The sequence below is a fragment of the Nesoenas mayeri genome (assembly GCF_963082525.1).
Source record: "Nesoenas mayeri genome assembly, chromosome: 1".
NCBI lineage: Eukaryota > Metazoa > Chordata > Aves > Columbiformes > Columbidae > Nesoenas > Nesoenas mayeri.
This window is the reverse complement of record NC_137541.1, coordinates 206,491,303-206,563,391: the sequence shown is the minus strand read 5'-3', so window position 1 is coordinate 206,563,391 and position 72,089 is coordinate 206,491,303.

Below are 72,089 nucleotides of genomic sequence, written 5' to 3'. Positions count from 1 at the left end.
CATGAAGGCAAATTAAACAGTGATTGGAAAACAGCATGAAGTGTTTTAAAAAGAAGTTTCTGAGCTGCAAAGGTCAAAGGACAACTCAAATGTCAAAAATATTATGTCTACAATCCAGGACTGTTTTATAAGATAATGTGAAGCTACAAATACTTTCCTCTTAATATTGACAAGAGCCTGTAACTTTCTATTACTTCTTTCCACTTTAACTTGCAAATGTATGAGTGTTGGGAAATATTGTACACCACTCTAATATATGAAAAATGCGGTGTAAATTAAAACTGTTTGGAAAACTTCGGCAAAACACTCATAGTTTCTCATTTTTTAACAACTACAGCTTCAATTTGCAACATTAACATAAATGAAAACAGACCCTAAACAGGTATCAGTACTTTAGAAAACTGTGTAGCTGCTGTTGAAGTAAATTTTCCGACAACTTTTTTGATGTGATCTTTACGTAAGAAAGAATGCAAGTTCAGACTAAGAGCACATTCATACGGACAGCTCAAGATAGAGTTTGGATCAAAATCTAATTGCCATCATCTTTGCTTTTACTTTTTTAAATCCAATGTAAGAATATGTGTTAATCCAAAGGCATTACAAAGATAGTGAGAGTATAGAGCCAGTTTTGGCATGCATTTCTTTCTCTGTAGACTGATTGATACAGTCACGATAAGGAATTTGCTTTTTTAACATAGTAACTGAACATCCTGTTGTGTCTTAATCTACTTCTGAAGCATATAAAGCAGCTGTGCTCCATTAGCTTCAAGTTATTATGAATGTAGAATATAGCCTTGTTTTCTGAGTGGGAATACTGAATGTTCAACAAAATGTGATGCCTGTAATTTTTTTTTTCTTTCCATGTAAAATGATATTCCCATTTTCATTCTGCCTCCAGACCTTGCTGTGAAAAATTAATACACAAGACCTATAAAGGTCATTGCGCTCTCAAATGAGATTTTCTAAGATCTTCTAACTGACTGCACTTCCTTTGCACCTTGGCATTGTAAATGTTGAGCTTCTCTATTAATAGACCCTCCCCATCCTAAAAAAGGGGGTTATATTTTAAATAAACTCAAGTTTTTAGGCACACTTCCAATGTCCATATTCCAGCTGTCAAACAACTGGCAGAGAGAGAAAACAGTTCTGTTCAGAGTGGGAGTCAGTTAATGGATGTCACTGGCAGGACCCCATGAAGTTAGTGCACTTTATATGTAATCCACAGAAAAAAAGATGCAGTGAGTATGTCTGTGTGGTGTCTTTCCCACTAGTATGGACTTATGCTACTTAGGTGTGATGGTACAGAATGTGTCATGTACTAATTCACTCTCAAAAAGAGCTGAAATATGACCAGGACCAGAATCATCTCACAGTGTTACTACCACACTGCATAATCTGAAATACCAAATGTTAACTGCAGTCCCCAGTCTTGAAAGCTCTTTTAACCTTATTTGTAGAGTATGCTTTGGATTCTTAAGGACCATATCCTGAAGCTGTGAGATTCCATGGGTGTTTAGTTTTCAGTTCAAAATTTCTAATTAAGGGAGAAAAGATTAAAACTGTGAGTTGCAGTAATCACCATAAGCAGGTGAATAAACAGGGTCTATTTGTTGTTTTTAAAATATCGTGCCTTTAAGGCTAATGCTTTGGCATAAAATCAGGTTGGAAAATCTCTAGTTATTTTCACAAATCACAGAATAATTTCGGTTGAAGGAGACATCTGATAGTGATCTATTCCGTCCTCCTTCTCAAAGCAGGACCAGCTATATCAGGTTGCCCAAGGGCATGTCCAGTCGAGTTTTAAGTATCTCCAGGACAGGAGATTTCATAACCGAATGGTTCCTTGTTGCAGTATTTTGGAAACCCTCATGGTGGGGTTCTTTCCTTCTACCAAGCTGAAATTTCCCTTACTGCAACTGGTACCTGTTGCCTCTCACCCTATCCCTTCACACCAAGACACCCTGGCTCCATCTTTCTTACACCTTCAGCTACTTTAAGTAGCTGTAGATAGCACTGAGATTTCCTCTTTACATTTTCTTTTTAAGGCCAAAAGAACCAAAAGCCTCTTCTAGTATCCCTTGTCCTTCAGCCCCCTGACTGTCTTGATGGCCTTCCCTGGATTTCTTCCAGTGTATCAATGTCTTCTGTGCTGGGGAGCCTGAACTGGACACACAAATCCAAGTGAAAGTCTAGAGCTAAGCAAGACCCAATTTCCAGTCATACTGGTTGGGATTCTTCTCTTTGAACTGCAGGACTTTCATTTACATCCAAATGGGTCACTCTGTTCTCTTTATAGCCAATGGAGAGAAATATGTCCTTTCAGACTGCTATTTGCCGTTCTCTTTGAGCTCTCTACCTTAGGATGAGATGATTTGTTTCCCAGAGGAATCATTTCTCTAAAGTGATTAGGAAAGCAACACATTTAACTGTTTATGTCTACACTGTGTTTCTCTAAACTTGGGTGAGATAATTCACATCCTGAGTCTTTGTTGGCAAGAAAGGGTATCTAGTCTAAGTTATAATATTACAGCAAATGATCATAATCTTGCACCTGAGCAAAATGCATGAATAGGAGGTCATTCTTGACTGTGCAAATGTTGTCTTTTGGGTTTACTGCTTGTCACAGAGGCACCCAAAATGTTGATTTAAATGGACAACAAGTTGCAAATCAGACTTTATTCTAGCCAGAAAAGTATAGTAAATAAACCAACTTGAAACAGGGTTTATACAAATTATTTAGCACTCCAACAGATTCTGATACCATTTGAGGAAATTATTGGGGTATGACCACGTAAGAATAATGAGGATCTAATTCACTCACACGAAACAAAACTAGAGGCCTCTTTCACCCAAGGGTACCCAGAAGAAATGATGACTTGCTTGCTCGCTTGAGGATGTATCCAGAAGAGAAAAGCCACCACTCACCAAACGAGGATGTGAGGCACACTCAATCCTGGGAAGTTGCCTTAGAGACTGGGGCATAAAAGGCATTAAAGAGCTGTCAGTTGCCCAACTGAAGACTCTGGATCTCATCAGGGGATGTGCAACCGCCACACTGATTTCTGTCACTTTGCAGACACAATGAAATAAATAATAAAGTATTAAGATGGGCTTGCAGCGAGTAGTTGTGAGGTTCATGTCCTAAAAAGGCTGATTTTCATTGTTTCAATGAAGGCACTCTCATTTAGCCAGAAAATTTTGCAATTTTCTGTTAGCTGTGCTTTGAACACTCCGGCACTGTCTTTTATGTCATTGATAGAGAGCTAAGCCATGGGGTGGCAGAGGGCAGGTCATTGAGTCTTGAATGGAGATGAGGTATGTGGGTGAGCTGGTGGGACGGCTGCAGAAGAAGCATGGCAATCCTGACATATCTGATATAAGGCATCTTGAAGTCAGCCATGCATCACAATACATCACTGCTGCTTGCATAAAACTGCAATACTAATCAAGCATTTGGAATTAAATGGTAATTAATCTTAGCAGGCACCACACAACTGGATCATGAGCCATACCCTGGATTCTTGAAAATACTTGTCTCAGCATTCCTACTGGCAACTGAATATTTCCTTGCAATAAGATGCTGATTTAATAAAATATATTGGTCCTGTAACCAGCAGCTTGACTGGTCAGGAGATTTCCCCTATCTTTCATGGGTTATTCAAAGCAGTTTTCCACTGTGGGCTGTAGGATACTGGAAATGACTTAGTACCTTTTCAGAAAAAAGCAAAAAAAATCATTAATTTAGGCTGGCAAATATACAGGGAATAACAGTTTATTTTACCTGATACATATTTGTTGGACTGAGTGCAAGGATGAAATGGTGAAATGTAATGGTCTGTGATATACAGCAGGTCAGGCTAAATGATCTAATGGTTTCTTCTGAATACATGAATTGCTGGGCTGCGTGCCAGAAGCCAGACAGACTCCTGGTGTTCCCACAAGTCACTATTTTCATCTACCCCTGCCCCCCTGAACTCTGTGGCGAAACTCCCTTTTGCAACATTTCTAGCAGGATATTGATGGGGGTAGTTAATGCCAAGATGGAAAGTACAGCAGTTTGTTAGGAACCTCTGAAGTGCTGCATGATGGAGACACAGCTACGGCTGAATAGGTCCCAAATCCCACTAAACTATGAAGTTCACTCTTAGCCTTCACGGGATCAGTACCCTTGGTTTTTACATCTCGGCTGCCAATTCCTGGCAGCTCTCTGGCACAGGGCTGCCGGCTGTTTTGTGCTCCGCAGCGCTACACTGAGTAGGGCCCCCCTGCACCGCTTGGAGGGGCCTCTCTTGACAATGATGCTTGGCACTGAATAGCTTTTGCATCACAAGTTGCAATTTCAAGTTGTAACTCAGCTGATCCCTGAATCCTTGGCAGTGTGGGTTGTCTTCTCCTGCCCCCCTGCTCTTGCACCAGTGCTGCTACTCATCTGGATCCACAGTCAAATGAGTTAGTTATAGTCAGAAATGTATTCACTTTTGCTCCAACCATATAGGTCCTGTGTCAGCTCGCCTTAGGATTAGACCCATGCTAAGGCTGGAACAAGGGAAACAGCAGAAATATATGGCTGTGACGGAGAAATAGGAAGAGGATTGCCTGTTTTGCAAAAGGGCCATTGATTAGGCTAATTGTGACATGAATCTGTATTTTCAGGGAGGCAAGCTAGTAGTGAAATTCTGTGCAAAAATGTTAAAAGCAGTGCCCCACATTGCATCCAACTTAACTTAGCTTCCTAACCTCTAATGAGCTTTTCAGAGTTGGACTTGGCTTTACTCATTAATGTATGGAGAAGGAAGTAGGCGCTTTATTGGCCGGAGTATTTTTCTCCACTGGAAGCCCTGGTGCTAATGGTGCCAGTCCAGACATCTCCCAGATGTATTCTGAATACAAAATTTCACCTCTGTATGATTAACTTCAGGCCACTGTGGTGCAATCACCTCCTCTTCTGGAGAAGGTGCTGTGACAAACTAGGAACTTTTTAGCAGGCATATCTTCTTAGAAAGCTGTTGTACAACACAGGTGGTTTCCAAACATATGTACTATCCTGGAAACTGGTGGGAAGTAGGAGACACGGTTTTCTCTGCCCACTTTGATGAGATGGAACCACACAATAGTTCAGGTTGGAAGAGACATTTGAAAAGCTTGGGTCTGACCCTTTTCTCAAAGCAGGGCCAACTTAGATCAGGTTGCTCAGGAACTTATTAGCTGGAGATTTTGCAGCCTCTCTGGTCCTCTTTTTGAATATTTGACCACCATCATGGTGATTTTTCCCCCTTACTTTGAATAGGCATTTCTTTTGCTGCCTTCTATGCTTTCACTGTGCACCTCCAACAACAGTCTTGATCTGTCTTCTTTAGACCTTCAAATGAAGTTGTTGAAGGCAGAAATGAGAGCCTCATTTAACCTTTTCTTTTTAAGGCTGAACAAACCTAATTCTTTCAATCTGCCCTTGTAGGGAAAGTTGCTTTAGAGATCTTCAGGAAATACTAAGTCAGACTTCAGATGGTCAAAGGTGCTCTGAGGAAAACCTTCTGTTTTATTGAAGGTTTCTGATCACTCAGTACAGATGTTTTTCCTGGAATTAACAGCAGCAACACTGATTTATATTTTTTTAAAAATTTATTAAATTATATATATATGCATATTTGTTAAATAAATTAATATAATATAATATAATATAATATAATATAATATAATATAATATAATATTTATTGCCGCCTTGCCTTAAACCTTGACAAAATTGTTAAATCAGATGCCCTTCCCTACCTTATAGGTTTTTGTTTCTTTGTTTGTTTGGATAAGCATTTTAAAAGAAACATTCGTTTTATTCTGCATAAAGTATCAGAAACAGTATGCCAGGAAGATGAGCATTTCTCCTATTTATGCTGTTCAGAAGACTTTGATGGTGAAATAAATTACAATTGGTTTCTGATTTCTTTTTAATTTCCAACAGAAGACTCGTGGCACTGATAATCTGAGGAGATGAGACTGCTCAGGCATGTTCGGTCTTTGCCAGCTGTTTCTTGTGCAGCTGCTGTCAGGGCTGGGCTCCGCTCTGACTCAAGTCACCGTAAAGGATAGTTCAAGTTTTGCTGTTGTTTTCTAGCTTGACAAATGTTGAAAGGCTTGACCTCATGTGACACAGCAGAAATATCTGAATCGCTACTACGATTCACTTTCAGATATCGCATTTTTTTCCTCCTGAAAACATTTGATAAGCCGTTCTTTACAGATACGTTCACACTTAGCTTGAGTGCCTCCAGCTAAGAGCTTAAGATTTCTACCTGCTTCCAGGGCTTGTACACACAAATATTTGTTCTCTTGGCTCTCTGTTTTTTCTCATCCCAGCTGTCCATTGTTTACTGGATCTTATTTTTCCTGGGAGCCATGTACTGCTGCAGCAAGGTGTTGGATCGACACCTCATCCACAGCTTAACTCAGATTTTTCCCTGTTGTTCAGTGAAATGAATATTGTGGATGCTAGTTCTGTTCGAGCTGGGCACAGGGTAACTGCAAAAGCAGTCACTGTTCATGATGCTTTGTGTTTTTCAGCCCTTTATATGGAAATATATATTTACCTGTATTTACAGAAAGGTAGCATTTTACTCAAAGAAATCTTAAATTCTATATATTCTATACAACTCTTATTCTATATGCATATTCTGTATATTCTATACAACTCATTATCGTCTTCTAAGAGAAATCTGCTATACTGACTAAAAAATGGCAGTGCCAAGCAATGAGTTGGTAGAAGCAACACATATCAGTCTTGTGTTTTCCTCATCTGAAACGTGTTTCTCAAAGCATCTGAGGGACTCAGGAGCACAAGACCCATTGAACGTCTCACAATTCGTTTAATCAAGTTAATTCCAGACCTAATTCAATGAGTAAAGGCAGCTGCAATGGAAAGGTTTCCCATGTGTCAAAAGTACTTCAGAAAATTTAAGTGTCTCCAGTGCTGGGTAGGGCCGTGACTTTTATTTTTTAAACTCTTGCTGGAGAAGTTCTCTTTCCAAGTATTTGTAGGCACAAACTGAGGCTAAATGTGGACTTGTGTGATAGAGTGCTTTAATGAATTAAAGTACATTTCATGTACACAGCTGAGGCCACTGCTGCTGAGGCGGTCGCTCATTTCTGTCCATGCTTGTTGGTTTTGGCATTCACTGGTCCCTTGCTGAGGGAATGTGACTTGCTGAGCTACAGGAAACATAACTACCCCCACCGAAGTGTGTAATATTCTGCCAAATTAGTGGGTTGAATTACCTCAGAAAAATACCTGATAAGCATGAAAGCTGGTGCAAGGAATGGAGCTGGAAGAGGTGTCTGGTGTGGGGGCAAAGAAGCATACGGAAAGGTGGGATGGAGGAGCAGGACCACTCCTTTGGGTAGCAGCAAGCTGTTAGGTCAGCTGTCACTCAAACTTTGGCCAAGAAGAACTTGCATCTCATTTTCTGTTTTGCCAGGTTTCTGTCTTGAATTGGCAAAAAAAGAAGAAATAAAGTTACGGGCCTGAAGTTTGCAGTTTCATACAGGCACAAATGACTGAGTTTTATTAGTTGTTTTGTGGTGATATTCGTATAACGTTCTTTTTCTCACAAAATCTCTGAAGACACCTTCACCCTTACCCTGCAACCAGACCTACAGGCAAAACTCTCGCTGTGCATTACTGATTTATTTCATATGATCTTTCTGCAGGAAATGTTGGTATTAATATTTGAATAGCGATTCATCATATGTCTCCAGCAAATAAAGCACAAATGGTCTTACTCTGATCTCGCTTACCCTGGGATAAAGCAGAAGCAATTTCACTGTTTGTGAGCATTACACCAGTGTAAAATTTCAGGAGTTAGATGAAAACCGGGAATGGCAGAGAGTAACTGGATAATAAAAAGACATCAGGCCATCCTTTGAACTGTAGAATATTAAAAGGGTCTGTTGTTGACACCAAACTTTTAGATAATGAGTGTGTGTGCTTGGTAGCTCTCCCTGCCCCCATCAGTGTGACACATATTTGAGAGGATCTTGCTCAGTCTGTGCACTGGATTAGAAATCAGCTGTCATTAAGGAGCGTTTCGCAATGTGAAAGGTTCCTGGGTGTGATGATGTGCATGAGAGGCAGCCGTGGGGATTGAGCTGGCTGGTAACAAGCATTTGTGTTTACCAGTCTGGTTAACTTCAGATCAGCCTTCCAAACATTTCCATGGAAACAAGAGAAGTTTTGGTTCACTGTAAGTGGCTTAATTTACTTTCTAACTCTATTAAAAATAGAATAGTAAACAGAGACAAAACTAACTCTGAAACGTATTTTTGATAATATGATTTTAATCAGTTGTGGCATTCAGTGATTGCTTTTCCATACCGCCTGACTGCAGTTGTGGGTGAAGCTTTCATTGAGCAGTTGCTCCTTGACTCTGCAAAGGCATGAAAAAAATGTCAGGAAAAGAACTGTGGAATAGTGGAGAGTCTAAAATCTTTATTTTTGCTAGAAGGCAATTCAATGCCTTTGTTTGTGAGCTTTCCTGTTTTTTTTACAAGGCACGAAACCTGAGAGATTGGAACGTGCTTACATCCTGGAAACTTCTTATATACCTACTATATTACTGAAATGTCACATGTAGATTTTAATATGACAGAATAATCACTTGTCCAGTCAAAGAGATAAAAGACATACCGATGTACTCATAGACAACAGTACTAAAAGTGTGTTTTCATTTTGCATGGGCATCTTTCAAGACACGTTATTAAAAACTAGTTGCAAGTAGGTTTATTCCTGAGTTTCTAAGAAGAAGTTCCCACTTCCATATGAGTAGGGATAGTGAAGGGAATCGTAAGCTGATTTAGGTGAGTGAGGTTCTTTCCCAAAGCGCCGGTCTGTCTCTCAGGATTCACACACCCAAAGTTGAATCATTTGTGTGACTCAGGAGTGTTTTCCAGTAGAAGTGATTCTTGCTCCTGTAATACTGATAATTGGTAAATGTATGAACTGCTTGAACAGTAACAGCTTTAATTATGCATGAATGCCAATCAGTCTGGAAATCAATTTCGCTGACTCACACTCAAAATTTAGTGCTATCCTCTGAATTTCAATAACTCTGAGTTTTTATCCTAAGTGATATTCTAAGAGCTGTCAGAGCCAGCAGGGAAATTGGCCTTGATGTTTATCTGACCATTGAAAACGAGTATAGCCTTACATCTTTAACATCAGGGAGGAGCTTTTCCTTTCTCCCCAGTAAGGAGCAAACAGTGCTGTCCGTACAGTGCATTCGTCCAGCTGCAAAATGGTAAAATCACCATATTACATACCAGAAACTGAGATAAAGAAATATTTCATTGTTTGTTCAATGTCTCAAAGGCTTTTTACAGTTGAGGGAATTAAGTTTGTGTTATCTGGAAGCTTGATCTCAAACTTAACTTTTCACGCTTTCCCATTGCTCATCACTTCTGGCCAGGACGGTCGTTCTCCATCTGTCTGGTCTACCTAGAGAAGCAACAACGTCATCTACTAAACTCTGGGGCATTCTAATAATAAATGATAACCAAGAATTTCTGTTTCTATAGAAAATGCAGTCAACCTCAATTATTAAAACATGTTGTAACAGGTGGCTGGGCGTCCAGCTCCATTTCATACCTCCCTGGGCAGGAATGTTTGCAGCTGACTGCCAGCAGCTGTGTGAGTGCTTTGAGAACTCTGTCTGACACGTCTGCAGCTCTGCAAGTGGCTTTAATCAACAGCAGAGGCAGGCAGAGAAATGCAAAGACAATGTGACCAAAATACCCGAGCGAACTGGACTCTGATTCTGCTGATATATGTTTAAAAGCAAGCATGGAGTATAACGCTCTAAAATGTTTTGAGTTTTTGTGTAAGCTCTACTCCAGCTGCTGGAGCCACACAAAATAGCAAAAGGACATTGAGTTTTGTGTGAAACAACAGGTAGGATGCTTGTCCTTGTGAGTGCAAAGAAAAGGTTTGCAAACAGGAATGCAATGTAGAAAAATGCTCAGAAACCAGAAATCTGTAGTGCGCAATGACACTGTGTGTATTCCCACATGGGATCATTAATGTGTTTAAAACACAGAAGCTTACAGGCTGCGAACCATATTTTTTGAATAATCCCCTCTGCTTCTGTTCTCACCAGAATATATGCATTTTCATTTTTAATAAGTGTTGCTATAGTGACTTGTTTCTTTGTTAAAGATTCTCTATGTCCTTACAAACTGAGGTCCCAAGCCTTCCCTGGTAAGTGTGTGGGTTTGGGCTGGGGACAGCCTGAAAATGATTTTCTGTGTATTGCAATCATTGAGTTGTGCTGCTGAGGTAAGGGAGAGAGATCGTAAACTTTTGTTATTAAATTCTATCAGGAGCAAAGCAAGCTAAGGAAATACGCTGAGTGGATCAACAGAGCACTGAAAAATTATAACCGTCCTCAAATGGTTTGGAAATAGAACAACTGGGGAGAGTTTAAACTGTGTTTTTTTTCTATATCAACAACAGGTGCAAGCAAAATGCAAGTCAGTCAGAAGGTATCTTTGTTCTTGACAATGGATTTTGGGGGCTCTTTTGACTTTAATAATATCCAGATAGGCAGAGGCTGACTGTGAAACTATTATATAGAAATCTAACTATATTGAAGTCCAAGGAAAGTGATACTGTCACAGAAATTGCTGCAAAGAGGGTTTTCTTCCTCTTAGCACAGGCTGTAGGGTGACAACAGCAGCATTAGACCTAAGGGCTTTTCCATGCAGGCAACAGGTGAGATTGCAGTAGATTTGTTAAAGAGATGGAGCTCATGTTAGTTTTAAGTTGAACATAGGTGAATACTGAAACATGGTGGAAGGAATGACAAAAAAAGACCCGAGACCTCAATGGAGGTGCACACAGAGCTGTTGAGTTCTGGTTTGTGACGTCCTTCCAGCATCCGCAGTCTTCAGGGGGCTTTTTGGGGTCCAATGCCACCAGAAGAAGCTGGACGGGGAGACCTCAGTGATTACAAGGTCTACTTCTTCACCTTGTCCTCTCATGGCTGCAGGCAGCATGACGTAGGGCTCCTTGGACACCTCCACCAGCTCCTTGGATACCTTGGAACAGGAGCTGCTTTATCTGGTGTTTGCACCCTGGTCTCCCTGCACCAGTCCATTCTTGAGCCAATAATCTCTAAACACTCCTTTTTATAATTCAACCCCCCCCTATTCTTTTCCACCAGTACTAGTTATTCTTTCTCCTCATGGTTTCTTTTCTATCTTAATCTTAAAGATTTTTCTCTGTAAAAAAAAAAAGTCCACCAGATTTACTAGGCATTTGTAACCAAGCAAACTGCTGGTTAGTCCTCATTGTTGATAAATCACTAAATTATCTGCAAATAAATAGAAGACTGAAGCATCTCGCCTTTATAAATTGGTGTCTGGGATTTTGTCTGCTACTGGAATTAATTCCTGATGGCAATTATTGTTCCACTTAAAAACAATTAGCTTTATCTTCTACTTAGAAAATATAAATTAGACAGTTCTCTTTGACTGGATATTCTCAGGAGCACCGGAAGCTAAACTCACTGGTATTGAGAAAATTTCCTATTTATTAGCTTAAAAAATGCTTCTGTAATCTGTCTAGGAATGTCTGGGGAAAAATAACAATTTATCCTTACAGAAAACCATATATTTCATTTTCTAACAAAATATATCATTTAATTCTAACTGATCTTAAGCATTAATTTCACAAGCTTGGATCCCAGTGCTTTATTTCTTCTTCTTTTTTTTTTTTTTTTTTTCTTCATTTAAAAAGACTTTTTGTTGCAGGCTCCTATTTGCTGTCATCAAGTGGAAACACAGCTCCTCCAATTCCCTTCTCCCAGCATCAAACATACTCAATTGTACAAGTCCCTGAATAGGTACAAAGTAAGCTGGTACAGAAGCTGAAAGTTGTGTTCACGCGCTTCAAAGACTTCTTTCAATTTTGTTTAAATGTTTTGAGAGCTTCTTTAATACACGAGTAACCTCTGGCAAAATTTATTAACCTTTGATTTACATTCCTCATTTGATTTGCATTCGTCTTCTAAGTTATCAGTTTCTAATTTAGTTTTTCAATTCGAACCTCTGAAATAGAGGTACAGGGCCAGACTCTCAGCTCATGTAAAGTGACTTAGTTCCCAAGATCTGACAACCTGGCTTCTTACATCTTCTATAGATTTTCCCAAATGAGATGTTATTGTTTTCATTCTAGAGGTTTATTTTCAGTTACATTAGTAACATCTGGCATTAACTTCACCTTGCTATGAGAGGCAATTGCTAGTTCTGAATGCAGCTGTGAACAAGCACAATATTGTTCACTCCGGTTGAGCTACATTTGCTTTTAGCGTGGCAAACTGTCAGCGGAGAGTCCAAAAATTATTTAGGTTTAACATTAATGAGGTGATACTCTGTATGCTTCACACCTGTGGTCTCTTCAGACAGTATTAGGAAGATCCTACCTTCCCCACTTGTGTTCACAAATCCTGCAAAGCAAAACAGCCCATCCTTCCTTCTTCTGAAAAAATAGACTAATGCCAAGAAACAATAAACTAATACAAACCTGACAAATATGGAATATCTTCTCACTGGAGGTCTGTCTGCATTAAACATTAATCCTAATGGCCTCTACTGGTGGGAATGGATCAATGTCCATTTTAAAGACAGGATTATACTCGGAAAAATTGTCTTAGGGAAAAGAAACGAGGCAGCGACCCTTCTTCTTCATAGTTCAAATTTTTGTATGTTGAGTCATATCTGCCAGTTGTAATGCCAGTATCATCTTAGTGGTCCTTCTAGGGACCAATAAGGTCCTTCCTTATTCTGGAAACACTTTGAGAGAGGGAACTGAGTTCTAGCCTTTCCCATGCACCATTAGTGGAATATTTTACTAAGTGTCAGGGGTGAGGCTGAGCATCGCATCTGGAAACAGACCTTGATGGCATCACTCACCTTGTTACTCTAGGAGTTGTTGCACCTGGCCAGAGGAGTTACTGTGGAGGGGAAGCAGCCTCATTTGGACAGCGTACTGAGCTTCAGGGCTGACTTTAAAACCTGTGGTAAACAGTTGTGAAAAGCAAAATAAAGGAGGACAATGATGAACGACCTGAAGAAACACGTGAAGTGATCTCACGCCAGGCACTGACTGTTGCCCATTAAGTTTTGCAGAAGCTTGTTGAGTGAGGCTGAGATTGAGTGAAAAATGGGATAAAATGAGCAAGGAGAAAACCCAAAGGACTAGAGAAGATGGTAATGTTTTAGAAGGTAAATAAAAACTCGAGGAACACGTACCTAATTTTGTAACACTATGCTCAATATAGCACTTGAGGTTTCTTAAACTGAGACTTTGGAGAAAAGTGGTGTTGTAGTGTAGCTGAAAGCTACAAAGCAAGAGCAGATGCTCTGGGTGAACCACCACTGGAGCCGTAGTGTTTACCAAGGATGCAAGTTTCTGTGATGTGGAGTCTTCACCCACTGTTCTGTGGTGGGCTTATCCTTAGCAATGTGGGCTAGTCCTGGAGCAATTGAGCCAGGGTGACTTTTGACACTGTGCAGGGAGGGAAGAATAGGGCCCATATAGTTGCTTTACAACAAGTTCAGGACTAGAAGCTTTCAACCTAAAACTTATTTTCCCTTTTGCAGTTAGGAGAAGGAAGATGAGTGTCTCCTTCAAGCTGGAGGCCTGGTTTTGTTCAACAGTGGGTTTAAATTAACCTCATTATAAGGGGGAGCTTGATGGCTTTTTTAGTGCAGAGATTTGTCTGTTTAGTTAAGATGGCTTCTTCTGTTCAACTGCTGCTAATTAGCATCCATCACTAACTGGTCCAGAGCTTGCAGCTCTATTCATTTAAATGATTGTTAATGGGAACTACACCCATTGAGACATTGGGTTAAATACCAATTTAATGTGTGTGTGTTGGTTATTTCACTGTAACTGAAGCTCTGTTCGTCTGTTGAGAGAGGTAAAGCTTTCTCTCCTTTCTCGCTAAATAATTTACTGAAACTGTGATCCTGAGTGTATTCAATTAAAAGAAATCCCATCAACACTAGAGGAATCCATTAAGAAAGTGGGAGTAATTGAGAAATAGAAGAATAATCTTACAAATTAAGTTAGGTAAGAGCACAAATATTTGGCTATTAAAGCTAATCTTTGGTTTTATTACGATTTTTCAAAAGCTGGTTTCTTCTAAAACGTGCCATTTCCACAGCTCTAGAAAATGAAGTCTTTATCCACAGAGGCAATGCAGCACAGAGGAGCAGCACCACAACTGTGACAGCCTCTGTTTTTGAATAACACCTTGTAGATTGGAGCAGGGAGCTCCAGAGCTGAAAGCAAGAGTTGCTGTCACAGGAGCAGAAGACATTGCCAGCTTGCTTTGCCTGATATTGTAGCGCAGAACCAGTGATTTACGCGAGCTCTCAACCCTTCTCTCTATGAAGACAAGCCTAACCCTGGTGGTACGTTTCCCTGGAGAGGACAAGCAGTGCTGCTGACCGGCCGCTTTGGCCGCAGTATTTCCATAAGGAATCCCAACAAGTGGCCGTGGGCACCTGGTAACCATCCAGTAGAGATTATCCAGCCACAGGACCGCAATCTCAATAATTCTTCTCCATCCATACTCTTCCCAGGAGTTACATAAGTAGGAAATTGCATGTGCATGAAGCCAAAAATATGAAAGAATACAGAACAGATGAAGTGAGAGATTTTATCTCAAAATAAAACCTTCTCTTCTGATTCTGATTTAGACTTTCTTCATTCCAGCTGGCATTCCCTACCTGCTTTCAACAAAGCTAAATGTCTCTCTGTACCTCTGCCCTCACTGACCTTCAGCTGCTCTTGATGCCATTGACCAGACCCTTTTCCCAGGATATTCTTCCCCTTCAGTGACTCCGATGTCTTTTGAATTACATTTTGTGGTCTTGTCACACTTTTGTCATATTTTGAATCACATTTGTCACAGTTTATCACCTTTTGTCACATTTTGAATCACATTTTATCATCTTATGACCGTCCTCCAGCTTTCTGTGAGGATGCCACAAACACTTGCCCTTGATCTACTTGTTTTCTCCTTGTTTCTTGCTATTGTTATCCACAAATACAGATTTATCTTATCATGTCTTATCTATGTTGATGGGTCACAGACTTGCCTGCCTACTCCAGGACATTTTGATTCCATCCAAACGGTGGTCTGGGGTTGCTTTTCTGACAGGTCTGACTGGCATCTAGATATCGGTTGAAGCCAGCACCAAAACATGACTAATGATAATATTTTCCACTGCTGTATCTTTTAGTCTCTTTTTAAGGTCAAAGTCATGAAGCAAGCTTTTGTGTATCTTGCAAATCCTTCTGCATACCTTCTTCTAAGGATATGTTTCTCTTTTGTAACTGTAACATAGCTAAAAGCCTTATACTGGCTCTTATCACCTGGCATCTCACTTACTGCAAGATTGTTTTCTCCAGCTTTCTCCCATTTAAATTAATTCAAAATTAACATGCAGAGGCATTTTCCTTCCCCAGTACACTGACAATATCACCACCTTCCTGCATTCTTCTATTAGTCCCTCTGTCTCTGTTTATATAACACAATATTTTCATTTTGAACAACCTTCTTGTTTCATCCCCATGTGGCTTGTCATCTCTTGTTCGTTTTTAAATGTCAGCTTCCATCTTTGATGGGCTGATGATGCCAGCTCCCTTCCTCTTGTTTTTACATCTTCAAATCATCACCTTTCCCATGCTTACTCTCATGTTTGGAAGGAGCTCTCTGAAACAGCAACAAAGCAACTTTCAAGTCATTTTAGAAGTCCTTTTTTTCATGTGATGACTTACAGAAACCTTGACAAGTTGATAGTGTGCCAAGGCATATCCCTTTCATGCTGACTGATATTTCTCGTATTCCCTGGCTGGCTGGGAGCCTCAGATATTTTCTGTTTCAAACAGGGATCTTCCTTTTTGAGTCACCTGTCTGAATAGGGCCCTGGTCCATGATCTCAGGGACACAGAGGTAAACTTTACTTCACTCTAGGCATGGATGAGAAACCATCTCAAGCCTTTGCAACTCTGTCTTTCTCCTTTCCTCCTCTGCCCCAAATGACACTACAGCTCTGTTCATCTCAGCTCCATTGTATTTGTGATATAACCAAGACGAAGCCACATCTCCTGGAAACGAGCCAGCTGGGCATCACCCAGTGGCAAACAATATCGTTTGTTTCGTTACTGTTTGCCACAGCTTCTGTTGGTCTTGAGGCAGGTAGAAGTAAATATGGGTTTTGGACAGCAGCGAAGAAGTCTTTGTGGCTTAACTCATTACAGCAAATGATTTATGAGAGACTGGTTTCTGCAGTGTGGGGGACTACGGTGGGTCCGTGGATTCCCTGATGGAGGGCATGGGAACAGAAATTAGCCTTGAAGATATGAAGGCCTACCCATGAGAAAGACGGGAGTAAAGGAGTATCCGGAGATGTTAAGGATGTACCCATGAGAGAGAAGGGAGTAGAAGAGTAACATTGATGATAGCAAAATTAGCCGATGAGATGTTACTGCTGTAACTTGCAACCAATAGTGAAGAGACACATGAATTGGTAAAACTGTATAAAAATGCACTTGTGGCAATAAATGGCACCTACTACTTTCATCCTGGAAGAACTTGGTCTGTGTCATTTGTCCGTCTCAACCATGACACTGCAGAGTGGTTTTCACAAGTCCTTTAATCCACTTACCCTCCAGGTTTGGGAGAACAGGACCTGAGCACTGGGGACATTCTGTGCAGCTTGGAAAATCAGATTATTTTCAGAAAATCTGTAGTTGCCCCAAGCAAGCAGAAGAGCGCAAGTGTGAGGCAGGCAGACGTCACGCACCTTGAAAAGTTTATTGCAAGACCAGAATTCTTTTATATTCTTTATAGAAGAATATAATAAATGTAAAAGAAACCCTTTATGTTTTGTCTTAGGTACAACTACTTTTTTTTTTCCTTAGATGATTATAGCCAGTGACAAATCTGTCCATAGGACCCTGGCAGCAGACCACCATTCTGCAGTAGATGCCCTCAGCTTCATGGCATAGTCAGAACATTCATCTAACCACATGCTAGTGGATGTAGTATCTGAGGGTGGCTCATAAAGGTGCTGATCCTAGAAATTCTGAGGTTGAATGTCCATATGTCATATTTCAAAACAAAGCAGGCTTTCAGAGGGAGCTGCTTTGATAGAGGGTGTGAAAGAAGGAGGGAGGAAATAGGAGGAAAAATCTCTGAAACTGATAAAGGAAAATGCTATTAAAACAGAACTATCAGTCCTCTTGCTTTTTCAAAGTTAAGTCACCCTATTTTTTTTTTTTTTTTTAATCTCCAGAATGACAAAGCCATTTGGTTTTTATTGACCAGTGTGTCTTGATCTATCTGATGACATTTCCCAAGATTAATGTGTCTGTTTCTTGACAATGCTTATGCTTCATGATGCATCACAATTATCCGCTGCTACTTGGTATGATAAGGAGGGACTCTTTTTATCTGCAACTGCATGACTTCTATCTGCATTTCAAATGGCAAGTAAACAGACAGGTCCTCTATCCATTTCTCTCATCTACCTTTTTGAGGTGAAAAAAAAATTGAAATTCATTCTTAAGTTCCCAGTAAGACGCAGCATATTCTGGAGAGCAAATTGGACCAGAAACATAAACAATGGAAAAACACTAACCAAACCCCACAATATATAAGGTACAGAACACACAAGCATCTCCTATTATTGTAAAGGCTTGACTTTATAGCTGTTATTTATTTGTGTTAGTAAAAATGTCAAATTAATATTTATGAGCTCTCCTTAGTGCATTTGCCAGGGTTTTTTTTTCCTCTGTTTTCAGTATAAATTGTCAGGCTAATGCTGTTATTCAGGATTGTCAAAGTATGTTTTTTAAACTCAATGGGAGTATCACATTTTGACCTGATTCTGCAGGGATGTACCATTGTGCTTCATTTAAAGTTGTGAGCGATCCATTTGTCTGTAACATTACCCTTCACAGGCATAAAGTTAAACTTGTGTGCATTTGACTGAAGCCGTGGAATTTTTGTCATAATAACTTTACAAACATCTAAGAAACAGGCTCAGTTAGAAATTTGTTACTATTTTAATTAAACACTTTAGCGGAACATAAACCATCAGTACAGACTCAAATTTAACTAACCATTGTTTAAATAAGTTTGGCATAATTTCTTGGGTTATTTTAGATATCACACAACATAAAATGAATTTTGATTTTATCGATGCTTCGTTCCTCTAATGGGATTGTCAACAGAAGCAGTGACCACAAATAGAAGCGTTCTTGGCATATATGTCCCTTTTCTCATAGTGTTTTGGATGCAGGTTGCTCCCCCAGTGTTATGGAGATCTTCAATAGCTAAGAGGTGATGATGACTAGATATTCCTGTTATTAAACTAGAATAGACATGAAACAATGATATAAAACTGAAATATACTTGCATATATGTTGAGAGAGAATCAAAATATGCAATCCATTTATTTCTTTATTGCAAAAATAAAGACAGGTTGTAAGAAATTCTTTGACATTCACTTTGTTAATTTATTTCCTTGCTTCCTTCTTTGTTTCCTCCCGTGTATTCTGTACCGTCTTTGGTAATTTTATTTGCTTCTTGGCCTTATTAGGTCCCTTGCTGGCAGCTTCTGCTTCTTTGGGGAGTATTTCAGCTGAACCTTGGCATTCTGAATGTGCGTAATGTATCTGAATAATATACTCTATGTCATAATAAAAAGAAAATACACATTACAGCTGGTATATCTTCAATAGGCAGGGACATGGCATCATTGTAGAAGGTACAATGAAGACTTCTGCTCCATGCATGTTTGTAATAAGAAAGGATGGCAGGTTGTGAGAATTCCTAAAGAATGGGATGGTAAACAACAAAAAGGTTTTTATAAAGCCTTTTACATAAATCAGTTGGTGAAGCCTATTTAATACTGTTCAGGACTGGCCATTTTATTGCAAAAAAGAGATATCGGAGCTTGAGGATTATGATAGAGCTGAATGAAGTGAAACATTGAAACATTCTTATATGAAAAAGGAATTGAATGAATTGCTATTTTTCATTTAAGAAAGAGACAAATAAGAGGAAAATGGATAAAAGAATCCAAAACCACAAGAAAGAAGTTGGAATATTCTTTTCCTTTTGACACAAACCCAGCTATTTTACATAATTAAGAACTGAAAAGTGTGTATCTATAGCAGCTTTTTTTTTTTTTTTGGTAATGGAAAGGGTCCATAGGAAGAAATTCAAGCCAAACAGAGTAAACAAAAGAAGAAATTGCATACTTCATGTGTTCAGCAAAAATATCCACATTTATTACTGAGAAAAAGGATCTGAAATGTCATGGTCTCATGGCTTGAGCCTGCCACCAGCAGGGACGAGGATGGTTATAGTGTTTGTCCCATCTGCCCATTGAGAAGTTCTTCTGTTTCTCCCTAATGAGTCTCTGGTCACGGTCACATCTTATGGTGTAGGGACTGGACCAGCAGGTTGATGGTCTGATACTATATTGTAGACCCTGTGAATCATTTAACAAAAAATCCTCAGTGTGATGTGAAGCTACTTTCATGAGTACTGAAATGTATTTTCCTGTGGTATAAATTAATGAAGCAGACTTGAAGAGTATGCAAATTATTTATTGTCTTTGGCCGTATGTCGGGATAGCCCTCTTCTGAAAATAAACAGGAACAAACAATGATCAGACTTCCAGTGCGATGAATTCACTTACTACTCTATTTAACCAGTTATCAAACTCAGAAAAAAATGCTCTAAATAATTAAATAACTTGTTTGGTGTGTATTTTCTGTCCCTGGGAAGTGGGATATGAAGACAAGAACTTAACCAGGAACTGAATTTCAGTTCTATCTCTGCCTTTTTAATGCACCCTTTCTTGAGCAAATCGCTTGGTCTCTGGGCCTGTCTCTATAATATTGCTGTTACTTCTGAGGCCCAGAATCAAAGATGCTGCTTTTTAAGTTAGTCATGCCACTGGAAATCCAAATTTATATCCACTTGGGATTTTTTTGAGCATCTTCTAAACAGTTTTCACAGCTTTTTCCCACAAAACCACCAGATTGTGGATGATCTGAGTTCAAGGTAGTGTGTTTAAATTTTTGAAGAGCATTTAAACTCACAAGAATCAAATTGTGACCCATTATTTATCTTTAGCACATCTGGTATGCCAGGCCCAGGATTTTATATGTAAAGTCTTTTACGTGCTAATGTGCATATGTAAAGCTAAAGATCTCATTTTTGTATTTTCTAATAGTGCTATTTATATATAGTAGGAATAGTTATTCCAAATCAGCACGTGAATATTTCTGGCACGGAAAAACATCTTAATATCTACATAGATCTGCAACTTATTGAATTATCTTCACGGGGAATATTGTCATGTTACTTTCTTCTCTATTAAAAATATTCAAGTTTCACATCAATCTACTATTATTGAATAAAATAAGGCCTGAGGCATGAAGTTCCTTCAATATTTTTAAAGGGATTGTTATAACTTATCAAATAAGGTGTCAATATCTGGTATTCCTTTCGGAAAGTCTCAGCTCATACCGTAACATTGGCAGACAAAACCACCTATGATAAGGAAGTTTTCTTGACCATACATACATCAGACTTGGGTGTGTTTTCCACTTGTTGGCATTTATGCCTAAGCACCGCAGGGACATTTCTAGCAACACTTATGACAGGACAATTGAGTCTCATCATCCTTCTCTTATATCTGTTGACAGCTTTCCAATGCCATTAAAGACATCATAGAATTGATTTTCTACCTTCATCAGCTTCTGTCCTACAGCATAAGCTCCCATAATGAGGCTGAGCATTTGCCGTGTTTTCAGATCTTGAATCGATACGTTCTTTCCCTGAAACAATTACAAACCTTATCTTTTCAAGATTTTCCTTTATCCTTATGTCAAACTCATATAAACCTGCAACCAGAATAATTTCTCCATAGCATTATCTGTGGTCACTCATCTGTATTCAGTACAAGTACATTTTCTCTTCAGATGGTTTCCTGTAACTTCAGATATCACATTAAGCTGTCCAGCCATTGTCAACTAATCAGTAAAAACTCACTGCGGGCATTGCATGCGAATGCCTCTTGAATAAAGCCGTGATAGCAATTTGCTTCTTTTTAGTACATTCTGGCTTCTGTTTCTTGCAAATATGGAAGGTCTTTTCAAAGGTGAGATGGAGCTTCAGACTCCTTCTGACCTGTTTTGGTTCAGTCCTCCACACTGATTTTGAAAATTCCTTCTATTTGCAGTCTGCATATTCCTCTGGAGAGATTTTTCTAATCTTGTCCACTTTGTCTTCTTTTCCTTCCAAAACCTGCACTTGGGTTTATTTGTGGTCTGAAATCCTGGAAATGTTCTCTCTTTTTTTTTTCTGTTGTTTGGATAAGGAATTCTTCGCTTCCCCCTCCAACCCCACTTTCTCCCAGATTTGGGGCTGTTATTCCCAATACAATCTGATCTCCAGAATTAGGAATTTCACAACCCTCCAAAATTACACATTTGCCTCAGCAGTACCAAATCTGTTATACATTATTCAACTATTTCCTCTTTCCTTTGAGTTCTTTTATGAAATTGTATCTCTCTGAATAGCTTCATTCGTGTCTAGGAGCTCAATATTCATGTTTGTGCTGCAGATTCTGATAAATGATTTTCTCTGCCTCAGTCACAGGCTAATGTACAAATCTAGTACATCTGTGACGGAAGTAATCCAAAGAAAATCTGCCTGTTCTTATCTCTGCTTGCCAAACTCTTGCTTTAAATTTTCTGTTCCCCTCCACATTTCTGGATAGATCCAGTTGCTTGGGAGTTTTTACTGCTCCTTTTCTTATTCACCACTTGTCTGAGATGTAATCTTCAATTTCTGTAGCTGAACCTCCAGTGTCAGACTGTTGCGGGGGTATGTGTGTGTATATCATAAATGTTCAATTCTGAGTTAGGCTCTTAAGTACTGAATCTTGAATAAATAAAGTAAGAAAGTTAACAGATGCTAGAGAAAATAGCTTCTGGAGAAGAAAAAAGGATTATGAATGAGTTTATACCACATACGAATCAGTCTGTATCAGAATGTTTTAGGGATGCAATTTTGAACAGTGAGAAACTAAAAGGTCCAATTATCACCACGAAACTATAAAACAACAAAAGGACTATTTACTTATGTTTATAATTTAAATGTTTACACATGGTTTCATGCAAATATGTTCATAGCACCAAGACTGGAGCTCTTGTTCTCACAGAGAGAGAAATTTCCAGGAGAGGTCAATAGAAGAGACCAGACTTACTGGGAATTTGCAGGAAGGAAAGTTTTCTCTTGTAGAAAATACTGATTAGACAGGATCCAGATGGGCCAGGTACTTGCATGGGATCTGGCATTAACTCTTTGCAGCTCAAGCAGCACCTGCCTTTGTACTTATCCCCTTCCTTGTCTTATATTTAGAGGTGTGCTGGGCAAGAGCTGCTACCCAGCAGGTTTCTGGTTTCCCTGTGTCACTGGCCTGGTTACCTGGCAAGCAGCTCATCTGCTATTCGCTTCCTACTGTCCCGCTAAAGACACATCAGGGAACATCAGGGAATTGCACATCCCACCTGCAGGGCAGCAGAGAAGGCAAAAATTACATTTTCGTCCTTTACGTTTTGATTTTCTCCTTCTTCCAGCATTATTCTGGCGGTCAGGTTTTTGGTGCCATTTGTGGTGAGAAAACATTACATGTGATGATGGATTTTCATTTTCCAGACACCTAAGTCTGTGATTGGCTCTTGGAGGCTACATTTGTGGTCTGTCTTTGGGAAAATAATTTGGAAACATCTGTAAAACTCTATTTCAAGTATCTGTTTTTTGGCTCATTAAAGATTTGCCAAACTAAACTGAAAAATACTCTCAAACATCTTAGGACTCATAATTAGAGGTGTGTTTGCAAAAAAGCAAAAAAGATTTGCCTCTATTGGTTCCCAAAAAGCCTAATGTGATTTTGGGAAGAATGGTAACTTTTTTACAGGTATTTCTTAACAAAACAATATCTTTTGATGTTGAGTCATCTTGTTGAATACTTCCATTACATGGCAGAGTGCTATTTGAATTCTGGACAGTCATTGACAGGGCATTTAGAAAAAGCTGCTAAAGAAAAATCTCTTTTTAAACATGAACTGATGGCAACTTTTGAGGCCATAGGTTCTAGTAAATGAACAGTGTATGTAAAAGATCATGAACTGTTAATAATATCTTGTACATAAACTTTGCTATTATTCAGCTGAGAATGTTTCCAATGCTATCAGTTTATATTTAACAAAGATTTTGACAGCTTGTGTTTTTAGATCACCTTATTCTAAAAGGATCACCTTATTCATTATATATTTATAATGAACATGATCTGAAATATTAAAGGCATGATAACACTGGGGCTTTTGGAGATTTTTAATCAAGTCTTAAATAATGACTAAGGAAGGAAATGAAATGTTATGGGATGCTGTTTGTTTTTGTTTTTTTTTTTTTAAATAAACACTTTCCCCAGTCCTGGACAGACCATTAAAGGGCCACATTCTTTGCCTGTTCTATGTAGGATCAAGGCGCCCATGAAATAAATGCAGATCTGCCATATGAACACCAAGGGAAGAGAAGTGACCACTCATCCCTTCCAAAGGTTCTTGGTTTTACGTGGCTGCTGCTGTAGCATAACACTGTAGTGATACTTCAAGTTCAGTTTGGAAAAGCAGAATTTAGCTTTAATTACCATTCCCATACTCTGTAACAACCTCGTCCTGTCCAATTTTCTTCAAACCGTTGTGAATGCATAATTTTTTCACTCTGGCTTGTCTGTAGATGAGTTCTTCCATGCTGAATATATACAGCAATACAAAGACTATTTACTTTTATTTTTAATCTAAGTAGAACAGCTTCGCAGCCCTTTCACAAGTGGCAGGGTGAGCTATATCCCTTATGCATACAAATGCAGTTCTTTGTGCATTAGCCTAAGGGCATAATATGAAGATTCTCCGTGGTTTTACCCAAACACGACTGTCTAATCAATATAGATCCCCAACACGATGGGTTTCCTCAGAGTGAAACAAAATTCTGATCAAAGAACAAAACAGGATTTATTTATCTATTTTTATAAGTTTAAACATCACAAGCCCTTTGCATGAATACTGAATACAGTTTGAAAGAGCTCTCATAATCTTCACATTTATGTCTAAATTTATGTCATGGGGTAGTTGGCTTCTTAAAGATTTTGTCTCATAAAAATGAGTTCAGGCTGATGATATTGCTCATGTGAACAGATTTATCTTATAACTGATCTCTAAGATATTATCATGCTAATCAAATGAGAAAGTTTCTGTTATTCATGATGTCTGTCTCCTGTGGTGTAGTTCACAAATATACTGCAAAAGTGAGGGGCCCATACTGCTTAAACCAAACCCCACCCCCCTCCTTTTATCAGTTTTAAATTTCTCGCCATTAAGGACCGTAAGCTATTCCCTTCTATTAACAGGATAGATCCGTCACATCATTAATCATTCAGCAGCCTGAGCTTGGTGGTGGCTGCAGGCAGGCTGCTCTGTGTCAGACCGTTCTCCCGCTGCCCTTGACTGGTTCACCAACAATATAACCCTGCAAATATTTGTAGGGAACTGAAGTGGTTCCTTACCAGCATAAAAAAGTCCCATTCTTGGCTGTAATCATAGAATAGTTTGCATTGGAAGGGACCTTCAAAGCTCGTCCAGTGCCACCCCTGCCATGAGCAGGGATATCTTCACCCAGATCAGGTTGCTCAGAGCCCCGTCCAGCCTGGCCTGGGATGTCTCCAGGGATGGTTCATCCACCACCTCTCTGGCCAACCTGGGACAGGGTTTCACCACCCTCAGCGTAAAAAATTTCTTCCTCACGTCTAGCCTGAATCTCCAGTCCTTCAATCTAAAACCATCACCCCTTGTCCTATCACAACAGGCCCTGCTAAAAAGTCTGTCCCCATCTTTCTTACAGGCCCCTTTTAATTATGGAACGGCCACAATAAGGTCTCCCTGGAGCTTCTCTTCTCCAGGCTGAACAGCCCCAGCTCTCTCAGCCTGTCCTCCCAGCAGAGCTGTTCCAGCCTCTGATCATTTCTGTGGCTCCTCTGGCTCCTCTCCAACAGGTCCATGTCTTTCTTACACTAAGGGCTCCAGAACTGGATGCACGACTCCAGGTGGGGTTTCAATAAAACAATATGATAGAGCAATCTCTCCAGTTTGATCTCTCTGTCAAAACATCTCAGGGCTTTGACCCATGCAGGCAGGGACAGCTGGTATAGATGGAATGATCACAGCCTGCAGACATGTCCGCCGAGCTCTTGCCTGGAGGTTTGTACCTTCTGATGAACGTCCATGGGGCAGCAGAATAGGATCTGCTCCTTGTGGGCAAGCAAATGGATTGGCAGCCCCTTCAGCCTCCCTGTAGATCTTCCCTGGTTCATACCAGGATTTGTGGGGTTTTCTGACAGATTTTGTACGCACAGTCATCAGGCTCGGAAACTTGCTTAGCAGCTACTTTGCTTTTGTGTCACGTCAGTCAAGGCTGCTTGAGCAGCCATGTGAGTTTTGCTGATTGATCAGTCGAGCTTGTTCCTATGACTTAATGACTGGGATTATGTCACATGGCATTTGGTTTACCAGCATCAGTTTTCAGCTGCGGCTTTTTTTGGGAAACAAACCGTTGAGAATAGTAGTCCAACATACTGCACTGCTTTCTGTAATGTCCATTAGGTGTCCCCACATGCTGGCGGCTCGTGGGTACTTTAATTACATCTTCTCAATTAACTGCGGCGCGCTCTGCATGCATTCCTTGAATGGAATCCCAAATTTCCATATTGAACACAACGCTCTAGCACTTTTACTTTGTGAAAGAAATTCTCATTACTCAGAAGAACTTGTACACTTGCAGACCACTATTTGTCAGTTTCCATGTCTGAACCTTAATTAACATTACATTTGAAAGTAGATAATATATACAAAATGGTAATTCTGAGCCCATAACCACCTGGCATGTTCTTTCCCACCACTGTGCAGCTACTGTGTTTGCAATGCAGAACAGTAAGAGAAATTATAAGTAAATTAAATATACAGGCATAATGCCATCTTTCAGCTTTGTTGTTTGCAGCCAAAGACGCTGTTGGATTCCTTGTTAAAACACTAAGTTTTCTCCACTTGTCTAACTTGTTCTGTCCTGGGTTTGTAAATATGTCTATGGACTATTTGCTGCCTGAATGATTATCCTGCAATTTGACAATCTCACAGGGAGAAATCAGCCTCTCACAACACCAATGAGAGGTTTTTCTGTGCATGGATGGGTGGTAATAGGAATAATCTCAATCTCCTTTCCTCCTCTCCTCATTTTTGTGATCACTTGGCCTTTACCGTTGCCGTGTTGATTGGCACCTGCAGATCTCCTGGCAACACCACATCTGCACTCTTCTAACCTAACTCACCTTTAAAGGCTGGTTTCACATGAGAAGCCCCATTTTTGTTACTTATCATAGACTTTAACTTTCAAATTAAAAGCACAAGCCATCACGTCATAAACAAGTGAATAAAATCCAAACTAGGTCCCATTACTAGAGCTTGCCCTCAGTATCTTCCATGCATTTGTCTGCATAGCATACCTGTGTGACATCCCCTTTTTGAGACAATTCAGCACAAAAAGGGCTTAATTGTCTACACTGTTTTTTTTTTTGCAGAGTTTACTGTGCAAAGAACTGCCCCAACCTTGGCAGGGCTCACACATTAGCCCAGTAAGGTCTTAAAAAGTGCATGGACATGTGAGGGGGTTGAGCTTGCCTAACAGAACCTGCAAGAGTAAGAGCCCATGGGGCAATAGCCTCTTTCATTGCATTTACCCTTTCTTCTATCAAGACAGTAAGTGAGAGCACTCACCTAGGCAAGAGAAGGTGGAATGGAAGTTAAAGCTTAAGCAGGTTCAGACCTGAATTTGCGTCACTGGGGAGAAGCTCTTGACTCTCAGGCTACAGACGGTTTCAGAAAGAGGCAAAAGGGCCAAAGTCTTATTAGTACAGCAGTCAAGGACAGTAATTTTGTCCTCCACCCCTTTGAATAGTCTTTCAAGACATGAAGGGCACTCAACACTGCAGTTGACCACCAAACATTGAACTTGACTGTGCATGGAGCTAGGACTCTCTTGGCAGAAGGGAGTATTTGTATGCTTCTCCATAGGCTTTTGCGTGTAATTTATACCCCCTTCCCAGCCCACTCTCTATGTTTCTGTGAAATTTTTGGTGTTGTAGGTATAGAAAGAAGATGTACCTTTACCAGCGTCAACAAAAGAGACAAAAATCTGGTGTTACTTTTAAAATTTGTAACCTACCCACACTGAATTTGAAGCTGCTATCTACAGACAGGTTTGCAAGTCCTCATTATGTTTGCCTGCCTTCAGAGAACTTTTCAATAATTTATTTCATGTAATTAATATTTATTAATTATCTTCTTACATTCAAGATACAATATGAAATCTTTCCTCTTAATTTTAAAAAATGAAGTTCACTTCCTGACATGATTTTAAATAATGAATCGAATTGTGCTTTCTGACGTGATTTATGGTTCCAAGAACTGATAGAATATCATTACCTTGTTAGAACAATGCCTGGCTTTTTCTTACAGGAAGCTTAGCAAAAGGAATATAATAAGACAACTTATCCTATCATGTTTGATTTCATCAAAGCATGATAGAAATGCTAACTAATTGATCTTCACAACCTTAACGTGCGCTAAGTAAGTGCTTATAACACACAGAGTGAATTACTGAGGGCAATACAGTGAGTTAGTAGCAGATCATTGTTAAGGCTCTGTTTCTCTGATATCTGTCTGCTTTATGCCTGCTTTGTTTTTTTTTTTATGAACAAAAGGTATTTTTTGTATCAATATTTGCATTGTACTAGAAACAACGCTCAAGGAAAACACTGTTTTCCAGGTTTTATGAGTGTTCTTCAGGCGCCACTCCATAGTTTGTTTTAACAGCAAATATAATTAGCAACAGACTTCTGTAGGTGTGCATGCACTTTCTGCACTGTCCTCAGGCTTCAACTTTGACTTCAAATCATTCATCAAGAAGCTGTCTGCAAAAATTATTTTGTAATAAAACTTGCAAAATTAATTTTGTTCAATCATCTTCACTGAGATATTGATGTTTTTTAGAAAGTTCATTAACAATATGAAATCTTTAAAAGGTAATAATGTATTACTGGAGAACTGTGGTAAAAGAAGACCTACCACACTGAAATTGGTCCTAGATCTTTATCTACTAACAGAGAAAGCAAAACAGTAAAAGTATGAAAAATAATGCAAATACAATGACCAGACCTTTGTCCACAACAAGTTCTGACTTCAAGGAAAGAATTGCCATCAAAATCTCTGGAATCTACCCAGGTTTTCGGTATTGCCTTCTCACATGAAGGATGCTTGGATTGAGATGCACTTGCAGGTTAGGACACTTGCCTTTAGGTGTTGACACCTGCACTGTCTCAGCTCCTATTGCTATGGAAAGAGGTTGAGTCAACAACATTGGCGAAGCAACTGAACTGGCAGTGTTCCAATAGACAGCTGGTTCACCCTCTACACTCCACGTAAGTCAAAGAGTGTTGTGTCATTATAGATGCCTGCTCAACCTTCATTCGCATCTCCAGAAAGGCCAAGATCTCTGTTAAATCCTGTGCCATGTCTGCCTGCCCCGTGGGGATCTTGAATAGCAGCAGATATTTAGCACTGACAAGTCCTACAGGAGCTCAGGCACTTGGCTTACATTGAGACACCCAGATAGCTGTGCTTGGGTTACTGGATCTTAAACTGAATCCATTCCTGAGATGGGATACAATCAGGAGGCATTTACAAAGGTTGAATGGAGCCTGAGTCCATGTGCACAATGCAGTGTTGCCCCTGGGAATCTGTGGTAAGTTCCCATCACTCTGCAAGCCCCGAGTTGCTCCGTGTTGCTGTGACTTCTCACAAAGGGTTTTAGTACATACGAATGCAAACCCACCTCTGCTGCTCCAGCCGTCAGCACCTGTGATATCCAAACAAGCCTTTGCAGCAGATGTTGCAAACGCACTTCCTTTCCAGAATACGTCTTGATTCATGGAGAAGCTTAATAGAAATCCCTGTATTTAACTCTTCAGCTGTTTTAATGTCAGGGGTTGACAATGTTAGCCTTGTTTGGCCCCTCTGAAGCCAGCTTGCTGTAGCATTTTTGTGTCTAAGATGGCTGCTCTGAGCTCCTGCCATGCCTTAAGTGAAGATGGGATCTTCCTCTGTCAGCAGCTCACCATTGTATGGAGCTGTACTCATATTTCCTTGGTTTTCTGTGATAAGACACTGAGGCAGGACATGCTAATTCATGGGCTGTGGGTCACTTCCTTCATTAACATCTATATAATGGCTTTTAATTAACATATCCCTTTCTGCTTCCTTGGGTTTTGCTGTCAGATGTTTTCAAATATGCTGTAGTAAAACTTTACAAATGATTTCTCTTTAAAAACTATATTTTGTTAATAAGCACAGTATTATGCTCATAACATTAATCACCTCATGCTAAAGATCAAATTTGGTATAAAAAATAGTGAATTTGGGAACATAATTTTTTGTAAAACATTTTCTCCTGCTATCCTGATGCCTACTGTAAGTCTTAGGGGGTGAGAGGCCCTCTTCAGGATACGTAACAGGGTTTCTTCTCTGAAAGAGCTAGTGAAAAAATTTCTAAAATTATATTTTCTCTCCCCACAGTAGGGGGGTAGACTAGATGATCATTAAAGGTCCCTTCCAATCTAAACCATTCTATGGTTCTGTGATTCATGAATAAATACATGAGTTCATACTGAGTGAAAACCTAAATGAGTGAAGTTACAAAGAACTGGTATTGAGTCCATAAACCAATCGATTACATGAGAATGAAAATAATGAGAGCAGAAGAGAAATTCTAGACCTGCAAGGACTTGTGTAAGGGATACAAGAATTTCTTCTTCCGATGGAGACCAGCAAATGTCAGTGAATTTACATGAAGTCTCTTAGCTGTTACTAAACCCGTGAGAACATAACGTGAAACAAATTCAAGCATGACCAATGAAGTCTTTTGATGTTCACGGAAACCTGCAATACAAGGTTAGACCAATTAGTGCAATGACTGTAAATGTTAAGTGTAGACAACTAAAGTCACAGTCACTCCAGTGAAAGGATTCATTTAAAGTATAATTTATTACACCAAAGTAGCAATCTTAAGGGTTGCACTAGACATTGTGACAAATGCGTTCAAGGGTTATAAGCCAGAGTTTATAAACGTACAACCTGTATATAATTTAAACTTGTATAGAACCATTCATTCAAAGTGTTTAACAAACATTAATTAATTAAGCTGTGTAACACCCTACTGTGAGCCTATGGGTAAGTCAAAGCATTCGTATGTCAATTTCACAGAAGGTTAAGCTGAAGTGCAGAGAGATTGATTTGCCTGAGGTCACACAACAAGTCAGTGGAAAAACTGCAAATAGAATCTGCAGCCTGAAGTTCTCATTTTCCGTTTTTTACCACTTACATTACACTTCCCACTAGTAAAATGAAGGGGAAGAAAGAGGCGGCTGAAATGGTGAGACTTGGAATATAGTTAACCCAGTTTTCTACACGTGTTCTTGCTTTTTTCTGCAGCTTAGGCACATATCAAAGGGACAGTTTGGTTTTAAATAATTTGGTACCTTATTTCTTCTTCTTCCTTCTCCTTATTCCTTAGCTTGGCTTATGGGCAGGCAACCAGCTGCACCAGGAGAGTGGGTGGGAGATGAAGATGGAGACTGCAGCCCCATAGTTGCGTATGTTTGACTTTGCAAAGCACCTCAACAAAAACGAGGACTGAGTTGTGGCTTGATGCCTCTCATGTTGCCTGATAGGTGTATGATACCACATACTACAGAGACTGGGGTTGTGTGCTTTGGTGACAGAATACAGTTGGTTATTGAGTGCAGAATCCCAGAATCACAGAATAGTTGGGGTTGGAAAGGACGTCTGGAAATCATCCAGTCCAACCCACCTGCTAAAGCAGGTTCACCAGAGCAGATCACACAGGAATGTGTCCAGGTGGGTTTGAATATCTCCAGAGAAGGAGACTCCACAGCCTCTCTGGGCAGCCTGTTCCAGGGCTCTGGCACCTCAAAGTAAAGAAGTTTCTCCTCATGTTTAGATGGAACCTTCTGTGCTTCAGTCTGCGCCCATTGCCCCTCATCCTATTGCTGTGCACCACTGAGAAGAGTCTGGTCCCATCCTCTTGATTTCCACCCTTGAGATATTTATAAGCATCAATAAGATCCCCTCTCAGCCTTCTCTTCTACAGGCTGAACAGACGCAGCTCTCTCAGTCTTTCCTCATAAGAAAGATACTCCAGATGTTCAAGAGTGGTTGGGTATGAAGGTGTTCTTCTGTAGGGTGAAGAAAAAGACCAGGAAGAAATTATTTCTAGTTCCTTATATAGATTGCCATAGGGTTTTTCTAAAAATGCTCTTGCATTGCCTTGGGAAACTGTTTGGTTTGGATTTCTAACTCTTGTGGTTCCTGATGCCCTACACAAGAATAAACCACTTTACCTTTACTCCGTTTTTCAGGTGTGACTCATCAGCATTTCCTTAAGGTAAGGGCTGTATATCTGATACTCCCACACAGTGATGAACTCAGTGGGGTGAAAGAGCAAAAATGCTGGGAAATGCATGAGATCAGCACGTGACATTTCTTGTTCTTGGAGGTCACATCACTTAATTGTGACACACTGTATATCCAGCCTATTCACAGCACAGACAGCATTATATAGGTGTCTGTCCTTTGGAAGCAGCTGGAAAAGATGTAATACACCCTGAAGTATAAGCCCTGTGCGAGTATCAGCTTCATGATGACAAGTTCTGTGTGGTATGGGGTTACAAATTAGTTTGGGGAAAGGAGGAATGATATTAACAATCCATGGTAAATAGGAAGTCAGAAATTAACAGTGTTAAGAGGCATCCTGTGCTGAGTTGGTTATCAGGCTGTGCTATAACAGCAAAGTTATTATTTTCTGTGAGACTGTAACTGTTGGGAAGTAAAATAGGCAAGTGCTTTTCAAAATATCAAGTCCTTGAAATATAAATGGTTAATTATGTGTATTAGACAAGCCACTTCATTCCAGGCCTTCTTTTCTCCTTGGATGACAGCCAGGGCTTGCTATCAGGTAAGCTGGAGGGATGTCCTCACCATGTCCTCACCATGCAGTTTTGAGGGCCTTTGCAACATCAGTCTTGTTTTAAATCATTTGACATGAAAGAGCATCTCAGGTTGCTGCGAAACTATTGGTACCTTCTTCTTGCATTGGATCTGTGATGGTCTTTCTCCGTGATGCAGAGAGGGACGTGCTGGTACTACATTGCTATGTGTCTGAATGCTCTCCTGCCAGGACAAACCTCTTTTTTCTGGCAATGGCCATGTTTGATTGGAAGAGACATATATATATATAAGTACATATATATGTGTATATATGCACTCACTCTGCTCCCTTTCTCTTTTCCTGTTCAGAAGATGATGCTTTAGCTCTTTTTAAAAACTAATTGCTTTCACCAGAGAATATTAATAATTTAGGGAATGCAGAGGAGGGATTATAGTCAGTGAGTTCAACCAGTGAACGGCTATGCTTAATCCTGAGGTCACTTAATCACTCTGTTTCTAACTCTCCCCAGGATTTCTGTGCTTACCCAAAGGCTTCTTCAGCTCTCGCTGGAGGAGCTGCTGGCACCCGTGGTGTGTGAAGCCACTGGCCAGTGCTATCAACTTGGGCTGGCACCTTGGGGATGCAGTTCTGGTCAAATGCCAGAAACTTGACCCCTTTGCCTTCTGTGCAACACCAGCTGCTTCTGCTGTCTCATGCATTGGAGTAAAACACCTGAGGGAGCAAGATGGCTACAGATGAGGAAGAAATTTTTACAATGAGGATGGTGAAACCCCGGCCCAGGTTGCCCAGAGAGATGTTGGATGCCTCATCCCTGGAGACATCCCAGGCCAGGCTGGACGGGGCTCTGAGCAACCTGATCTGGGTGAAGATGTCCCTGCTCATGGCAGGGGTGGCACTGGATGACCTTTGAAGGGCCCTTCCAACCCGAACTGTTCTATGATTCTATGGGAAGGCAGAATTTTCTGGTTTTTGGAGTTTCAGCAAAGTGGGTGCTGCTGGGATGTATCTGATGGGTGGCCCCTGGCTGGGCTGCTGAGTATATGCAGCTACTCCAAAGCCTGCAGCTCCCAAGACATATGCTCTAAGCGCTAGATCTTTTATTTACCCTACCTATTTATGCCCAGCTGCAGTGGAAAAGCCTATATAAAACTAATCTGACTTAGAAAGGATTATAGAATGATGCATCCTTTGCTGGTTCTGGTCTGGTATATAGTATTTCCCGTCCGTGTTTTGTGGGAAATTGGCTTTGGGACTGGTTCCTGTCCAAGATTAAAAAAAAAAAATAAAAAGGGAAAGGAAATATATGATCTATTTTTTCCCCCTATTACTCTTGGCTCAAAGATGAAAATATACCTGCAGTTTTGATGTAATTTTTACAGTAAAATTTTGACAGATTTTCCTAGTTAACCCTATTTAAAGAAATCATATCTCAAGCACTTAAGCAACAAACAAAATCACACAATAAACAAATTATATAACTGAACAGTTTTCCGGTATTCTCTCTGTTACAGTTTAGGTGCGTGTTGGAACCATTAAAATGAAAGTCTGTTCATAACTTCTGTGACCCACAGTGGGGCTGCATGATCCTTTGACAGGATCAGAAATGCACAGTAATAACTGTTAACTGCTGCACAGAAACAAGGGAAAATCTCCCCAGCAATGGCTTTGCATCCAGCTCTCCACACAATGAATAAAGCCTCTTCCCGAAGGTATACGATATTGTTGTCAGTAAATAACTTTCACAGTCTCTGACTGCTACATGCAGAGCAATACACAGCGCTGAAAAAACCTGCAGGTTTGTATTTAAGCTTATAGGAAAAGAGCTTGACACAACCCATGATTTTTCAAAGGAAACTGTCATTTTATGAAAGGGCAATTCTGAAGCACAGGAAACCTTGCCTTGGCCTCTTAGTGCTTCCTTAGCTGTCACTTTTGAACACTTAGTAAAATTAACAGCACTTCGTGTTTACATGGTTTTCTGTCAGAAATAAAGTCCTGGAACAGATTCAATTATGTGCCTGGTAGTCCGGAGGTGCAAACCAGGCAGCGTGTGCTCCTGATCCTGCTCTGATTCTTGCAGACTGGGCATTGATCTGCAGGCCCCAGCTGGTGTGTTTAAAATGAAACCTCGCCTTAGGATTTGGGGTTTGCTGCTCTGCTCTTCTGCAGCTTAACCTTCAGAAACAGACTGAGCAGAACTGAGTGCGGCATTTATGATTTATTCTACTGTGCCCACTTTCAACTATGTTTCTGCGCATTATTGAACCTGTCTCACAGTTTCTTTTCTTGTCCCACTGGAAACACAATTAGCAACCATAGATGTTTACCATATTGTCAATGGTGAATGCTCAAATCCAGACTGTGATGCTTATTTATGAATAAGAGGCTAGAATGTATAGGCAAAACGTTAGTAATACACTCGATATCATCACTGAACGGGCTTAAATACTGGTTTAACTATCTGACTTATTGCTTTTAAGTTTTCACTTGTTGACATAAACATCCCTCACACAGAAAGGGCTGCAGCAATTATTTTATCTTTGTGCATAGCAATCTGTGTTGAATATTTTATTCTCCCCAGATTTTGGACAGCTGCCTTTGAGGGAGATATTCCTAGTTGAGAAGTTTGAGAGAGCTCTGATTGTATTTTGGGTATATTACAAAAAACAATCATGATACTATTATACAGCACATCCAAAAGTACTCAAACCCCATATTTTTTTTCCATACATCTAAATAGTTTTTGCAAAGGTTATTAATTGCTAGCTGTATAGTTACCTGTTACAGCATGTAGAGTGCGTCAGAGCTTTTTTGATAAAAATAGATGATTTTGCTCACAGTTTCCACCCCAAAGAGTTTACAACCTGGTTGCACAAAGTATCATAGAGTCATTGGATAATTCAGGTCAGAAGAGACCTCAAAATGTTACCTATGCCAAATAGAAGGGATTTGCCTGAGCTCAAGAATCAATACAGGTTAATAAGAGAAACCGTATTTCTTGCTGCCTACTTTGGTACATGTTCTACCGGAGTATGCTGCTTTTAATAGATTTAGGAACATTTATCAACGGCAGGCATTTGGCAGAAGACTGCTTCCCTGGCTTGCACTGCACTGTTTCACTGCCTGCATGGAAAAGAGAACCTGTTTTCTCCTTCTGAGATAACTCTTGCTGGTGGGTTGGCATCTCTGTTTCTAATGCACCAAAAGCTTATGTTTGAAAACCTTGCCACAGGGCTCCTAAATTTCATTTTGACTCGGCGTATCTCGGTCTTACCCCTGCCAACTGTAAAAAAAATAAGCCTTGAGTTTTTCCTTTATTTTTGAATCTCACAACACTTTTGTTAGTGCAGACTTACGACAAATATGTGCGGAGCCCTGGGGATGAGGTACAGCTGAAATGGAAAAGGCATTTTTGACTGCTGCTGCACTGAGGAATGCTAATGGGGGCACCATGACCATAAAGCTATGGACCAGCTTGATATCTGGAGATCTGCCATTTCTCACGCAGGGTCTGTGTCATGTTCCTGCTTTAGTTGAAAACTCACACAATTTCAAGTTAAGTTTTTTTTCTTCTCATACTTTTTATTTTCTCTCTCTTATAATGCCTATTTTACTCAATATGGAAACATTTTACTTGGGAAATCAAACGAACAAAAAAACAACCAGAAAACACTGTTGCATTTGGTGATTTTGTGTAACTTCTCTTTGGATTGCTTCCACAGGCAGGGCCTTTAATGCCTTTTACTGGCAGGCTGGTACGATCTCTGATCACTTCCCTGCTCCTTGCACTGCCTGGATCAGTTTTCCTTCTTGAACAACATCCTGCACAAACCTCCTTACTCCTACCTATTAATTCAGAGCAGATGGCTGAAGCTGACCCAGCATAATCTACTCCCCAGGATATAAATGATGCCATTTAGACGTACGCTGTAATGTTCCCTTAGTTAAGAAAAAAATGACTTGCAGTAAGAGCCTGTAACAATTGACTTTATTTTGATTTGCAGTGTTCTGCCAGACTGTAGCCATTTGTGCTGGGTTACACAACATTACAAGGTACATATCAGACACTATCCTACATAGAGACAAAAAGACTGTCCCAAATTTCCCAGAAAGGAAACAGCTTGTGTTTGCCTCTTGCCTTAGACCCCCATTCCACCTTGTCCCTGAATGCTCTGGAAAAACAGATGGGAGTTACATCGCAAAGCAAGTCAGGGAACTGGCACAGCATAGGAAAAATGAATCCCACGGCTAAGGACCTCTAGAAGGAGGAGGGAAAACCCAACAAACTCTTTTCTTTTTATCCTACAGATAGTTCCAATTTCCACTTTGAATCTACAGAAATGTGATGCACAGAGAACCTGTTTCTTGGATAATGGGTTTCTACATTGTCAATGACATTACAGTTAATTGCAAAAATGTATAGCTATCTGCAGAAAGCATCAGCCAGTTACTGCAGTTACTAGAATATTGCTGCTACTTCTAAATGGTCTCAAGACAACATCTACATAGAGTGGAAAGGGGTGGTAGCAAGATGTAGGTCACAAGGAAATCCTCTTATTGCAAAGCACAGCCGGAAGTAACAGCTTTTGGAACAGCCGTCAGCAGAGTGTACTCCTCCTGGAGGTCAAAACACGCTGTGGTGGGTAGGTGGACTTTGGATAAGGGTTGGTGCGTGGAATAGTTCGCGCTGCTCTGTTACAAGTGATGGTAGCATGTACTGTCAAGACACTGGGGAGGCAGCATTTGCTGACACATGCAGTACAACTTCAGGCTAAGCGATGTACAAGATTATCCTTTTAAGCCTAATTGTTTGTATTCTATAAAATATACATGGTATCAGCCTGGCATCGGTTTGTTTGTTACTGGAACATAGACTTTTGTATTCCTTCCCTTATTTTTTTAAATGCAAAAGAGGTACAAGAGATTTTTCTCTCTGCTCCTGCTCTGTTTTTCTTTATACCTCAGTCTTCTGCATCCTGAGTTTGGCACGCTGCAAATCTGTCCTCACTGCATTGCAGCATTGTAAACCTGTACCAGCTCAAGTTGAGCCTCTCTACATTTTCACAGAATCACAGCTTGGTTGGGGTTGGAAGGGACCTCTGGAGATCATGCAGTCCAGCCCATCTGCTAAAGCAGGTTCACCAGAGCAGATCACACAGGAAGGTGTCCAGGTGGGTTTGAATATTTCCAGAGAAGGAGACTCCACAGCCTCTCTGGGCAGCCTGTTCCAGGGCTCTGGCACCTCAAAGTAATTTCTCCTGATATTCAAATAGAACCTTTTGTGTTGCAGTTTGTGCCCGTTGCCCCTCATCCTATTGCTGTGCACCACTGAAAGGAGTCTGGTCCATCCTCTTGACACCCACCCTTGAGATATTTATAAACATTGATGAGATCCCCTCTCAGCTTCTCTTCTCCAGGCTGAACAGACCCAGCTCTCTCAGTCTCTCTTCATAAGAAAGATGCTCCAGACCCCTCATCATGTTTGCAGCCCACCACTGGACTCCCTCCAGTAATTCCTTGTCTTTCTTATACTGGGGAGCACAGAACTGGACCCAGTACTGCAGATGTGGCTTCACCAGGGCAGAGGAGAGGGGGAGGAACAACCTCCTCAACCTGCTGGTCACACTCTTCTTAATGTACCCCAGGATATCATTGCCTTCTTGGCCACATGGGCACATTGCTGGCTCATGGTTAAGCTGTCCACTGGGACTCCTAGGTCCTTCTCTGCAGTGCTGCTTCCCAACAAGTCAACCCCTGTATGGGTGCCTGGGGTTGTTCCTCCCCAGATGCAGGACCCTACACGTGCCCTTGTTGAACTTCATTAGGTTCCTCTCTGCCCAGGTGTCTGGCCTGTCCAAGTCTTGCTGAATGGCAGCATATCCTTCTGGTGTATAATTTTGCACCATTTTACCTTGGAAAATCCATCTTTTGATATTCTCGATTCCTAAGCCTTTGCATCAATTAGGTATGTGCAAAGTTCAGTTCAGATCAGCTGGTGTTAACGAGATGTATTGGGGTAATCCCAACTGCTCAGTGCACTGGGATGCATATACATTGATAACTAAATTTCTGAAGGGGCATAAAAGTACTGAGGTGCTTTTGGTACCTGTCAGTTCTTCTTTATGTAGGTGAAAATCATACAGATGCCAAAGCTATCTCATATACTTCATCCAGCCTTGGGGCTACCAGCCAGATTACACTGATTTACACAGCTGAAGATGGGTCAATAGTAGAAAGGGCACCAAGATGCATAAATAAGAGCAAATCTGGACTACCTTTCCCTTCTGACTTGACATCACACTAGCAAGTATCCTGAATAAAGGAGAAAGCATTTAGGAGCAAGCGGCTCCTGCCTCATTCCTAGCACACCAGGGATTTTTTCCAGATTTGCTTGTGCAACTGCATCTACCCTGCAAAGAGAATTTTTTAAAATGGAATAATGTTGTCCTGAATTCGCTGGTGATTCTGAAGCCACTTGTAAGTGTGTTATTGATCACAAAGGCTATGCTGGTTTGTGGGACTCTGCAGTTCAACCCTGCTGGTTTGCTTCTTTTTGAGGCCTTGTGCAATTTTCTCAGCCAATGCTATATGGTTCTTAATGTTTGTTTTGCTTTGAAATGAAAGGAAGTATGAAAGTGTATGTTATTATTATTCTCTTCCTTTAATCTTTGCTCAAAAGTTAGGTCACTCAGACCTTTAATCATCTGTCTTTGTCTGAATTCCCTTCAATTTACTTCTATCTTTCTGGTGCTGAAGTGCTTACAGATGAATGAGGAATTGTATTGCTTTATCTTATTTTTCCTCATTAGAATGCTGGTGAAAGCTCATAGTCACAGAAGACAGAAAGTAGTTTAGGCTATTCAACATTTTTGGCTTTTCATATTATTTAACCCCTTTGCCATTAGAGTTGTAAGGTGCTCCTATAACGAATAGATATTGCGATGCATATAAATTGGAAAACAAAACTTCACTGGAATAGGGGCCACAAGGCTGCATCACCAATCACTCAAAAGTCAGAAAATGTCAGAGTTTAGGCAGCCTGTTTAGCACTGTCTGATCATATGTTTTTCTTTCTATGCAGCTGTTGCCTGAAAGGTTGCTGTTCTATGTGAATATGACATTCTGTCTTTTCCAATTTTTATTCTTTGTCCATATTACTTTTGCTTAAATTTTCTTAAAAAAAAAAAAAAATCGTTAAGAATGAGCACAACACAAATTTGAGCCTGAATAATTAACATATATTTCTTAAACAGTAGTAAAGAAAACAACACTTCACACTGGGAATGGTTCCAGCTTTAGTAAGAGAAAGTATTCTCTGGCATATCTATAAAGGTTAAACCCTGCTCACTCTTGCATAGGTCTGTAAGACAGGAGAGGGGAGTCCTTGCAATTTGCCTTCAGAGCATAGACACAGTGATTTATGGTATACTTGTCCATGGGCATTTGTAAAGTGATACTGATGTGGTCTCTGCCATGCCGATGTAGAGAAAAATTGTTTTCCCACTTCCCTAGTGAGGGAATTATCCAAAATATAATATTTTGTGGTATCTTTGGAATTACTTTGTATTGGAATATATGTAATTTCTTGTGTGCAATTTATCTTTATATAGCAAAACTGACAAAACATTTGGGCTAGGCTAAATGAAGAGCAAGTGGAGTTTATTAAATAAAGTAAGTAATCTCTTAAGAAGTAAATGAACAAATTCAGTTGGACTGAAAATCCAGTGAGATTCACAGACATTTTAAGCAAACATGAATTCATTGCTTAACAAAATGTTTGGAGTGATACAGAGATCCGAACAGTTCATCTGGAGAGGTGTTTTGTGCTCATGGCATCCATCCATAGTAATATTGCCATTCCTTAATGCTATCTGAAAAGGGAGGGAATACAGTGCCAAGAAATACTCAATACAGATTTCATTTGTGTAAGATTTTAGTCTCTTTGTTGGATTATCTTCTTGTAAGCCCCCATTAGTGGACAGGCTGTATTTTGGTCATTTTACATCACCATTACCGTGCTCTCGCACCTACTTTTTATGACCTTGGTTGCAAGCTTGATTCTACAGCTACTGGATCCATCATCTCCTTTACACCTCTATTCCCATCCTCACCAGTATTCAGCCATTTTCCCATCTCAATATGATCACACCTCTCCCATAATGGAGATAACTCATTAGAGCAGGTTTTACTCAGGGCAAGTTACAGATCCTATTTGCTGCTAACCTTGATTGACTGCAAGTTGCTGGCTGCCCTTCTTCCGTAGAAATGGCAAATTTTGCTTACAGAATAACAAAGCAACCAGCTAAGTGAATCCTCTGTACTTTCTTCTGTAACCACAGAAATACACCAAAATGCTCTTTTCTGCACACTGGTGATCATTATTCCAGTGAAAACAACCCCCAGTCTCCTCAGAATAGATAAGGACCTTTACAAAGAGACTGAGTTTTTAATATTTATTTTGCACACATGCATACATGTGCAAATGTGGCTCACATGTTGTTTTTAAAGAAAACACTAGGGCAAGGCAGTTCTTAAAGCTGGAACGAAAGCACTGTTCTGCTGTTCTTGACTGACTACTGTCAACCCAATTAATACTCTGATAATGACAGCTATGCCAGCTGAATTGCACTGCCAGAGGGCAATTTCTAGTTTATTTCTGCAAAGTATTTATCTAGAGATAATTACATGTTAGCCTGATATATTTTACTTGCAGTTGCAATACAAATTGACCTGGCATCGAACCACATATTACAACTGTTTGCAATTTTACTGTGAGTGTGCAAAATGACTGTAAAAATTCCCTTCAAGGAGAATTGCAAAACTTCCATCCTTATTGCAACTCTCCTATAGCTTTTTACTTGAAAAGTGGGTCCTAATTTTAGTGGTGGAATTAAATGTTCTTAGCAAAATGAAATACACATTCTTACAAATATATTGGTGAAACAGAAATTAGTATTTACTTCCTATGGATCACAGTTATTAATGTTAAAATTAAACCCCCTGATTATTTTTTCCCATTTTACCTGTCAAATAGAGTATGCGATGAGTCAGAAAGTTGTAAGAGGACCAAGAAGAAAATATGAATTTCAGTTGTTACTAAAGAGGGGCAAGGGATTTCTAGAAATCAGGCCAGAGACTTCATGTGAGGACAAGCCCAGTCCCAGCTGAGTGCTAGACACAAGGAAGAAATTGTTTACACTGAGGGTGGTGAAACCCTGTCCCAGGTTGGCCAGAGAGGTGGTGGATGCCCCATCCCTGGAGACATCCCAGGCCAGGCTGGACGGGGCTCTGAGCAACCTGAGCTGGTGAAGATGTCCCTGCTCATGGCAGGGGTGGCACTGGAGGAGCTTTGAAGGGCCCTTCCAACCCAAACTGTTCTGTGATTCTATGATTCTGCTTTTGACTGGTCCCTGAAAGATGCAGAAGTTCAGGGTGTCTCTGCTGTGTGCCTCTGTGCCTTCAGCTTTCAGTGCTCTTTCACTTCTGCTTGCCCCATGCAATCCAGTCCAGTCTCCTATCATGTGAGACAGCATATGACAGAAATTGCAGAGGTACTCCCACAGCAGGTTATTTATTAAAGTTAGAAATGATGTCTTCTTGGTCTGGATGTAGGATTTGACCCTATATGACAATATTCCCAGCTGCCTACGAAGTTCAGACATGACATCAATATTTTCCTCTTTGTCAGGTGGACTCCATGGCTAATGTTAGAAGATTTTTCTCCTCTGGTCCAAGAAACTTTTCTGGGGAAAATACTCTTTACTTTTAGACATGGTGGAGCATCCTGGGGTGTTTAGGTTCCTGATATTGTCAGGTGTAGATTTATCACAGCTTCCAGTAAGAAATGTTTTCTGATTTCCTGGTTACCTTTGAGCTACTATTAATTCAGTGTATTCTAATACAATTTTCTTCACAAAACATAAAATGAAAAAACACAGTCCCAATTTTTTATGAAACACATTGTGTAAGTACAATAAGCTTGTTTTTTCTCTATAGCTTCTTCACTTAATACCAGAAAGGTTTCTCTGCCCCTTCTCTGCCTTTCCTGACATCTACATGTTGAGGGTCGTGCCTTCCCATATTCTTTATGCCTTAGGTAGTGCTCATTAGTGAGAGCCACTTATTGAAAGCATGGTAGTTTTTATAACCAGTCTGTTCTTTGAAGTCCCAGGGGGTATCCAGGTAGATGCAATCTTTCTCCCTGAAATGGTTTGCTTTCTTTCTTTCTTTCTTTCTTCCTTCCTTCCTTCCTTCCACTCTTTCTCTCTCTCTTTCTCTCTCTCTTTCTCTCTCTCTTTCTTTCCCTCCCTTCCTTCCTTCCTTCCTTCCTTCCTTCCTTCCTTCCTTCCTTCTTTCCTTCCTTCCTTCCTTCCTTCCTTCCTTCCTTCCTTCCTTCCTCCCTCCCTCCCTCCCTCCCTCCCTCCCTCCCTTCCTCCCTTCCTTCCCTAAAAACTTTTTGCCTCAAGGAAGGGAAACACTTATTTTGTTAAATTTCCTTAGGTCTTTACATGCACAGGTTTCAGTGGAAGCGTTTTCACTGCTGGATCTTGTAGATCTGTTCATATCACATGGAAATAAGTGTGATAGAAACATCTGAACAAGATATTAAGACCTGAGTTGTTGCTTACTCTTGGTGAAATGAAGCATTAACCAGCCATTTCTAAATGACAAAAGGTTGAAGTGATGAATCCACATAGTCTTCCTTCAAGTAGTGGATCCCTCTTAAAAGAAAATAAATCCTAAATGGGTGTCTGACAACAAGCTTCTCTTAGGGTATTTTACATCTGAAAATGTCTAGTTTACTGGTTAAAATGATCTGTGACTTTCTTCGCCCTGTATTAAGGGCCTGTTCTACCTCTTTCGTTCAGGTATGCAAGTGACATGTTCTTTAAATCTCTTCTTATAAATACTATTCCTTCACTTCTCTGAAATTATTTGTAGAGACCTCTTTAAAATGAGAATATACCTCAAGAATCTCATTGACATTTTAGAAAACAAATTTACATATCGGTACATTCTTCTAGAAATGTAATACGTGTTTAGAATTATGATCACCATGTGTAAGTATATATCAGCCAAAGAAAAACAGCAGGGATTCAAAAACCAGCATGTCAAATAATGTCTTTTACTTGTTCCTCTTTACAGATATTCAAGAGTTTTATGAAGTGACACTGCTAAATTCCCAGAAAAGCTATGAGCAAAAAATAGAAGAAGCAAATCAAGTTGCAGAGAAATGGGAGAAGACAACATCTGCTACAGACCATGAAAATCTGCAGAAAAACCAAGAGGTAATCTAAGAGATTAACAATTAAAATATGAGTGAGATGTCTCAAACCTGAGAAAGACCATGTAGTGATTTATAAGATTGATAGAATGGCTCTAATTAAGGAATTAGATTTGGGTATGGAAGATGTATAGTGTTATCTCTCTGACCCTGAATATGTCGCTAACATCCTTTCAATTGCCATCTGTCTAAAAAGAAGTAAAACAATTTCTTTTTCTCATCTTTGCTGTACTTTACCTGATACTTAGTATCTGTGATAACCCTCAAAAGAGAATATATCTACTGTACTTGCTAATAACCACTGAGGTTATTAATACACCAATGATTGTAACCTGTGTAAACGTTTTCATAGGTGTTTTCATATTTCTGGGACTGACATTGGGCTGAACTTTTCCATGGCCCAAGTGGACAGAGATATCAACTGAAATAGTCTCAGTATGAGGGAGAGATACATAGAAGAAGGTTATACACCTTTGCTTTTCTCCTGTAGTGAGTGGAAGGATTCAAAACCTTTCTTTGTCTCCAGTAGCTCTAATCTGCCCCTGCCTGCCTCCAGATTATTATTAATTAAATTAGCAACCTAAACTAATTGTCATCCACCATGTTTGTACTTCAAAGACAAAAACAAAACCCTCAGAGCCAAGCAATGAATTGCTCTGTTCTTGAACAGTGAGACAGAAATAGAGTGGGCATGGACTGCTAACTGCAAATCTCAAGACCAAAATCAAAGATGAGGGAAATGTATAAAAATGTCCATTGTTGTTATGGTTCAAAAGGAATTTCAAGTTTTAAAAGTTGTTCCAAAACAATTCCCATAGGCATGACTATTTTTAAGAGCTTTTATCTTTTTTAAAATATGAAACCCAGGAACAAATTGTTGTTTTACATGACATTTTATATGTGATCCTTTAAAAAAGATAAACCAGAATTGCAGGCAGCTAGAACAAAACTCTCTGAAGAAATGAAGAAATTTTTTGTAAAAATTAATTAGCAAAAGAAGCTTGCAGAATTAATGAGAACAAGCATTCTGATTTTGAGTGAAATCAGAACAAATGAGCCTTAGCATTAATGTCCCATGAATGATTTAACATTTGAGTCCCAGCTTGAAGACACAGCTAGCTAATGTCTGTTTTGGTTTTTGTTTTGCACAAAGCTGTATGCTTTAAAGTGGTGCAAGTGTGTTCCACTAGGGCATCTCTGAAGCACCTGAGAAGACAGTGGATCACAGACTCTCTTTTCATTCTGGCATCACCCAAGCATTTGACCCTCAACGCCATCTTCCTGAGCAGCACTGCTGTCTAAGAGGTGTGCAGGGGAATTTCAACTCCAAATTCTGTGCTGAGAATAATAGAATACATAGGGCTAACTCCAAACTTTGCTCATCTTATGAAAATGGCATTCTGGGTTAAAGCAAAACAATAGAAAACTGTTGCTCAGAAACTGAAATAACCATTTCAAGCCAGGGTGCTGGCAGCCAGAGTCCAGGGAACCTTCATTTTCAGATTTGCCTTCTATCCATAAATGTTATCAGTCTAATGGGTGTGCAAAGTATTTAGTCTCTTTAAAAATCATATCTATACATGTTTTAAGGGTCCAAATGTGTAGGATTTTCTTTTGTTTTGTTTTGACAGTAGAACATACTATTTGCAGTCATGAGCCAGAACTTATTAGCACATGCTGAATATACAGCTGCTGTACAAATCCAATACAGTATTTTGTTTTCTATGAGAAATTGCCCCATGAAACTGCAACTGGATAATGTAATACATCACATAAGTTCTTATTCATGTTGCATGCCTTGTGGGAACTGATGGTTTTGCATTTTCCTTTTGCATCCTCAATTAAATGTCCCAAATGAAAGAATAATCTCCCCTCTTTCATACGATGTTTGTCTGCAATAAAAGCAGATCATTCAGTCCAGAGGCCATTCCCCTTTCATGCCTTCCACTCAAAACCTTTCTCGGATGCCTCTATTGATGTATTTGCTTTTCCAAAAGTGTAGACTTTTAGATAACAGAAAAGTTTTTAGGTTGTACAAAATTGCCATTACAGACATGGTTGGCCTCTAAACTCTCTCGCCTGCCATCTGTGATCACCGTGGTGGTTTGTAACAAACTGGTGGTAGATTTTACAGCATACTGGGACTGGATCTTCATCAATTAAGAGAAACTAAAGAGTCGCAACTCACCCTATAATCTCCCACTCTTCTCAGGGAGTGCCTCAGAAGAGAGACATTTCCCAAACTCAGAAACCATAATTTTGAATGGGTTTTGCAAAAGCAAGTGAAAAGTCATGGCAATGTATTAGCTCACCATGCATGCCAGAACCACTTGCTTCCAAATTATTAATGTGAATGGCCCCACATAACACCCCATGACTACGAAAACATGTTAGGACTCAGTGATAATTACTGCTTTGTTTTTCTTTTCCTCCCTTGTTTCTTTACTTGCATACTTCTAGTTAAACTGTGTGCTGTTCAAGTATTGACCATGGAATTAAATTGGTACATATTTTCATCTATGCATGTTCTAATGGCCTGTGCATTTAAGCCCTATGTCCTTGGTTTTTATTCCACTGTTAAGAGTTTTGTTGGTCATTAGAATGATAAGTGATATTAATGTTTCCAGACGCAAAATGCAATATTACCTATCATCATCTTATGATTGCATTTCACCCTGCACAGAAACTAAATATATGTGGTAATGTATCTGGCAGAGCTGTAAATATCATAGACCAAAATAGTTTCAGTGGGTGGGTGTTAGTGAATAAAGAAGAAAGAATATATGAATTTGTGTGTGTATATGTGTGTGTATGTATCCCTACAGTTTTCCCTCCTGTAAATTCAACTTGACAAAATCAAATTAAATTGGTGGATATTTTCAGAATCAGTGAAACTGTTTGGGGCAAGTTCACTATTCACTAGAAGTGTTTATTGGACTTTGCTTGTGAAGGCTTATTTCTTTAATATATTCATACAGCAAGCAGGGAATGTGACATATCAGGTGAAACGAAATACGAAAAAGTGCAACATGTTAGTCATGATGTAGGAACTCTAGAATATAGTTCTGAAGAAGACCTGAAAAAATTCATGTTGTCCATTCTCTTGCCCTAGGGCAGATCAACTGTAATTGACCTGTTCCTGACATATGTCTAATTCCTTCTTTAAAAGGCCTCATGGTGGAGAGTCAGCAACTTCTTTAGGTAACTTTTTCCCTCACTGATAGAAAGTCTTTCCTGGACTGGAGTTTCTCTAACTGCAATTAGAACCCTCTAGTTTTGGCTCAATTTGCAGTAGGAATAGAGAACGGTTTATTCACCCCTGTTCTAAAAAACACTTAAACATGTGTTTAACTAATCATATATAATAACAGGAGCTTCCAACTTCTCTGCCTTCCTTTTTCTCACTCTTTTAAAATAACCTTTGTGACCCGCTCTTCCTCAGCAGTGTTATCATTTCAGGTAATATGCCCATTTAACAATAAATGCTGGATCCTAATGAAAAAATCATTTTTTGGGGCAAGAAAATATTTAGTGTCTTAAACTCTTCTCAAATGAGCTGTAATTAGAGGTATGAAATATTTTAGTTTCCTAGACAAAAAGCCTTGTGTAATTGTGGAAGGCAGTCTTGACAGCACAATCACTATATGTCTCTCTTTATATCCCTGTCTCTCCATGTATATAAAAAAATAAAAGTCCTGGAAACTACTCCGCAAGATTTGTTTATTAATGAAAGTACTAACTCAGGATTTGGGAACTGCAGGATTTAACCTCTTGCTGTTCTGAAGGACTGTATGTGAGGTTAGAGAGGAGGACTGAAGAACTGAGTCAGGGAAATGGAAATTATACTGTCTGAGGTATCCCATCATGTCTGCATATCAGTTAAGGACCACATCTTGTGGAGCACTGCATAGGAAGAAATTAGTGTCCAGGACTAAGGTCCACAAAAATCAGAACACACTTGTAATAACATTCCAAAAATGGGGCAAGATGTCATTCCCTTAAAATCTGCCTCATTGAGATGTTGGTACCTTATCCCAATTAAGGTTCAGAATCATGATCTCTTTTCTGTAAATCATAGCTAGACTTCTCTTGCAGCATACATAAAAGCACTGCTGATACAATTTTCCTTCTGAAGAAGCTATTTGGTTAGGGCATTTCCCAAGAATGAGGAAATCCACATTCAGGTCCCCCTCTTGACCACAGAGGAGCTGATAGTGCTTCTCTTCTAACCCATGAGAGTTCACTATGCATTATGCTGACAGGTATTATTTTGCTGTTCCTTGTTGGGGTGTTGTCAATTTGTATTGAATAATTAAATATTTATTGGGGCAGAGTGCTGACAGATGGCTCTACTGCATAAACTTCATAATTATTACTACTATGATGAGTATTAAAGTATAGCGCATTTTGTCTTCTTTGGCATATCCAAAGGTGGAATCCTCCCTCCCCAGAAAGTGCCCAGACATCAGTGGATTAGATGATCTTTGAAGGTCCCTTCCAACACAAACCATTCTGTGATTGTAACTAGCAGGATGCTGCATTCAGCAGGAGGGTTAGTGATGCAAAGGGGAGGAAGTGTGTTTGGAGATCACCTAACTGACCAGGTTGAGAACGTATGCCAGGAACACATAGCTTACACATGCTGGCAGTGCTTGGGCATTGAGCTGATGCAGTCCAGACAAGCTCATTTGGGGAACAAACAAATGTCAAGTAGCTACCTTGAGAACGTGGCTGTGGAGCTGACACTACAAAGATACTGTGCCTCCGGTGGTCTGAGGATCTCAGCTACTTTTAAGCTGAGTCATTTCAAGCCACAGTAATAAATCACCCATGTTGGCTTAAACCCATCAACAATTATCTTGCCCATGTTGTCTGGAACCTGGCTTCCAGCAGTGCCCAGGAGCAGATGCTCAGGGAAGAGTAAGAAAAGGGCAACCTTGTATAACGGGTGCTTTGGCTGTTTTGCAAGTCTAATCTTAATTTGTTTGGACTAGAAGCACAGAAAGTGCTCAGTGCTGGGAAAACTCAGCATTACCTTATTTTATAAACGTTCAGTATGGCATTCACCACAGCTACCACGCTGACTGGGGATGTGCCCAGTCTGCTGCTGAAAATCATGAAGACAAGGTTTGTTTGTAATTTTCCCTCTGCCAAAGAGCTTCATTACTTCTTTGGACCCAGCTTTATAAGACCAGCACTCACAGCTTGAAAGCGTTTTCTTGAAATTAGGGCTCCTAAATTGGCCCTGTTGGAGAGCGAAGACTGATTTCTTTTCACCCCTAGGAAATGTGAGATAGGGATTCAGCTGGAAGTGGTTTAAAATTCAGATCTTCCATTGCTCAGAAGAGTGTTCTTGCCGTATTTGGTTCCAGATAAGGCTGGGGACAGGTACTTTGCACTTGTGCAGTTGTGTTGGTGGGTTGCTGGAGCCTGAGGGTGCAGGTCTAAGCCCAGATCCTCAACTTAGCAAATGGTCACTTGCCCAGGAAAAAGAATTCTTCCCCCCCCGGGCTCTCTGCATCGTGTTAAACAGTCACTAGGTAAAGGATGCCTTTCACTTAGATGTTGTGTAGATAGATACAATTAAAACTGTGAGATGCTCAGAAAATACAATAATGGAGAACATAAAAGTACCTGGGTAGAGGTATCCATCTGGTAAAACAAAAATTGAATTGCTCTTTAGCTATGATGATAGTAAGACTGCTTGAAGCTACAGGCTTGTGCTCAGCTCCAGACACTTGTTAAAATACATAAATTTACCCTTGTTTTAACCTCTGTTTTCATTAATTTGGCCTCCATTGCTACTTATTTCTGGTCAGCAGTGTTTTGACCTTTATTCAGATGGAAAATTGAGGTGAAGGAAAAGAACACTCTGCTGTTGTGCCTCTGTATAAATCTGGTAGCTAAAGGTCTGTTTGTCCCTGTTCATAGCATGAAAAGACTATTTACTTATAGGGCATATGGTGCAGATACTTTCAGCATATTCAACAAGAATAATTTGCAATTACTGTGCAAGTTTGGTCATCACACACCGATCTCACATGCGCAATCTACATTCAGCACAGTGTGATATTATTGCTTTGAGATGGTCCCCAAAGATTCCAGTTCTTCATTTAAATAGTATTGTTTCATGCATTTCTTATGTTTAGAGGCTCATTTTGCAAAGACAGTCAATTGCAGCGTGCAAAATGAAAATGAACCCTCCTATTTCTGCTTGCTTCAGGAATGTCTGCTATCCTTGTACCCAGCTATTACAAACATTGTAATTACTTCTCTGTCCTTTAAGTGCTGGCTTGTTAGAAGTTCCAGTAGTAAACCCCTTACTTAAAAATCTTCTGCCTGGAGCAATTATCAAATCATTAATCTGTTTCACACTAACAGCTTGTCAAAAAAAATGTGGACCTGCAAGACACTTCTGTAAGTGCATATAAAAGTTCCATCTTTTCCCTGGGTTTTTGTTTGTTTTCTTTCTTTGTAGCTGGTACAACTTAATTTGTATGGCTTGGTTTACTCCCAGGAGCCGAATCTGAATCTGTTCAAGTGATTATACTTAATATGCAAGAGTCATTAGGTATGATCAACTGTAATGTTTCATTAGAAGGGTTCAAACCATTCAATTTTATGTGTCTGTTTCTTCACTAGATTTAGCTCCTGCAGTATACATTTGTCTGACTAAATGCAGTTTGTGTCCGTGGGTTGATCTTGTACCAGAGCCAATTCCCATGTAATTCTATTTGGCACTAAGTTCTCCTCCAAGAAGGCAGCAGTCTTTTTAAGGGGTACGATATAGGTGACATCTTGGTTTATGTTTTGCTACAGTCGTGTCCCTTTTACACCCAAGGATGTGTAACAGCCATAACTAGATAATTGTTTAATGATGATGCCAAAGCTTGGCTTCATGGGGGTTTTTTAATGCAGTAATTTTGCAATTTTATTTTCTCTGCATTAATAAGGTATGTTTTACTTGCAGAGGTTATTTTATGCACTTGCTTTCTCAAATGCTTTGACTAACGTTAAGAAATGGGTAGCTGCAATGTCGCTGTGTTATTAAAAACCTTATTTCTGACTAGCTGTAGCTAAATGTCTTACCCATACTGGGTATCCATGCTGGGTCTCTATTTATAAATTCGTTATTTGTTCTGGAGCTTGTCAATAAGTCGAGCGCCAGCACGTCTGTTAAATGTCACTTCAGACTCGCTTCTGAGTGTGTTTAGTGTGGTCAGGCCAATGTTTCCATTTTAAAGTAAGAAGTTGTATGCATACAGAACAGTGTAATCCATGGGCAGAAGTGCTCTGGAGTGCAGCGTTCTGGCCTCCTCATCCCAAATACCTAGAGGAAAGTTTTCTGATGAAGTTGTGATGCTGAGAGTAGGGCAACATGGGTTGTCAAGCACCTCTCTAAACAAACAATTTCCATCCCCTTGGGCGAGTCTTGGAACTAGACACCATTCAGTTTTTGCCATCTCCTCATGTGCGCATAGACACAAAAAAGCCTTTTCCTTTGTTGCCTCTCACTTTTTTCATTTTAATATCGGCATCATATTGGTGTGGCTTGTATGAGAGTTTAGAGCACTCACTAGAATGGTAGGTCCCTTCCGAGAGGGTGATTTCATTTAGTTTAATAATTGTTTATTTCATGTAATAATTGCTTATTTAGTTTAATAGTTGTTTTCTACTGACATTGGTGGGAGAGGAAAGAGAACCAGGATCTCCGAGTTAAACAAACTGAACCAGATCAGCTGTGATGAACAAGTCACATCCACTACAGCACGTTTGTCTTTATTTTTTTTCCACATTTAAATAATATGCCTATCAAACAACCTCTAGGCAGTTTTCTGGTCTGGGATTTGTTATTACATCTGCAAACAACTGGGAGCCGGCCCAAACAGCTGCTAGGGACCAGAAATTATAATTTTCCCCCATTAAAATGTGCCTGAATATTAACCAACATAGAAAATTAGCCAAACTTTTAATTAAACAATGGGTCTCTCTTGTGATAAGCATTGAGGCCAGACTATTGTGATACACTTCTGTGTATCAAGGTCAAAAAATGATAGATCTAGTAGTTAAAGATACTATGAAAGTATCACTTAACAGAAAGATCTTGCAATTTTAATGTATTTTTTCTAAAATAATTTTTCTAAAGCATGATATGTTTTAACAAGGGTTGTTGTCATAACAGAGTAGTCTGAAAAAATTACATACATGAAAACATCAGAATGTTCCAACAGGCTTCTACCACGAGCTAGCAGTTCCTCCAAAGAATATGTGATATAATTTATTGCTTCTAAAAAGATTCTGTGAAGTTACATTTTAACCACCTGCAAAAACAAATACATCAACTCTTAAAAATAGAGTTCTTTGCTCTATAAAACTGTAAAGGTTCTGTAAAACTGATATTCAGGGACAAATGTACTCTAGTTAAGTTTCACCCTAAAAAATATTTCAGAGCCATTTGTCTCACTTACATGTCTATTAACTCTGATCATTCACCAATCTGAGCAACTAAGCAGGAGAATTCACTGCCCTCCATGTGCAAAGGACATAGGTCTCCATAGAGAGGTTTAAGAGCCCATTATATATCTCTGCAGTCTACCAATACTTCTTTATTAAAAGGCTTCTCAAGAATAAAGAAAGTTATCACCCCAAGATTTCTGGATCATATAAAGATCACACTGGGAGTAATTTCTTGGATAGATGCATATATTTTTGCTCAGTAAGATAAATATATATGCAAGAGAAAATATCCTTCCTGCTTTGTTTCATTTTTTATAAACTGGGACAGTTTTTAACAAATAGTAAATACAATCCCAAATGCAACAACTTGGGAAATTAAAGGAAAGCTGTCAACTTGAAAACATAATTTCTCTCCAGGTTTTGTATGTATTATATAGTTACAGATGAGATTACTAGAACCACAAGATTTATGCATTTTCAGCTGCACATTTTACATGTTTGACAGTGCTTAACTATCCCTTGTACCACTTTAATCTGTCACAGGCTATAGTGAAAACTGCCTCTAGCTTAGAGATGAGACAATTTAGTGCTTATTTGCTATTATAATATTTATGTGGATTATGAATAAAGCATTTGTCTAGACCCATTTACCCACTATACTATTGTATAGAGATTGCTTACTCAGCTTATTTCTCTGACCATATTTTCCTCGCTGCTGGAAGCCTCTGTTGACTTTCACCTTTCCACCATACCAACACCACTCAATTTGTCTCGCTTCTAAGGCCTGTCGTGGCCTCTTCTCTGCATGTCTTCTCTGGTACTTCTCTAGTGATTGACCTCCATGACCGCTTCTTCAGCTCTTCATGATATATTCAGTGAGGAACTCCTTGTTTTGCTACCTCCAGTGTACAGGAGCTCTTCAGAAAGAGCTTTAAAATTGTATTTTGTCTCAAAGGAGAGGCCAGAGCAATCATTCCTGATACAACATTCCCCTCTTGCTGGTCAATGTTGTCCCATTGTTTGCTCATGTTTCTCCAGCTTCTGTCATCTTGAACTGAAATGGACGGTTCGTTGGAGCAGAACCCCCTTTAGCAGCACAAAGAAGATGTAATCTGTGGCTGGATATTTGCAACATCACAACTCTGTGACGTGCCTATTACCCCCAAACCCCAGAAAATTAGTTTTAATGATGAGTTTTGAAATGAAATTTTTAATATGCCTTCGAATATCTCATGTTTAAGAAGTGTCAGGTTAGCTGAATCTCACAATTTCATCAGCCTGCATAGACCTACGCAATGCTGATGGGGAAAAATGTTTGAACCCGCTGATGGTTCTCTTTACCTGTGACTGATTTTAGCATTCCAGCTGCTGCTTGGCTGATATGTGTGGCTGCTTCCACTTTTCTTTCAAGAACTCAGCCTTGTTACTACATAGTTATAACCCTAATAGTGGTATTCAGTTTGTTGTTGCAACTACATAAAGTTTATTTGCTGAAAGGACAAACCAAAGTGATGAAGGTTTCTCAGGCTCTCCAGTTCTTTGCATGAGTGTAGGGGAGAGCCTACCTGGTTTTGTGAAATGCTGTGCTCTCTCATTATATATATATATATATATATGCATTTCAGGTAGTCAAGATGTCTCTTTTGGAGAAGAGATAAGGTAAACAGCTGCTGTGCAAGCTGGAAAAGGTTTAAATTAGGAGTCATGTTTAGTGGATCTGAAGCCCATGTTCTCAGAAGACTTCTGAAACTCTGGTGGGAACAGCAATGGTAACTATTAATAGAATCACAGAATCACAGAATGTTTGGGATTGGAAGGGACCTCTGGAGATCATCCAGTCCAACCCACCTGCTAACGCAGGGTCACCAGAGCAGATCACACAGGAATGTGTCCAGGTGGGTTTGAATGTCTCCAGAGAAGGAGACTCCACAACCTCTCCGGGCAGCCTGTTCCAGGTCTCTGGCACCTCACAGTAAAGAAGTTTCTCCTCATATTAGGATGGAACCTTGGGTGCTTCAGTCTAACCACTAAAACAAATTTGATCTGTGTGAGTTGGAATTTGTTAATTACAATGAGTAATTGGAATTTGTTAATTACATTGTTTGCTGTTGTGGTAGTTTGTAGAAAAAAAAAAAAAGATGCAACAAAATAGCCAACTTTGAATCTTCCTAAGGAGTAGGAAGATTCATGACAGTCATATGCCTCCAGTTATGTAATCAGTATTCTTCTTTTGAGATATCTTCTACTTTTTTTGTCAGGAAATGCTCCAAGGGTACCCAGTGGTATCTTTGCTAGGTCAGCAGCAAGCCTGTAACTGGAGCTTTCGGTATTCAGGATCTTGACTACACTGCTGCCTGAAACAGCCCCATCTTCTACAGTTATAGATGGATTTCTTAATGCTTGTTTCTTAATTCAATATCACTTGATTTTTTCTGTTGGCTTCCTTGCTTTTGTTCCCACCTGGGGAATGTACCTGCTACACACACGACTCTTTATGTTCACAGTGGACACTTCTGTTAATTTTGAGGATTAAAGTGGTCATACATTGCTCTTCACTTTCAATTTGTGATGATCTCCTTACCCTTGGAGAAGGAACAAAACACTCCCTGTATTTATGCTGTGTTCTATGTGGAGCCATCACAGAGAGGGGAGGGCTGATCTGATCTCCTTGCTCAGTGCTGAGCAGAGGGAAGTGCTGCAGCTTTCTGTGAAAATTGTAGTGAACTTGGAAAAACAAGAGACTTTGTGCGCAACTTCACAGTGTTTTGTTGCAGCCCAGCCAAAAGACAGTGAAGGCTTGGACTGGCTTTGTGAATTGTGACTTGACTGTTCATCACAAATACGTGGAAGAAGATTCTTAGTTAACCATAGCTAAGAAAACAGGCAGCGTGATGTTTCCAAACTGTGAAATGACATCACTGATTGCAGATATTTGTCTTAATAGCAGAGACTGCATTTTTATGGTATCCTTTAAGTGCATTATTAGAAATGGCTGTCTCTTCTAGGGGCACCTATTTGAACCCTGTTTTACTAAGTACTGCACAAAAATGTGTCAAGAAGATGACTTTGCTTAACTTCATCTGTGTTGATAAGCTAGTGAAATGTGAATTTCACTCGGTAGTATGTCACGGTTGAGATGGACAAACGACATGGACCAAGTTCTTTCAAGATGAAAGTAATAGATGCCATTTATTGCTACAAGTGCATTTTTATACAATTCTACCAGTTCATGTGTCTTTTCACTATTGGTTACAAGTTACAGCACTAACATCTCATTGGTTAATTTTTCTATCATCCATGTTATTCTTCTATCCCCTTCTCTCTCACGGGTACATCTCTCCTCTCTCCGGATACTCCTTTACTCCCATCCTTCTCAAGGGTAAATCTTAATATCTCAAGGCTGATCTCTACTCTCATATTTTCTGTCAAGGATTCCACAGACCTGCTGCAGTTTCCCACAGTAGTAATAATGCAACAGGTTGAAAAGCATGGGCTACATATGAAGAAGAGCACAGAGTTGTATGCTGTTGACATTAACAAACATCAATGTTTTTATAAGGCTTCTGAACACCAACAGAATTGGAATTTGTGCCCCTGCTAATGAGAAGTGAGGTTGTAGAATAGCTAGTACAGGGCGGTGACTGAGGATGTTTCAAGCAATTATCCATCAACAGTGAAATTATTTTCAAATAAGTTTTTCATCTGGCATTCCTCCAAGCCGATATGTACATCTCTACCCAAGTCAGCCACCTTGATGGTTGATACAACCCAACAAAAAGGAGAAAGACTTATTGAAACTGCCTAGACACATTTCAAATCCATAAAGTAGCAGACAGCTTTAATGCGAGGTGTTGCAGAGTCAGAGACAGTTTTCATGAGACTGAATTTATTGCCTCATCCAGGCTCCCCTTCTGGTAGTGTCATCTGGACCTCGGTGTCAGCGAGCTGTGACAAGGTCACTGTTTCTCAAAGAAAGAAATACCAGCTTCAGTTGGCAGCTCTGGAGGATGCCTGGTCCCTATAGGAAACCAAGGGGGACATGCATGAACCATATGGACTATGTAAGGTAGCATGTGTGGCAGGAGCATTACATGGACCAGGAGGCTTACTCCCTACCACCCATTCCATCTCCTGGTAAATAAGGCATTCGCTCCTTTTTTCATGATGCAGTTGACAGGGATGTTTATTTAATGCACTTATGTCTGCCCTTACACCTCTGTGCTTCTCCAACCGCAAGCTCACAGAAGCCGAAAATCAGTGTGAAGCATTTGTAATGCTCTGTAGGAGGGAAGCTGAATGAAGAGAGATGGCACTGTGTTTTGCCGAAGGTTTTGTTTAGCTGCAGTATTTTTGCATGTCAGCACGAGTATATGTGATTGTGCAGCTCAGCAGCCACGACTTGGCAAGGCAGCCTGCCACTGCAATGACTGCCACGGCTTACTTCCCCTCCCTATGGCTCTGGCTGAAACAAATATTCTTCTATACCATGGTTTAGGATGCTTCGAGCAAAACAATCTTGAGAAGTAAAAGTCTTTACAATATTCTCCAGGGTTTTGATTTTTTTTCCCCTTTGTCTTTAATACTGGCTTTATACCCTTGCTCTAGTGTAAAACACCTTTGGTCTCCCTAAGTATCACTTTATGACATATCAGCTCTGTTCTCAAAACACGACTGGCTTTATTACTGCTATTGTGTAGACTGACTTAAATTCGCCATTTCTGGCAAGAACAGGCACAGAATTGCATCTCAAGTGAAATGTGGGTAGTTTCCTCCTCTGTAATTTCTCTGGAGGTGTGTGTAAATAGGAAGAGACTGTGTGGGCCAGTGGTGGAGGCAGGAGACTGGATTCTGTTCTTGGATTTGCTATGGACCTGCAGTGCATCATGAGATAAACCACAATGCAGTCACATTATCTGAACGACTTGTTATTTAAATGTATTTCCTACAAGGTTATCGTACAGTACTGAACACTGGGTGTTTCTCCTATTTGGAGTCGTTATAATTCTATTTTATATTTATATATACATGTATATATATATACATATATACACGTATATTTAGCTCTAGCATATTACATATAATTTTTATAATGAAGAAAGGCATGATCAGAAACAAAAAGTGATACGTTTGTCATAGTAAAAATATAGTGCTTGAGCTTGTCCTAAACTGTGTGTGGTCATACATGTGCACACTCTAGCTCTCCTGAGGACTAAGAGGGTTACAGCCCTCTGAAAGCAATTGTCACAGCTCTCCTGACTGAAGTAGAGGATATTATAGTTAGCAGTAAATGAAGAGCTGCCCCCAAAGGCCAAGGTAATCCACAGGGGCCATTGCACTAGTTCTTTTCCATCAAAAACTCTAACCTTGCATTCATACATGCCCTATTATCTCTAATCTGAGGTCACTCCATGCCAGCTGTATGGAAGAATGGTTGCCAAGCAGTTCCTCATCTTGCACCACAATGTAATTATTATTCATTAATACAATCTCTCTTATTATGGTCGTTACAGGGAACCAGATAGAAATGCAACATCAGCAGTTAGGTAATTGCAATTTAATTGAAATGGGTCCATTTGTGGGGGTGCAGAGCTGGCAAAGGTGAACGGGCAACAGCAGAGCAGGCCCTGCTGTGCTGCACAGCCAGCAGGAGATGGGGAGGAGAAAGGCCACCCTCATATTCTCTGTTCCTGCCATCATGATACCACTCAGTTGTCTTGATTTGTAAGATTTGAGCCAGCTCTGTGGAGGCCCCGAGAGTTCAGGACTCAGTTAATCTCCTGGATAAAAGTGAAGTCCAGCTCATGCTACACCATGAAATGTGGAAGCTGCTCTGTTGTATCCTTCTGGCTCAGAGAGGACTGCAGTGATTTACTTACAGGTTTTGCATCTCTGCGGCTGTGTTTGCTGCCACTGCTGCCTCAAATCTACTATAGCTACACACCTTTCTGAAGAGTCTAGTGCTTATTTCTGGTTTTCAGGGGAAAATGCACCAACTAGGGGATGTTACTGTGTAGGTCTCCTATTAAGTTCTTGGCCTCAAGCCATACGACTGGTGTCCTAAGGGGGACCACTGAAGTAACAATTTGAGCTAAAGGGCTATACATATCCTTGGGATTTCTGGCAAACCCAGCTCTGAGCCCTAGACCTGGTAGTGAAGTTCACTGTGCTGTGAACACCTTTGGAGGGAAAGTATATTGATTTCAAGTATAAATAATTGTGAAAAGAACAATTAAAAATATTGCGTTATTGTAGAAACCAAAGCAGTTGGTGTTTTTTGGTTGCTTAAGAAAAAAAAAGCTGCACTAATGTAATAAAAAATGACATGAGAGAGGAAATGTATCGAGTTGTTATGGCAACTGAAATATGTAGGTTGGAATTTATGTATCCAGAACTTCGATGTAAGTAAAATAAACATTATCCTTGCTAATTAAAATATCATGCAAATATTATTTAATTTAAAATCATTAGTCGTGTTTTCTCTTACAATTAATGACTTACTTTCTGTTTCCAAGTATTTGCGTTTGCTTCCAGCTGTGGTCCGCTTGGATTTTCAGGGCAAGATTGTGATTTCACTAATAGGGGCTTAAATGTGGATGGACTCCACTGAAAATAATGAATAAAATGTATGCAGATGGGCACAACTGGAATCAAACCATGTGCTTTACCATGTTATTCTCACTGCAGCTGACCTTCCTGCTCGGAGGGGCTCTTGGCAGGTGTCATTGCTCCGTGCTTGAAGGGACTCCCCTGCAGCAGCAGCTCCTATCGTCCCCTCGGCTTGACATGGTGCACATGGAGCTCGTTTCAGAGCCTGGTTCTGCATACAGCCTGCCCTCTTCAGCTCTAAATTCAGCTTCTGAGATGTTGTATGATAGCCAATTCTAAATGAGCGTTCATTAATTATGTTCAGCCTTTTAATTTCTCTAGTCCTTTTCCTCCAGCCTTCAGGAGAATTCAGTAATAGCTTCTCCTTTATTTGAAAGAAATAGATCTTTAATATCCCAAATCACCCTTTATATTTCATCTTCTTTATGGCCAGCCAAGTGCAGGCTGATGGCTGAAAGGTAAGGAATGGGGACAATGGGTGCCAGGATCTCACTGAATCCCAGTGAGCTGAGGGAAATGCATTTATTTGTTTAAAGTTTCCAGCTCATTCATTCTCATGTTCAGAGTCATCTGAATTTGCCCTACAGTGTTTGGTAACACTATTGCTGAGAATGTTTTGGAAAATAGCCTATCAGAGTAAGAACTCAGCCGCACATAAGTTAATTGTCTCAATTGTTTATGCGGATCACTGTCTGGCATGGAGCTGCAGCAACGGTGGGACTTTGCCTGAAAACTGTAACTGATCTGTCCAGTCTCATGCTTTGAGTCTCATTCTCATTCAGCTGCACTGTGCATCATTTATCTCCTATCCTTGCAGCAGGATTCATCTTTGGAATGCTCTTTTTGCTCAGTTTTCCTCTTTGCCACATGCAGCGGGTCAGCAGATCCTTCCACCCACCGGCAAGAAACATCACACCTGGCTTGGTCCACCACTGTGTGACCTTAGTGACACTCTGTTCTCTGGAAAAGGAGACACACAGGTGCTTTGGTTTGAACCCCAGCTTGAAAATTATGCTCTGCAGGAGTGACACTGGAGATGGAGCCTGGATCAGCAGGATGAAGCTCTTGGGTGTGTTTTTGGTTGGTCACAAGGCTTGAGTTTGTGGAGACCACTGACTCCAGTCAGCTTTGACTGACCTATCTGGGAGGAGAAAAGCTGAAGCATGAGCTGTTGTCTCCTTCCTGCCTAAATTTCCCACCTGGAAAATCAGTTATCTTGACCAGAGTCACAGTGCAATGGATAATTGTGATATGGATAATCAGGAACACCAGGTCTGAGTACAGGCTTTATGTCAGCCCAGCCAAAGCGGCTACTGAGAAACCGGCAACTTGAACAACAGATCTTAGATGAGTGGTCAATTCCATACAGGGGACGGGCAAATGCAAAGTTCGCTGGTGACATTCTAACATGCAGAAACATGCTCAGAGCAAGATTTGCTCTCAGGAGGGTGGGGCGGCATTAAATCAGATCCTGACCTTTCTGAAACGCAAGCCCGCAGCCACATAATTGTTCCTGAGCTGTAACACTCTTTAAGTCTGTCATAAAATCATCTGAAAGGTTGAATCCATATTAGCTAAAGCGGAATCATAAAAATCCCAGGGTAAAATAAATGTTATTGTGATATTTATGCTCACTTCCAATACGATAACTTTAAAAATAAAATTCAAACACTTGTGGTGCAATTTGTACAGTAGGATCTATGCCCAAATGTATGTTTTTCTTTTATCCATTCACATTTACTGGTCATATTGGGAAGATTGGTGCAGAAGGGACCGCAGTAACGTTCTTACAGGGTTTGACCGTGAGATCTTACACCAATCTGCAACTTGAGACAGCTACAGAGACTGAGCTAATGTGATGTGGTGTAGAGCAAATCTTGATGTCTTCAAACAACAAACCAGAAACCCTAACGTATAAATAGAAACAAAATTCCTTCTGAGGACTAAATAATTTGACCGGGGATACTGAACCATGGTTTTCTAAAGGCCTTTAGAAACACTTAATTAGGCACCTTTGCTTTCTAAAGGATTTTTTTGAGAAGAAGGGAGCTCTGCTATATTATTTATGGACAGAAATTTAGGTTCATCTTAGGCAAATGAAACCCTGATGGGCTTCTGAGGGATTATATTTCTGATTTAATTTCTAGCATGGCCTGCTCTGGGATTGTCTGAGTTTTCAGTCATCTGTGATGTCATTGAAAGTTAATTCCTGCCAAAATTCTGCTGAATGACATTTCTTACTGTAATAAGGACTGTAAGAAGCATAGAAATAGGACTAGCAAGGTACAGAAAAAGGAAAGCACATCTTACGGTCTATAGGTATTTTTGTCTGTATGGCATCACAGGAAAAAAACTCTTCAAGTCTCCAATGACACTTTGTCTCCCACAAAATGTCCAAGACATACAACTTGTACAAGATTGTCAGCAGCAGGAGCCAAAATGGAGATGCTCACAAATCATTTAGGAGAAGTATCAGCAAAAAGGTTCAGCCCTTGATGGATGGATCACGGGCACAGAAGGTGTTGCTGGCACATTGCAAAGGACGAACTTGACTTGTGTCCAGTTTTAGTTCACACATGGCTTGAGCGGGCTTGGCTGAAGCCTGGCGCTGAGGTGTGCTGCCGGCTTTGCTCGTATCAGCATCCTGCTGAGCATCTTGGTTCAGCTAGGTTGCTTCCTATTGCAGCATAGCTGCTAAATGAATTAATTTACATCAAAGTCCTGTAAAATGGATAATTCCAGCATATGTCATGTTGCATTTTGCTTTCCCCCCTGTAGCTTTTATAAATATTCTAAAGATTTTAAAAAATGCTTAGTTTAGAAAAAGTTAATTAAATAAAAGCAGTATTTCTCAGAACTATACATTCCCGGGAGCACTTGGTTACCAAAATGATATATTTCCTGTCAGATATTGGCATCCAAAAGTTAATAGATCAGTTGCTTTTTGTTTGTTTGTTTGTTTGTTTTTTTCACTTAATATGAATCACCTGGGGCAAACTGGCATTTATCTACAGGCTCTCATGGGACTGGAGCAGAGCTACCGATTCTTAATACAAAATGCCAAAAGACGTCTTGGATCAGCTTCTGCTTCGAATGTCTCTCTAAAAGCAGCGTTCCCTGTGCTGCTGGTTGTAGGAGAAGGTGCATCGGCTCTCTGAACACTAAGGCCATTGTAGATTTATTTAGGCTTATGGGCTGTAGTTCCCTCACACTCCCATTGGAGCTCCGGGTGCCTTTGCACAGCTGATCAGCATTTTCTAGACATGAACCCTAGAAAATATCCTGTGCAGGTGCATGTATAAATAAATTCAAAATTCTGAGAGCAGCGTACAAAAGCATGAAGATACAGAATAAAGTTTGCATGTGTGTTTCTTATTTTGTTATATTTTTTATATTCCCAATGTTGGGAATTCAACTTGTGGATGGCTGCAAGTACCTCCTATTGATATATTAGGTATAAATTCTGGAGACATGCAATAGACTGGAGAATTCATCCATTGTTACTGAATTTAGCTGCTACAGGAAGACCTCTTGTAGGAACTCTTGGAAACACCATATGTCACAATTGTCTGTGAGGGTAGATACTTCTTTTGGCTGGTTGCTGGCTCAGACATGAACTGGAACATGCTGCCTGCTGAAAGTGGAACCAGTGATGAGACTTTCCTAATTCATAATTGTGTACTTTGGCAAAAAATACCCAAAAACCACCAGCAAGAATTTTCTTGGTGTTTGAGTGTGACATTTGTGCATGTCCTAGTAAGCTACAGGGAAGACGTGATATAAGCACAGAAAAGCTTTGCTGAGTGCTGTTAAAATTAGATAAAATTAACGAGGCAGCTAATGTGATTACTATTTTATTAATAAACATTTAAATAATGCCGTAAGTTTGCACAATGAGAGAGACATTGCCCTGAAGAGATTACAGTCTAAATAGTCCCTGTTAATTATAATCTAAACAGATTAGCATTAATTATACACAAAATTGGAAGATTGCTTTTGGTGTGATCTATGATTCTCATGGTTACTACCCATGTGAGCAAAGTTACTGAATGAAGTTTTAATTTGCTTTTGCAACATTTGCTTGTAAAATCTGTTCTCTTTTTCTGACCAACTTGATGGGACTAAGTTAATATTTTCTTTTGTGAAGGGGAAGATAAAGTTACTTGAGCTGCCAGCCTTCTAGATACAGGGGTCTGATAGAAAGTTTAGACTTCTGTCAGTGGTTTTAATTCAAGCTTGAAATGAATATTTCCAGAACCTCCTACAAGGAGGTACAAACACGGTTCACGTGCTCCGCTGCATTTGTGCTATATCACCCTGGGGCTGCCCATTCTGCTTTGCACGGCAACCTGCACGGTTCAGGAATAATGAGGTGTTGGTAAAATTCTTATTTTGGATCAGCAGGCAGCTTTTGGATATTAAGTGTACCGATAATTTTAGGCAGTGTAGGCTTTTGGTTAGCCTCTAAAGGGAGGATTGTATGTAATCAAGAATAAAAAAAGTCTTACATCCAAGAATGCTAGTTTTTAATAAATCTGTCACAACACACAGCAAATATCCTTTTTGCCTCTTGTGTTATGCGGTCCAATTTATTTCATAAGACAAAGTTCAATGATTATTGGTTTTCAGATGGATTGCTAATGTATGCTTTGTTCAAATTTGGGAACCATATATTATTCTCCTAATGCTTATTGAACCTTAATACGCTGGAACAGAGAGATGTTCCAGATTTATTACAATTACTCTTGAGCTGTTTGTACATTCTCCTAATGTACTTGGTTTACTGCTCTTCAAAATTAATCTGTGACCCATTTCCCTAAGGAAAACAATTGAAACATTTCATAGCATCTTGTGACATTGTTTTATATTCTTTCAAAATATCGGAGTCAGCTAATGGTGAAAAATTTGAGGAAAAAAAAATCTGAAATATAAACAAACTAAAGTTGTTCCTTATCCAGTTTTGCAGCTGCACTCATTTGATAAATGCTACCATACAATCTGTAGTTTCTGCTGAAAATTGTCTAACCCCTTTTGAGAAGCTGCAGAAGCTAAGACCCTTTAGGATCCAGCAGAGTTTAGTCTTGATGATTAGAGCAAATAATATACTGATTTGTTTACTTTATCTTGTTACCTGTAAATAATAACAATGGAAAACACTTAGGTGTTCAAAGAAAGCAAAGATTAAATGAATTTTTTTATGCATCCTTGTAAAACCAATTTTCCCCTCCTGAAAGAAATGCTTGGGGAGTTGCTTGGATTTTCTATAGGCTCTGAGGCAAGATACGAGGTCTGGATTCCGTTCCTTGCTCTCTTGCCTAATTTTGGCCTGATTGCCTTGCTCTCCCTTCCAGTTTCCAAATAGAGGATATTCAACACCCTTCGGTGATAAGAAACCAGGCGAAGGAATGCGTGTTTGCCACGATGGCAGGCGTGTTAGAGAACTTAAACCTTTAGAGATGACACGCATGCAGTCCTGTGTGCACAGCCCCATGTCGTGCTGAGCTGCTGGGCCTGATCCAGCATTTAAACACATTTTTTAACTGGAGCGCAAGATTAACGCCATTGGCCCCAGTGAAGTTAAAAGCACGTGCCTAAGTAGTTGGCTGGACTGGGTCCAGTGTTCAGTCTTTTGCTGGATGGAGCCCTAAATAAACAGTGTAGTATCAGAGGAGAAAACATTTGCACATGTGGATGTGATTTGGCTGTTTCTGTGGCACTGGCTTGTTGTTTTCTAAGTTGTGCTGGCAATGGTTTGCCTGTTTAAAATGCTAACAGTTTCTTGCCTGTTGTGTTAAAATTGACTGCACTCCTAGTGCACAGGCTAAAAAAGGATGGGTCTAAATCACTCGCAGAATCTGTGATGCTGAGTGACGACAGATACAAGACACTGTGCTCTGTTTGAGTTCACTCTGCTTTCCTGTTTGTGCTCTTGCAAAGTGCCCAGAAATTTTCTGAGGTCTGAGTTAGTGGCAGTCATCATTTTCATGTGAAAGCTAACTCTTCAAGCACATTTTTGCAGGGCAGGGCATTGTAAACAGAGATTTCATTTATAGTATTTATTGTCTTAATACAAAATCTACAGTAATATATTAGATTTCCAGCAGGAAAATTGAAAAAACAAATATAGACTTTTACCATGTCTTCTATTAAAGATATTATTTGAAAAAAATACTGGTTTATGGGGGTTTTCTGTGAGCAGTGTAAGATTGAAATCTGCATAAATGAAGGAAAGGTAACAAAAAAAACATTTGAATTTAGAAGATTTGCAACTATGGCTACTACACAAGTGTGAAACCTGTTAAAAAATATGTCGCTTCAGAGAACGTCATGAATTCAGAATGCGAGAACAAACCAGGTAATTCATTTTGTGCTGTAAAGAGATCTATTCCTGCAGCTGCTCCAGATGAGAACCCCATTACCACCTGTGGGCCTTTTTGGCAAGGCACTGATTTCCTTCCTTATCTCCATGTTCTGATGCTGAGAGCTGCAGATCACCTTGCATGCCTTCTGATGTCAGCTAGAGGTGATGATAAGCATCATCTTATAGATTTAGCCTATTGAGACTTTCACAGGCTTCCATGAGAGTGGCTGTAAGATTAAACCCAGAAATTTTTGCATGATAAAACACTGAGGTGAAAATCTTATGTATGAGCCATCTGATGTTTACCTAAATTCAGCCTACCCTTTTGTATGTGCATTTTAATCTTTACTTTTAAGTGTGATAGAATTATAGTGCACACCTCAGCTACTTTATTTGCTTACTTTTTTCCCTCTTTAGTCCGCAGCTTCCAATGGATCAGAAGGATCTCGACAATGTGGTGAACACAATAAAGAGAAACAGACTTTTGAAAATTATGTGGTAGACATGAAGACAAAGGTATGGTCTACTTTTTCATGATGGAGAATGAAATTATTATTCAGTTGAGTTTTGCTGGAGGTGGAATATGTAGAATATACCGAATTTTAGCTTCTGCAGTAATTTTTTTTTTCTGCTTAATGACTGTATGTACATTACCACATTCATAGAGGCTTATGGCTGCAATTTATTGCTGTATGTTAGCAGCTCTGTGCATTTTATGCTGTCCTAGGCAGGATTTATTTTTTATTTTTATATAAAAATGTTAATATCGGCGATGGTTCTACAGGATTGCTGATCTCAAGATGTTTTCGTTTTAGTGTCCAAGGTGTTGCACAGTTAGTGAATTTTATTCAAGGTGTTTTCAGTCTCTCAGTGTGCGCTGTAGTTTATTTTTGGCCTGTAGTCGGTATGGAAGAATATGAATGTCAGCAAAGTGATGATTTTTGTGTGGGCAGTCTAATGATACCTGCCATAAAACTCCACTGAATAATGCACGAAGCAATGTGACTTATGGCTGTGGTGAGGGGGTATGTTACACCTCTCTTTGTAACAGCCCTGCTGCTCGCAATGATGAAGTTATAAGTGTTTCATTATAATATCTCAATTATTTTCATAGGTTCACAACTTGGCTGGAAAAATTCTCTTGGGTTTAGAGATTATTATGGGGAGTTTTTGCCTTGAAGTCATTGTGTATTTTTTCTTTTCTAAGTGAAAGAAAATTATGAAGTTTTCTTTTAAAGTTAGCAAGCTGGAAACATAATGAAAAGAAAACAGACATTAATTGAGTTGGCGTGCTTATGTGATACCTTGTAGACTTCAGTAAGGCCATTTCTAACAGTGGAAACTTGCAGATTATTTCTCTTGTCTAAGGCTTTTTCATGGGCTTTGTTTAAATTTTCTAGCTTGATTTCTCTGTTAAGGTTTGAAGATCTAAAGAGCTAATTGTCTAGCATGACTTTCTGAGTTTCTTGTGTTACTGTGTTCCCAGTTGATCGGAAAAACTTTTGTACCCTATAGGACCACGGCGCCACTTGAGGGTTGAAATACAAGAACATGTATATTCACTGAAATTTGTCCCTATATTTATGGAAGAAATTATTTCCCCAAAGCAAGGAATTATCAAAAGCTTGATATATATGCACTAAATACTTTGTGTGAGGAGGTTATAGAAGTCATGGGATGTAACGGTTCTCAGCCCAATTTCACAATATCATTTCCAATATGAATACCCAACTGAAAAATGTACCATCTTCCCTACTTAGATGGATACTGTGAACTCCTGGACTCAGCGTTTCTCCCCCAGCAGCTCCACATAGTGCATTTTCACACTGTTAGTAGCTCTCCAGCATGAAGCGTACTTGAGAGTAAACTCCAAAAACTGGCGATTCTGTTGCCAAACTCTAAGACATTCAGAGCTGTGAGTGGTATCTTCTTCAGTTCTCAGTACCGTGGAATGACAGATAGCAGATATTTTGTTCTCGTTTCCTGGAACTTGTGGTTTAGCGTGTCGGTTTGTTTGAAAGAGTAATTTTGTCTGATTTCTTTTTTAAGCGACGGTGTCAGTGGCACGCTGCTATGACAGTGACACATAGCTATTTGAGACTGGCTACATGTTTAAACATATGCACCAGAGCTTTTCAGTTGCTGATGATCAATGGGTTGTTAGATTTACTTCCCCAGGCAGAATGCTCAAGAATGAAAATGAACTCTTCATTCACCGTGGATCTTGAGAGCTGAGAGCCACTTCAGGACATATTGCCCTTGAGTACCGCGTGTTTCTGTTGCAGAGCATCCCAGCCCACGTAAACCCAATGGAGCATTTGTAACTGAAGCACCTCTGTTTCATTCTGAACAAAGGACTTGTGGGAAGCAAGAGAAAACAATTATGGCTTTGTATGGGAAAGAATAGATAGATAAAACATTAGGCATAACATTTAAATTAATGAAGGCTGCAGAGCTTTCAAAAGACGAGCTTCTTCAAGGCTCTTCAGAGCTGTCAAATGTCTCAAGGACCTTTACCTATTCTCTGCTCCACATCTTGCACTTGTGAACATGTGTTTCCTACAACCCTACAAGCCATATTCTGCTCCCAGCTTGCCTCACCGTCTTCTCACAGGCCCCTTAGCTGCTGAGTTTGCGGGAGTGATGCTACTAAAGAGCTTGCATGGTCTCCATCTTTGGAGATTTTCAAGACCAGACTGGATAACGGCCTGAATAACCTGATCAGACCTCACTACTGAACCTATTTTGAGTGAGGTGTTGGAATGAAGACCTCCTCAGGTTCTTTCCATCGTCACTTATCCTGCTATCTTTTGATTACATTGACTCCTGGAGAGAAAGGGAGGCAACCACCCTGCTGTCCCACTGAGCACCCCAAGAGGCAAATGATGCACTACCAGGTGCAGCAGTGAAAGGCCAGGTATTACAATGAGGCCCTCAGAAAACAAGTCCTGCAAAGTGCACATTGTCTATTAAAAAAAACCCACCAAAAATAGCTTTTTTTCTTGCTTTTTAGTGCTGGGGTTAAAGTGATATGAGTTCCCAAGTACTGAATAAAAGGGTTGTATGTTGGACGTGTGCTTGGGGCAGAAAGAGAGGGGATCCCCTCCACAGCTGTGGAGCAGAAAGCAAACCTTTATGTGGCTCTTGAGCCTGGGACCATGGTGGCCACTTGGGTGCGGAGTCTTTGTGATGAAGTCCAGCCTTCACTTCTCCCTGCACCCATTATACCATCATTTTATTTTATTTTATTTTATTTATTTTATTTTATTTTATTTTATTTTATTTTATTTTATATATATGTATATATATATATATATATTTTTTTTTTAGAAAGCTACCAGTCAGAGAAATCGGTCAGGACTTCAACGCTGGTTGTGCTAAATAGCGACGAAATTTGCCATGCATAGGAGAAGGGGAATGGTTGTTATCTTATAGCTTCTGCCTGAGACTCTGATGGGCCTGAGGCCAGTGGCAAAGCTGCTGCCGTTGGGCCTGCTGCAGTCAGGAGGTGCAGAATTGCTAATTTGTTAATTTTTAAATTAACACCAGCACTCATGGGCTTCTGGTTCTGTCTGGGAGCAGCATTAACATTCTTAGCAGCTAAAGCATACAGAACTTCACACCTTCTGAAATTTGTATTAACTTCTCTTCCTGGCTGAAGCGGGATTTATTCTGACATTTCATCTGTAATATAGCCCCTAACTACATATGCATGATCTGCAAGATTATTAGTTTCTCATTTTTTGTTTTCCGTGTGGCACAAAATAGTCCTAAAAAAGAGGCTGTCTCATGAGATTTTCCCTTCTAGCATAGAATTACTCAGATAACTTGTATCTTGGTGTTAACCTACTTACTAACCAATTGTGATGCACAGCAGCCTAGCTGGAACTGGGCTCAAGTGGTATAAATGAGCTCTGACCATAGAGACGTAACTTCATAACTACATTAATTGCCCTCCTGGAAGAGACGTAACCAGGAAAGTATTTATTTGTAGCTTGTTTGGGTGCAATATAGGACCTGAAAGGAAGAAAGAGAATTTAGCCACATGTGAAAGACTGGCAATTTAATACCATCAATAAGTGCTCCATAGTATGCAATTTAAGATACGTTAGATGTAAATAAACCTCTCTCCACATTTGTAAGATGATGTGTGTGTTTATGTGTTTTCTGTGTAGGTGCACAGAGCTCTAAATAGTCACTGGCTAAATTTTGCAAGATGCTGACATTACTAATGCTGTGTTAGCAGTCTGGTAGATGTCTCCTTTCTTAGTGTGTTCTCTAAAACCTGGAGATCTAGTACTCCTGTTTTTCTTAATTTCTGCTGTTTGAATTAAAGACGATAGTCAAGCCAGTTTAGCTTGGTTTTGTTTGTTGCTTGTTTGGGGTTTTTTTTAGCAATAAGATTCTCTTTACAGTTTGTAGTCTATAATATTTGAATTTCAAAAGAATTTTTAAAATGTTTTAAAAGGTGTGTCATGAAAGTTTTAAAAAAATAATAGAATCCTTCTTATTGGTCTTACAGGAGCTTACTTTTACAAATTTTCAGTTCAGCTGGATGTTATAGGCTCTGTTTACAAATGTAACTGCCTAATTAAACCCTGTGCTTTGGTTATGCGAGTTGAAGTATCTGGATACAGTGAGGATTTTAATGCTATAAAGGAGGATTAAATTGTCCAGTCTAAACTACTGCATTATACAGACCATCACATTTCACTGACTCACCTCATATTGTTTGGTTTTGTATGACTTTAAAATAGACATCTTGGTAAAATTAGAGGAGAAGGAAGCAATCACCTGGGTAAGTGGTTTTCACACTGTGGTCCACAGAGGCACTGGTATCACAGTGAGAAATAGTTGTTATTATTCCTGTATTAAGGCTTCCTGAGAGTCAGAGCTCATCACAGAGGTTATTTTTGACCATCTAAAGCAACTACAAGCAACTATAAGCCATCTCTTTTCACCCCAGATGGCTGCTTCTCAATTTGTTTGGTTTTTGGGTCAAGTCGTTCTATGGTAGATTTCAATCATGATCATATGTACAGATAACACGAAGGCTGGAAGAGCAGAGGAAAAAATAGAACTAAGCAGCAATCTGACCTGCAGAAATTAGAGCAGAATGAGATGTTGCTAATGAAGGGTAAAGCAGTGCCAAGGATTTGAAAATCTTAAGCTCGAGGAGAAGAAATGAATGGAAAAAGTAACTAGTTGGAGGAAGAAAATGGAGAAGCTCAGCCTCTTTTTTGGGTTTGGGATGGACAGTTAATGGAAATGAGGAACTGTATACTTGGGAGAAACACAAGAGACCCACTGACAGTCACCTGTTCCCATGCCCTGACTTTGTTGAGTCATCGATAACATGCATTAGAAGCTCTGACCAGGAGCCCTGGCAATAAAAATGAGCCCATGGAAGGATGGATCTGGGGTCCGTGTCCCCAAAAGTGTGGGGCTCTTCTCTCTGGGGTTACAGGAGGTTCTGAGGGTGAAAAGCAACCAGCAGAATTTCAGAGACCATGCTGCTCAACGATACACTAAGCTTGGGTAGCACATGGGCAAATCCTGTGCTGTTAAATGCTTGTTTTACAGAAGGAGGTGACACTCAAAAATTGGAAGAGGGTAGGAGGAGGTACTGATGGAGCCTGGTTTTCCCAGAAACACACATGAGTCATGCTGTTCAATTAAACAGTCTCAAATAGTTCAGACCCTCTGGTTTTCATATAAACTGTAAATAGGATCATGTTTTCCCTGGGACCAGCTCACAGGAGTAGAGTTACTTGCAAGCAGAAGCATTTACAGATCATGCACTTGTAGACCAATTTCAGAATAAATCCCTATATGCCAGTTTCAAGTATGATAAGAAATTTTACAGCCATTAGGTAATAATATGTTTCACACTTTACTAGATCAGCTTGAATCTACCAATTGGGAGAGAAAATATGTTGGTTGCTTTACATCTAAGTGTTAAAATATCTCCGGTATTTGAAGTTGACTGAATTCCCTTTTACCCTATGATGCTTAGAGCACAAGTGTGGCTTAGGTAAGACCATCTTATTCGGTTAATTGGTTCTTGAGTAGATGGTTAATTGGTTCTTACTTCAAGGACTTCTCTGTTTCATATTATCTATAGTTTAATAAAATTGTCTGAATGTTTGGCTACTGGACTAAACCTCAGTAGGGAGAAAACATGCAGGTTCCAGTGCAGCCTGTAAACACAAATCAAGTTTGTCTTGTGCACATGTGGTTGCTCAGACTCAGTTTAAGTTTTAGACACAGTTGTAAGTGCTCTGGAGACTTTGTCTTTAAATGTTGTATCCACCAAGACTTTAGTAGCTGGGGGAGGGTTGGTTGCTCTCTGACCACATATCTGATCCAGTATGGATTTTGTAACTTTGGTAGCAGTGACCTCATTTTGGCAAAATAGTGTGTGTCATTTACTGAGCCTCTTGCTGCTTTAGCAATCACAAGAATATTAGGGTTATAACCTGAGTAATTTATGGAAGAGAGATGACTCTTAAATATCCTTTTATTTTCTTGGAAAGGCTTTTTTTATTGAAAACATATTTTAGCTCTGAGTGAGAATGAGAGATCCTCAGCAGAGCACCCAGGGGGAATTGTGCTGTCCAGTGTGTTGAAAAGGTGAATTGTAATGTATGGGTGTCTAGACGTTTCCTCTTGTTGCTGTCAACAGTCCAGTTGGCTGTATTTTTTTTTTTTTTCCAGTGAATAGGAGCATTGATTTTCCTCTCTCTTTGGCCAGCGCTTTCATTTTACATATCTTTTCCCTTCTGTGTCTCTTTCTCTCTCCCTCCCTCTTTCTTCTCTTTCTCTCTCTTCCTCTGTCTGTAAGAGAGGGAAGACTGTAAGAGCTGACAGCGAGCTTTCTAACTCAGAATGATTCACGTAAGGCACCTGAAAGGGAAGCTCTGCACCAGCATCACTGCAAGAAAGGTAGGGCTTTGGGGGCTAAACCGTCTGTGGAACACTGAGCAAAGCATACAGAACATGAGATACAGCAGTTAAATCTGTGGATCCATCAAAGATTCAGAAAAAGTTTGGGAGAGAACTTGAGTGTTTTACCTCTGTTGTTTGGGCTGCTTTCTTTTAATTAAA